The sequence below is a fragment of the Meles meles genome, chromosome 1, assembly GCF_922984935.1.
Source record: "Meles meles chromosome 1, mMelMel3.1 paternal haplotype, whole genome shotgun sequence".
Lineage (NCBI taxonomy): Eukaryota > Metazoa > Chordata > Mammalia > Carnivora > Mustelidae > Meles > Meles meles.
The window spans coordinates 173,451,838-173,512,785 of record NC_060066.1 but is presented as its reverse complement, the minus strand read 5'-3'; the positions used below and the strand labels follow the sequence as shown (position 1 = coordinate 173,512,785).

Sequence of the window (60,948 nt, the reverse complement as noted above, 5' to 3'; positions counted from 1 at the left end):
GGTACTCTGTTTGATGGGAGGTGTGCCAACTTGACCTTAAGTTAAGCTCATGGTGGCCTGAATTTGTGTGCCTCTTCCTTTTTAGGTGTGATCAGCCTTTTAAATCAACGTGTGTCTTTGTAGCTGTCTCATAAATACATTGAAAATTCCTGGCCTGAAGAGGACAACAGAAACAGTAGGGGATCGGCAATCCTGACCTGGCAGAAGCCCAGCCTCCCAGATGGAACACATTTTGAATAAAAAAGTAAAACAAAGTAACTGAGTTGTCACTGGTTTCTCCCTTCAATGCACTACAGCCAGGAGTCATGCCACCGTGAAGAGGCGCTCAAAGAGCCCTAAAAATTTGTTTCTAAAATCTCTGTGTCGAAATATGTTTTAAGGGAGCAAGTTCTTTCAACCGTCTGTTCCATACTTACAGGAGGAAAAATTCTGATGTCCACTTTAATCCCCACATCCCAACAGCTATCTCATTAAATAAATCCACATTTACAGCAGCTTCCACCATGCTAGAGATAAAGCATCAAGGAAGAACTCGAGGTCACAGTCATGAAATGCAGACAGACATTCTATGAGGTATTTATTTTGCAACAATCAGGTTCAGTTGCCCAGTGTCAAGTCACCACAGACAAATTGTTCAGGCTCCCAATGAATCCAAACCGAAGTTCATACAGTTCGGCCAGTTTACGATGCCAAGCATTGGAGAGAAGAGGATTGCCTTAGAGGATCATCTGTGTACAATTCCAAAGAAAGTCATCAGACGTTAGGATGGATCCATTTCACATGTTAGGGGCGTCCCAGGACAGCGAGAGGCAGATGGCAGGCACGCCTACCACGTTCCCTTGTATTTTGTCCTAAATCGGTGCATAGTTACAACGATAAGTGACAGGTGAGAAATAAGAGCTGAAAGACACATGGACTGAACAACATTTAGTTACTGTTTGTTAAACTGGGTGATGAGACTTCAGCGTGGCACCTTACAGCTGCCGGAGGGTGGGCCATGCCATCAGTTTTCCCGCTGGCTTGCTTCCCTGCAGTAGATGCCATGTCCCAAAGAACCACACTTCAAAAAACAGAAAAGAGAACTGAAAAACAAAAATAGTCACTTTTAAGAAAAAGACTCCCCATTGGATATTACAATGGACTGTTACTCAGCCATCAGAAAGGATGAATACCCACCATTTGCATCAACATGGATGGGACTGGAGGAGATTATGTTGAGTGAAATAAGCCCAACACAGGAAGACAATTATCATATGGTTTCACTTACTTGTGGAGCATAAGGAATAACATGGAGGACATCAGGAGAAGGAAAGGGGAAAATGAAGGGGGGTAAGTCAGAGAGGGGGACAAACCATGAGAGACTATGAACTCCAGGAATCAAACTGAGGGTTTTGGGGGTGGGGGTGGGTGAGCCCGGTGATGGGTATTAAGGAAGGCACGGATTGCATGGAGCACTGGGTGTTATATGCAAATAATGAATCTGGAAAACTACATCAAAAACTAATAACGTAAAAAAAAAACAAACCTAATAATGTACTGTATGGTGACTAACATAATAAAAAATTATAATAATAAAAAAAGAAAAAGACACCCCCCCCCCATATTCAGAAAGGACCTAAACTGTAGGGCAGGGTACTTGTTTATGTTTAGAGGTATAGCTTCAATACCAGACAACCTTGAGCCCTGATTCACCAACTCCAAGAAGACTTATTATGGAAGGGGAGAGGACATTTTAAAAAGTTTTCCTCTATTACTTTGGAAAACCAGGGATTTTCCTCTGCCAAATCCCTTAGCTACCTTCCCCCATCCTTCTTTGTCTCCCTTCTTTGTGACAGCTGTGCTAGGTGGTAGAGGAGGAATAAAGTAAATATGGAGGGACATAAAAAGATTTGAAAACCGAAGAGCTGTTTGTGGTTGCTGAAGCACGAGGTTGTGCAGGGGACAACGGCAGGATATGAGGTAGCACAAACAGATTAGGGATTGATCCTGCAGGGAGTGTAGATTTTGTCTTTCAGACAATCGGAGGCCAAAAGAAGAAGAAGAAGAAGAAAAGAAAGTTCTTAAGTGACACAGTTTTACAATTTTTTGAAAAGTGCTTTGGCTATGCATAGGATGGATTGGAAAAAGGAAAAGAAAAGAGATAGAGAAACCCACCAAGTTATTATCACAGTCCAAATGTGAGATGATTGGGTCCTGAACACCAGGAACATCAGGCATAGTACTAATAGGACAGACCTGAGAAACATTTCAGGGGTAGAACAGACAAGTTGTATGGATAGGTAAGATATGGAAGGTAAGAAGGGGGGATTCTACATTGATGATGAGGTTTCTAGGGTGACCAGGTACATTTCTTAATTATTCCAACAAATAGTGATTAAGAACTCATGTGTCAGATGGGCTGGGCACTGGGGTACCATGATGAATAAAGCACCATGGTCCCAACTCTCAAGAAAGTTACACAGTCTGGCAGTGGAAACTACCGGGTAAACATATACATAACATATTACTTATGTAATTGTAATTGTGAGGTACTGTGAGACAGTATAATAAAGAACCTAATCTAGTCTAAAGTCAGGGGCAATGTGGATGGTAGTGCCATTCACCGAGACAGGAAAATATAAGGAGGATCTGGTTGTGGGGGAGATAGGGTTAGTCTTGAACGTAATGAATTTGAATCACCTGTTGGTACACCTAGCTGGCGATTTGCAATAGATGAAATTTTGGGAAGAGGTGCTAGATATAGTTAAATCCAGGGTGGGGATTAAGAAATGTGGCAGAGGGGCGCCTGGGTGGCTCAGTGGGTTCAGCCTCTGCCTTCGGCTCAGGTCATGATCTCAGGGTCCTGGGATCAAGCCCCGCATCGGGCTCTCTGCTCAGCAGGTAGCCTGCTTCCCCCTCTCTCTCTGCCTGCTTCTCTGCCTACTTGTGATCTCTGTCTGTCAAATAAATAAATAAAATCTTAAAAAAAAAAAAAAAGAAATGTGGCAGAGAGGCCATTTCTTAATAAATGGCCTCCAACCTAAGAGAATGTGCCAGGACTCCTACTACCCTCGGGGGCAGGATCACAACTAGGAAGGTGGGCCTAACGCCAGGGTATCTGCCTCAGTGTCCCAATGTCTAGAAAAGGGAAATGTTTTCAACAATATATCTGTGAAAAGTGGCTGGAGAAGCATTAATGCTGCAGTTTGCTGGACTGGAAGAACTTACAGTCCTGCCTCGCCTTCTGGTAAACATTAACTCGGGCTTCTGAAATGCTAAATAAAGGTAGAGACAAAAGAGCCCACAGGGCAGGCACTGAAGATTTTATTTTCATAAACATGCTCTTTTTCTCTCATCTCTCTAGCTGTCTGTTCCAAACTAATGTCAAGACCAGAGGAGGGATTAAAGACAGAAAATTTCCCTTGCCCGGCTGCTAACCTTTAGTAGGTAGCCTGACAGAGGCTGGGGATTCCTGGGGCTTAGCCCAGGGGGTGGCGAGTAAGATGATACTGTCCTTTGTGCCAGACTTGGTCCCTAATGCCACCATCAGCCAGAGCTCCCCTGCCTCTTGCCTACCTATAACCCGATTTCTGGCCACTTCAGGCTCCCCATGTTGGATGGCCCCACTGCAACCCAGGCTGGCCCTGAGCCCCCTTCGTGGCGGCACCCCTGCACCCAAGCCTGATCAGGGGTGTTCAAACCCAAAGTTCCCCAAGTTAGGGTTCTCTTTTTAATTTAGCAGGGCCTTCTAGTCTATCTGAAACCTGAGATAGAAAATGGGGTGTAAAATCTGGGAGGGGAAGGTCCTATCTCCATTGTTGACCCCAGTGACCCAGCAAATGGTGGCCAAGGGTAGGCCCTCAATGAATGAACAAGTAAAAAGTGCTCAAGTCACCAGGCAAACGAACTGAGCATGTGTGCATGTGACGGGTCTATGAACTGTCAAGTTCAAAATCAAGCTTTCCCCAAAGCCTGTGGGATGCTGCAGGTATATTGGACAATAAATCTTCACTCTCTAGGGATTCTCAGTCTATGTCCCTGTGAATAAGAGAATTGCTCTAACAGAGGAACATACAAAGAGCTGCAGGAGAGCACAGAGGAGTAAGTAATTTAAACTTCCCCAAGGACAGGCTATCTGAAGTGCGTCCTGAAGAATAAATAGTGGGCTTCCAAGTAAACAAGTCAGGAAAGGGAATTCCAGAACTTAAAAACCTTAAAAAAAAAAAAAGCCTTAAAAGGTTTTAAAGCAATGTTTCCAGTAATTAATGGGAGTGTTGTTGCTGTTATTATTGGATTGTTGCTAGTGCCTGGATAAAACAATTAGGTATTGGGGCGCCTGGGTGGCTCAGTAGGTTAAAGCCTCTGCCTTCAGCTCAGGTCATGATCCCAGGGTCCTGGGATCGAGCCCCACATCGGGCTCTCTGTTTCGCAGGGAGCCTGTTTCCTCCTCTCTGTCTGCCTCTCTGCCTACTTGTGATCTCTGTCAAATAAATAAATAAATATTAAAAAAAAAACAACAACAACCAACAATTAGGTATTTATGTGATAGCCCAATTCTATCACTGCTGGTATTGTTGCAAAGTCAGATTCCCAGTAGATAAGAAAGAAGATACAGATATAAGATAAAAGCAATTTAGAAAAAACTCTGTAGTGCTAAATAAGAATTCAAAGTATGAGTATAAACCTACATTGCATCTCCTTTAAAAAAGGAATCAAGCACACAACACATGTATTTCCTGACTCTGAACAGTGAAAAGGCCTGTGAACAACCAACCCAATGGCAACGAGCACTGCTAGCGTACAGATTGTGAACTGGTATGACTATCTCCCTAATGAACAGAAACAAGACTCCTTCAAGAAATGACTCAGTCTGGATCTGGGACAGGAAATGTTCAAAATGAGCCTGGAAAAGCCTGGAAAATTTTGTTGTAACAGATAATAACACATTTATCAGAGATTCTTAGGGCCATGCCAACAGGACTCAGGCCAATTTGAAGAGTTCCCATTACCAACTTGAATATTGGTAAGCATAATAATACTTACAATGGACTGAAACTAACTGGTCATTGTTGCTGAGTGCTAGCAAGCCAACTACTATTTTGAAAGTAGGCGGGGAAAAAAGCAAAAGAATCATTTATCCTGCTTTTCTCCAGGAATTACATCACTGCCAAGCCAAATAGTAGATAAAGGGAAGTTTTTATGAAATAAGTATTCTAATTAATAAACAAAGCAGCAAAGATAGAACTGAAATATCATCATTTTGAAAACCCTAATGATTTAACAGATGTAGGCACCGCTTAATTACTTTAAATATCAAAAAGCAAGAGATAATTACACATTATGAGTTTATGGGTTAAAGCATTTAACACCACATATCAAGTAGTCTTGCTAAAACTAACCAACCAACCAACCAACCAATGCTGAATCTGACCAAACCTTTAGATACAACCACCAATTTACAGAAAACAAAGGCAAAGCAACATGATAAACAACACCATAGAAATACAATCAGCAAAATCCAGATAGTGAAAAACTATAGGATAAATAATTCTTCAACAAATACAGGGTAAAGGGAAGGGGGGAGAATGGAGTGGGAATCTACCATTTAAAAAACACTTAAGAGATACATCAACAAACGGCAAGGTGAAACTCAAACACTGAAGTACATATGATGCCTCAGAGAGATTGGGGAGACACTTCAGACCAAGGCAATAAAGTAGGTACCGCAATAAAGTCAATCAAGGAAATTTTTGGTTTGTCAGGGCATATTAAAGTCATGTTTACACTATCCCGGAGTCTACTAAGTGTGCAATAGCATTATGTCTGAAAAATGTACATACTTTTTTCTCTGACATAATTTGTCAGAGTCAGAGTGAGCATGAACAGGGGAGGGGAGCAGAGGGGGAAGCATGCTCTCTGCTGAGCAGGGAGTCCAATGTGGGACTTGATCCCAGGACCCTGGGATCATGACCTGAGCCAAAAGGCAGATGCTTAACTGACTAAGCCACCCAGGCATCCCAAAATGTACACAGTTTAATTAAAAAATACTTTATTGCTAAAAAAAAAAAAAAGTTAAGCATCATATCAGCTTCCAGCGAGTCATAATGTTTTTACTGGGGGAGGGTCCTGCCTCAATGTCGATGGCTGCCGACTGATCAGGGTGGTAGGTGCTGAAGGCTGGAGTGGCTGCGGCAATTTCTGGTAAGACGGCAATGAGGTTTGCCACATGGGTTGATTATTTTCACAAACAATTTCTCTGCAGCACGCGATGCCATTTGATAGCATTTTACCCACAGCAGAACTTCTTTCAAAACTGGAGTCAGTCCTCTCAAACCTTGCTGCTGCTTTATCAACTAAGTTTCTGTGATATTGTAAATCCTGTGTTGTTGTTTCAACCGCCTTCAAGGCATCTTCACCGGGAGTAGATTCCCTCCCGGGAAACCACCTTCTTTGTTCATCTGTAAGAAGCAACTGCTCACCCTCAAGTTTTACCCTGAGAGGGCGGCCGTGCAGACCCACCTTCAGCCTCCGCTTCCCGTTCTCTTGCTCCTTCCACCCCATCTGCAGTCACTTCCTCCCTGACATCCTGACCCCTCAGAGTCGCCCATGAGGGCTGGAACCAACTTCTTCCAAACGCCTGCTCATGTTGCTATCCTGACCTCTTCCCATGAATCACGGATGTTCTTCTAGGATCGAGAATCCTTTCCAGAAGGTTTTTGTTTTACTTTGCCCAGAGCCACCAGAGGTACCACTATGGCAGTGACAGCCTTATGAACTGAATTTCTTAATCAGAAGGCTGAAATGACTCTGTATCCATGGGCTGCAGAACGGATGCCGTGTTAGAGGCATTCGAACACTTACCTCGTCCATCTCCATCAGGGCTCTTGGGTGACCAGATCTACAGTCAGTGAGCAGGAATATTTTGAAAGGAATCTTTTTTTTTTTCTGGGGAGGCCTCAACAGGAGGCTTAAAATACTCAGTAAACCATCTTATAAACAAGCATGTTGTCATCCAGGCTTTGTCGTTCTGTTTACAGAACACTATAGATTGAGCAAAATTCTTGAGGGTCCTGGGGCTTTATGAATGGCAAATGGGCACCGGCTTTAACATAAAGTCACAAGCCGCATGAGTCCCTCCCACGAGAGTCAGCCCGGCCTTTGAGGCTCTGAGGCCAGGCGCTGACTTCTCTGCCGCTGTGGACGTCTCACACGGCATCTTCCCCCGACAGAAGGCTGCTCCGTCCACACTGAACATCTGTTGTTCAGTGCATCCACCTTCACGAATGATCCGAGCTGGAGCTTCTGGATCACCTGCTGCGGCGTCTACACTGGCACTGGCTGCGTCACCCTGTCCCTTCTACGTTCCGGAGGCGGCTTCTTTCCCTAAACCTCACGAACCCACCTCTGCTGCTTCCAACTTTCCTTCGGCAGCTTCCTCACCTCCCTCAGCCTTCACAGAATGGAGGAGAACTCGGGCCTTGCTTAGGGTCAGGCTTTGGCTGACAAGGATGCGGTGGCTGGTTTGCTCTTCTATCCAGACGGCTCACACACTCTCCACGTCAGCAGTAAGGCTGTTCCACCTTCTTATCATCCGTGTGTTCCCTGTAGCAGCGCTCTGTTTCCTGCAGGAACTCATCCTTCGCTTTTGCAACTTGGCTGTTTGGTGCAAGAGGCCTTGCTTTCAGTCTATCTTGGCTTTCAACATGCCTTCCTCACTAAGCTTAGTCATCTCTAGCTTTTGATTTAAAGGGAGAGATGTGTGACTCTTTTTATTTGAACACTCAGAGGTCATTGTTGAGCTATTAATTGACCTATTTTCAATATTACAATTTTTTAATAGGGAAGCCCGAAGAGAGGGAGAGGGAGAGAGAGAGGGGAATGGTCGGTCAGTGGAGCCATCAGAACACACATCACCTTTATGAAGTTACCATCTTACATATGGGCACAGATTACAGCACCACAAAATAATTCCAACAGTCACACCAAAGACCTGTGATCACAGGTGATCACAGATCACCATAAGAAACATATTAATAATGAAACAGTTTAAAATTTAAAATATTTCAAGCATTACCAAAATGTAACACGGAGACACAAAGTGAGCAACTGCTCTTGGGAAAATGGTGCTGATAGATTCGGCTCAACACAGGGCTTCCACAAACCTTCAATTTGTAAAAAACAAAAAACAAAAAACAAAAACACACACAGTATCTGTGGAGCATAATAAGCAAAGCTCAATAACACAAGGTATGCCTGTATTAAGAAGATATAAATTTTTTTTGTTGTGACTGTGGTATTACGGTTATGTTTTTAAAAGTTCAAAAGTGTCTTTTATAGATCCAGGATTTAAATATTTATGGATCAAATAATAGATGTGCTTAGATGTGCTTAAAAATAATATGGGGTGGGGCACCTGGGTGGCTCAGTAGGTTAAAACCTCTGCCTTCGGCTCAGGTCATGATCCCAGGGTCCTGGGATCGAGCCCCGCATCGGGCTCTCTGCTCAACGGAGAGCCTGCTTCCTCCTCTCTCTCTGCCTGCCTCTCTGCCTACTTGTGATCTCTCTCTGTCAGATAAATGAATGGAATCTTTAAGATAATAATAATAATAATATGGGGTATTAATCTTAGATTAATCAATCTTAGATTAATTAGATTAATTAATCTTAGATTAATTAATCTTAGATGTGCTTCAAAACAATATGGGGGTATAGATGGGTGGATGGATGAAATAAAGTTGGCCGTGAGTTGACAACGGTGCAAAGTAAGCAATGGGTACATGGGTACATGGCCTTCACTCTGCTTTTATCTATGTGTAAGAACTTTGCACTAAATAAGTTTAAGCAAAAATAAAAAGTTACTGTGTTGGGTGCCTGGGTGCCTGGGTGGCTCAGTTGGTTAAGCATCTGTCTTTGGCTCAGGTCATGATTCCAGGGTCCTGGGATCGAGTCCTGCATTGGGCTCTCTGCTCAGTGGGGAGCCTGCTTCTTTGTCTCCCTCTGCCTCTCCCCTTGCTTGTGCTCTCTCTCTCCCTCTCAAATAAATAAATAAAATCTTTTTTAAAAAAAGTTACAGTGCTGACCCACTCTCCAATCCACAATCCAATCTCTTCAAAGAGAACCAGGAAGAAAACTGATGGAGAAACAGCACAGACACTGAAACTGGGCTCTCTGGGCAGGGACATCTCAGAAGTGGTATGGACAAGAAGGGGCTGGTGGAAAACAGCTTTAGCCATGGTGGAAAGTCATACAGTCTGGATGCTTTGTTAAAGATGATTACAGCATTGAGTTAAAACTGATTTCAGAATAAAAGAATTGATGTGTATAAACATAGTAAAAAGGTTTGTAGCTTTGGCTTATAATATGAACACTCTTAACAGGAGTGAGTGAAAGGATAATTGCACATAAACCCTGTGTATCAAATCAGGAGGGTTTTTTAATTACAAAGGAATCTCCTAATGCCCTTTGCTCATCTCTTACTAAAGCCCGATCACACCGCAGTGTAATTACCTGCTGGCCACCCTCCTCCAGACAGACCCACTTGTCACAGCTCCTGGGAAGGCAGCCCCAATACAAATGCCATCTTTCAGATACGCCATCCCACAAGCCAAAGTAAGACTCCCAAGGCACAGTTTCTAGGCTTCCCCAGGGTCTTGGCTCAGAGAAGAAATGGCACTGGCCCTCAGGTGATAATTTAATTTAAAAAAAAAGAAAGAAAGGATGGGGAGCCTGGGTAGCTCAGTGAGTTAAAGCCTCTGCCTTCGGCCCAGGTCATGATCCCAGGGTCCTGGGATCGGGCCCTGCATCAGGCTCTCTGTTCTGTGGGGAGCCTGCTTCCTCCTCCTCTCTCTGCCTGCCTCTCTGCCTACTTGCGATCTCTGTCTGTCAAATAAATGAATAAAATTTTTGAAATAAATAAATAAATAAAACGTTAAAAAAGGAAGGAAAAAAAGGAAGAAGCAAGCCAGATATTCTCTGTAATATCTCCATGATTTATATAGGGGTGGTTTCCCTGATCACAAGTCATTGGAGGCTCCTCTGTGATCCTGAGTTTCCAGGGAGAGAAGGGGTGGATGTTCTAGTAATCCATGCCAGGCTAAGCCCTCCAGTGTGCAGATTTACATGAGGAAGGTTATCTGCGAGATTAGAAGCCATTCTTTTTCAGTGAAAGCTGGGAGTCTAGAGATTACAGAAGAAGGCGCAGGCAGCTCATAAATCTGCAGAGCCTGGGGCTCTGGACAGCCCTCATTGGCAAAGCGATTGATGCTTTTGCCACGGAAGCTCCAAAGAAACTCTTCATCACTATCTCATTTGGAGAGCTGACACCCGAACAGAGACACTGATGCCCAAGTTTATAGATCTGAGCAAAGCCCAAAGGTGTCAAATCTATATAAATCAGGATGGGAGGTCTGCAAAGGCCCGGAGGACCAGGCTTTTCTCAAACGCCAGCTTCTGACTCTCTGAAGGTTTAGAGCACTTGGGACACTGGCCTGGAGCCTTCATAACAAAATGCAAGGAAGAAACTTGAGTTCTAACACAGGAGCAGGCTGAAAGAGCCCCTCCCTAGGTCGATGTCAGGTATTTTTGGCCAAGAGAGACCCAAGCAATGGCTGCCAGCATGGGCTCAACCTCTGTCCTCCAGCTGGGCTCATATTTTCTTGTTCCCAGGGATATGAGCCCACATCACATCACTGTGTCCCAATGAACCTATGACTTCACCTTCCCAAATGCCATGAGAATCTAACTACTCTCTTCAGAAAAATAGGTAACTGATTGCTTCTGCCCAACCTTCAGAGTCCAGCTCAAACAAGACCTATTCTATGAAGCCTTCCCTCAGGCCAGTGAGTCACAGCTTCTGTGCTCCCACCATGCTCATCAATTCACAGTTTGGGTCTGGCACGTCTCTACAAACACTGTTTATTATCTGTTTAGCTGTTTTACCCATGGACCAAGGCTCCCTGAGGCTGACTGTATGTGACTTTCTAGGTCTCCAGTTCCTGGACCATGTTCCTGGACAGAACAGCCTCAAGTAAACGCTGAGTGAAAGAGTAAATGAGGGCTCCGTGAGCCAAGACACCTCTGATAAAAGCCCACATCTCCCCTCTTGCCTTAATTTTACAAAGGGTCACCTCCAGCCACCCAACATTAATTGAGCATTTGCTCTGTCTGTGCCAGGCAGGCATTGGGCCAAGCACTGGGGAGTTCAAGTCCAATCAGACTTAATCCTTTTCCCATGGACCTCAATCTTAGGAAGAGACCCACCTTACCCCAGGGCCTTCTCTGCTAACAGTCAATGAAATCCATCTGCAGGAGGAGCTTAACAAGTATATAGACAATCAAACCATAAGGCAAACAAGCTACCACACGCTCATTGTAAGGCAGTGGACTGTAAAAACCACCCACTGAGGTAATGGAAGAAAAATTTAGAAGTTCTATTAATATTTATTTTTCATCAAAAAATAAAAAAATTAAGCTTTAATAGTTACTATACGGATTGACAACAGACTATGTAAATATTTCAAATACATACATATCACTAGGGTGTGTGCTTATAGCGGACAGACTACACAATGGCCTCCACACAATGTACATGTAGATCAAATCATCACAATGTATACTTTAAGTAACTTACAATTTTCTTGTTAATGATACCATAATAAAGCTGAAAAATAGTGTAAAATAAAAATACCCTCCTATTGCTTCTCGGCCTTTTGGCTAAGATCAAGTGAAAAATGCCCTCCAATGATCCCTGCCTCCACGTACTCATGCCTTTGGGTAATCCCCTCCCACTGAGTGTGGGCAAGACTTGTAACTTGCATCTCATCCAAAGAATATAGGAAAACTGATAGATATCACTTCCACAGTTAATTTACTTTATATTATCTCTGTCTTCCTAATAGACTGTTATCTCCACTTACGGCTTTGATGAAGTCAGCCATCCTGTGTGGCAAGAACTGGGGACAGCCTCCAGGTGACACTTAGTAAGGAGCGCCCTCAGTCTAACAGACCACAAGGATGTCAATCTTGCCAACAACCTGGTGGGCTTGGAGGAAGATCCTTCTAGTCGAACTTTCAGATGAGACCCCAGCCCAGGCCAACACTTGTTGAGTGCAGCCTTGTAAGAGAACCTGAAGGACAGAACACAGCTAAGCTACGCCCAGACTCCTGAGCTGCGGAGACTGAACTAATAAATGGGTATTGTTTAAGGTGCTAGGTTCAAGATAACATTGTTAGGCAGCAATAGATAATTAATACAGCCCTCAAATTCCTGGGAGGTTGTGCAATCCAATAAGTATGGATTCTCTGAACTGAAGCACCTCTAGAAAAGCAAAGGAGGGCTCAAAAAAGATGATGCCAAAGTCCAGGAGTGAGAGCCTGAAAATTTTAGGGGTAAAAAGAACATCAACCTTAAAAGTGGGAAAGTGGAAAAACCTCAAGAAATGGCTCCAGAATACCTGGGTTTGAGTCCCTGCTGTGCCTTTTAAGAGGCAGGTGATCTTAGTCAACTCAAACTTCTTAAGTTCAGCTTCCTTATCTACATGATGGGGTCGGTAAGGCTGCTCACAGTGGACAAAGAGAGAGTGATCTAGATGGTATTTTGTAGAATGGAATGTGATATACACATGTTAGTTTGCCCCAAAACTCTGGGATGGCCTTGGACAAGACACTGTTCTCTCTTGGCCTCAGCCTCTTTACAGTAAAAAGGAGAGAAGAGCCCATCCTGTCTACAATGGCTCTGACCTTTGATTCTGACATCATCACATCCCCACGTGAAGAGGGGAAGAGGGGAAGGTGGGCTGTGACATTTATAATAGTTCCTTGGGCATTCCATTGGCCAGGGCAACTGTCTTACCACCAAGATGGCCAGAGGTGTCTTTGGCCAACCACATCTTGTCAACTTGCAAGGCCTGAAACCCAAATACTTCAACTAAGAAGGAAAATCTATTTGGTTTTACAAAAAGGAAATAAAGGGTCAAGGTAAAGTCTGTGAGAACCACCAAATTTCAACACAAATACAGACCCACTCTCAGAGGACCAGTAGCTTGATTCTGTCACTGAGCATCTTAACTACGAGCCAGGAGCTTTTATAAACATGATCTCTAATCTAGTACGGGCTGTATCATCCTTCTTTCATAGTTATGTTGGCTGAGGCTCAGAGACGGTAAGCTCCTTGCCCCAGGTACACTGCTAGTAGGTGGTGAGGCCAGGATTTCATTTTAGTTCCACTTGACTGCAAAGGCCCTGATCTTTGCACCACACCCTGTTGCTCTGGGAAAGGAGAAGGTCAACCTGTGAGTACAAAACAGACTAGAGGTTCTCCACGGGCAGGGAGATCATGTGCAGAGTGTGGCTTCATTCATTCACTCCACAAACATTTACTAAGCACCCCCTATATACCAGGTCTTGTGGTGAGCAACAAAGATGTGGGATAATACCCACTTCTTGTTCTCACGTTGCTGAGTCGAACTGGAGAGGCATACCAGTCCATGGAGGACAAATGAATCAATGAATGAACAAATGACTATGCAGATGGACACACAGACAGTGAAGAATTCGTGTTTCCAGCACCATTAACACCGATGTATAATACAGATGTCACGGGATCACAAGGAAAGTAATGACTGCTCCGGAATAGAGGGAATACTCAGACATCTGGAATGGCAAGTACAATGGCATGTGTGTTCTGGTAATGGCAAGAAGCTCGGCATGGCCACAGCCTTGTACACTGAGGAGCTGGAACAGGGAGGCAAGGGACAAGCCATGGAGGATTTGTCTCTTCTTCCTGGACACAGACCTACTGAGCCAACCACTGAAACAGAACCATGCAAGAGGCCAGAGAGCAAACCAGCCATGAGCATTTGTAGGCTTTGGGAACCCTATGAGTAATTCAAGAGAAGTCACACTCAGGGTCTGAGGCCAGGTTGAGAAGTCACAGGGAAACTAGGAAAACCACCATGACTGTACCCAAATAGAACAAACCCATACTACTTCATCAAGATCAAAAACTTCTGCACAGCAAAGGAAACAGTCAACAAAACAAAGAGGCAACTCATGGAATGGGAGAAGATATTTGCAAATGATAGTACAGACAAAAGGTTGATATTCAGCATCTATAAAGAACTTCTCAAACTCAACACACACAAAACAGATAGTCATGTCAAAAAATCGGCAGAAGACATGAACAGACACTTCTCCAATGAAGACATACAAATGGCTATCAGACACATGAAAAAATGTTCATCATCACTAGCCATCAGGGAGATTAAAATTAAAACCACACTGAGATATCACCTTACACGAGTTAGAATGGCCAAAATTAGCAAGACAGGAAACAACGTGTGTTGGAGAGGATGCGGAGAAAGGGGAACCCTCTTCCACTGTTGGTGGAAATGCAAGTTGGTGCAGCCACTTTGGAGAACAGTGTGGAGATTCCTGAAGAAATTAAAAATAGAGCTTCCCTATGACCCTGCAATTGCACTACTGGTTATTTACCCCAAAGATACAGATGTAGTGAAAAGAAGGACCATCTGTACCCCAATGTTTATAGTAGCAATGGCCACGGTGGCCCAACTGTGGAAAGAACCAAGATGCCCTTCAACAGACGAATGGATAAGGAAGATGTGGTCCATATACACGATGGAGTATTATGCCTCCATCAGAAAGGATGAATACCCAACTTTTGTATCAACATGGACGGGACTGGAAGAGATTATGCTGAGTGAAATAAGTCAAGCAGGGAGAGTCAAGTATCATATGGTTTCACTTATTTGTGGAGCATAACAAATAACATGAAGGACATGGGGAGATGGAGAGGAGAAGGGAGTTGAGGGAAATTGGAAGGGAAGATGAACCACGAGAGACTATGGACTCTGAAAAACAACCTGAGGGTTTTGAAGGGGCGGGGGTGGGAGGCTGAGGAACCAGGTGGTGGGTAATAGGGAGGGCACGTGTTGCATGGAGCACTGGGTGCATAAACAATGAATTCTGTTACGCTGAAAAGAAATTAAAAAGAAAAAAGAACAAACCCATACTCTGCTCCTAGGAAGAGGACAGAGTGCAGAGGAGAGGGGATGCTGGGGCCAAAAGGCAGGAGCTCCTCCAGTGAAAAAGCTAAGAGCTCACATCTCCCAAATCTATCAAGCCAGGACCATGCGGATTTCACAATGGAGGACTCCGGCTGGTGGGCCTCGTAGATATAGACGTGCTTGTGCCCAAACGCCATAGTGAATCGTATGGAAAGACAAAAGGGTCTGGCCCTCTTGGTTCCTGATATTAACAATTTCGGAAGTGACACACTTGCCCATTTGTTACTGTACCAAACCTTAAAAAAAAAAAAAAAAAAAGAAACAATAATATAATCTCTTACTTTCCTCTTTAGCTACTTGGCAGCCGCAACTGTTTGGTTTGGAGCAACTGTAGCTGTTGGGAGGTGGTCCATCTCTGGCGCATCAAAAAAGTATGCCTGCAGGAAAAGGAAATGCATGCAGGCAGTTAAAACACAACAGTCTGCTCGAGTGTTCTAGACTCCATGCTAAGAGTATTTCTCATGGCCCCTATGTTTCCCTCTGCCATGCTTGTCATCCCACAGAACTACAAGCGACTCTGTTTCTGTCCATCTCACTTACTCGGAGTTACTTTTTAAAATGTAGCCACTGTTTATTGGCCACTTCCTGCATAGGACTTAATCTGCATAAGAACCCCGTCAGACTGCTATGATTATCCTCCTTGACAAATGAGAAACTGAGGCACAGAGAGGCTGTCATTCAATCTGGCACACATGGCTAGTGAGTGGGAGAGTCGGGTCTTTCTGATTCCAAGGTTCAGGCTCTTCATTGCTACCTTACACAGTCTCTCTTCCAGGGCAAAGATGGTATCCTTCCTGTCCCTGTGCCACCAGCCTCTCACTCAGGGCCTGGCCCACGATGTAAATAACCCAAACTCAAGGAACTGAGGCACAACAGATTGCTGCTAAACCAGCTGGCTCTTGGTAAACACCTTTACAAGAAAGTGCCAGGCAGGCCTGACCTCAAAATTCTCCAGCTTGGAAAAGAAAGGTCTGATAAGTGATTCCATTCACCATCTACGACTTCACTGTAAAAAATCAGGAGGAGGCAGGGGCGTCTGGGTGGCTCAGTGGGTTAAGTGTTTGCCTTCAGCTCAGGTCATGATTCCAGCGTCCTGGGATGGAGCCCTGCATCCGGCTCCCTGCTCAGCGGGGAGCCTGCTTTTCCCTCTCCTCCCTGCTTGTGCTCTCTCTCGCTATCTCTGTCACTATCTGTCTCTCTTTCAAATCAATAAATGAATAAAATCTTTTAAAAAAATCAGGAGACAGAAGATGGAAAAAAAACCAAGGAGGATCTTCCGATCTGTCTCAAGGTCTGAGAATCTGGACTTTAGCTCAGGAAAATACCTAGGTCCTTCAAAGAAAGGGGAATCCCTTAATAAGTCAGGGGTCACTGCACACTTGTGACTTCCCCCATGGAGTCAGGGCAGGAGGAAGATAAAAAGACAAAAACCCAAGTGAGCAACCATTTCAACAGCTCTACTCTCTATCAGCCAGAAGGGGGCACCAAGATGACGCACTGGAGCTTTCCCCAACACACTCCAGTGTGAACTCTTCAACAGTCCATTTCCAAGTTTCTAGCCTGTCACATTCCCAGAGGAATCCTATTAGCTCTAAAGCCTTCTTCCCAGGGCCCGTTCTGGCACTTGTTTTCTGAGGTGGGGAAAAAACGGTTCTTAACTTAAGGGGATTGGGGACAGCGGCCGTGCTGCCAGTGCTGGGCTCCTCTGGCTATCTCGAGGGTGCACAGAGCCACAAAGCATGCCCCCTGGTGAAGGAACCATGCCTTTCTTCCAAGCTCTTGGAGGAGGCCCTCATCAGATAGAAAGGAGCAAGAGGCCAGGGTCTAAACTTGGCTTTGCTAGTGACTCACACCATAACTATGAAAAAGTCACTCCACTCCTCTGAGCCTCAGTTTTCTAATGTGTAAAACAAAGGGATTGGAAAAAATTATCTCTAAGGGCCAGCTATAATTCTATAACTCATTAGTTCAAGAAAGCCAAAAATCCTTAGTAACAACCACAGTTACCATCTGGGGAGTGCCTACTGCGCACCAGGCACACACTTGATCATTAATAACAGGCAATGTTAACCCCATTTTAGAGATGAGCAAGTGGAGGTTCAAAGAGATGGTGATTTTCCCAAGGCTACACAACCCTGTGTCTGAACTAGGGTATCAATCTAGCAGTGTCCAGCCCCAAGACAACGTCCTTCTCTTCTGTGGGTGGCCTGCAATTTGGCACCTGTCCTATGTGCCCCATCTAGATCTAGGCACTGTGGAAGTGTCAGGATGAACGACCAGGCTTTCTAGAAGTCAGGCCAGGAGTGTCACCTGGCAGAGTATAAGGGCACAGGACAGTCTGTTACCAGTAGTAACTCCTGCAAACACAGGCTTGTGCAGATCAAACACGCCAGCCAAGCACACACCCTCTGGGGCTTCCTTAGTCATCCTGGCCAGGAGCGTCCCGCTACCAACATGGTGTACAGCCGTGAGCACCCAGGGGCCCTCGGCAGGTAGAGGGCCAGCATACGCTTCAGAACACTGAGGCAAAAATGCAAATCCATGCTCCCCAGGGCAGAGTGGGAAGCCAAGCTGTCTGGATCAGCTGATGCCCCTCTGCTGCCAATTCTTCTCCCTGTTCTTCCAATAAAACAACATCCTGGGCGCCTGGGTGGCTCAGTTGTTAAGCGTCTGCCTTCAGCTCGGGTCATGAGCCCAGGGTCCTGGGATCGAGCCCCACATTGGCTCCCTGCTCAGTGGGAAGCCTCCTTCTCCCTCTCCCACTCCCCCTGCTTGTGTTCCCACTATCGCTGTGTCTCTCTCTGTCAAATAAATAAATAAAATCTTCAAAAACAACAACAACAACAAACCACCTTGCATGTGTTCGGCTTGTGTTGTTCATGTTACACATAACATTCAGTCTTTGCAAAAGTAAAGATGCTCCTGCAGTTCCCTTTTCTCAGTGAGGAGGTGGGGTCCAGAGAGTGGAAAGAACCAAAGCAGCGGGGAGGAGCTGGAGCCAGACCCCATCTTCCTCACCTCTGCTTCAGCCTCTCGGCCTGCACATCTCCAGAACAGCACAGAGGAGGCCATCTCTGGCTGGAGAATGAGACCCCAGGCTAAATACCTGATGATAGAATAGTTCCCTTCTCCGAGGAGGAGAAAACTGGCTTCCCCTCCAAGAAGGGGTACAACACCTGCAATTCCCTCTCTACTCCATCATTTAATGCGCCTGGCTCCCCAGAGTCCCTTAGCAGCGAACCAGGCAAGGCCTTCTCTCCTGCCTCCTTGTCTTCTCCAACTTCCCACCCAAGTATATGATGGGAAAGACATTCTGGAGAGAGGCAGAAAGATGCCGATGAGAGGCACTCATGGAAGGGCCCTGTCTTTCGAGTTGTGTGGCCTCACACTGCCTTTCCTGAGGCACTCAGGAGGGATGAGCAGCAGAGGGCCCTGGCAGCTTCAGATGACATGGAACTCTTCTAGTAACTTCTTTACAGCTGAAGAACCCTTCGCAGCATACGAAGGGCTCTTACAGCCATCTCACTGAAGGTCACAAAAACCCACATAATATGAATGTCCGTGACAGAGGAGGAAGCCAAGTTTCTGAGAAAGAGGCTCTCGCCTAGGCTCGCAGTGCAGGGCTCTTTCTGCTTCCCTCAATTGTTCTCTTCCAGCAAGTTCCTGAGCAGCAAGATGGGCAGGTTAAGTCCCACTGTCAGCGTCACTTATCCCAAAAGGGAGGAACAGGCATAGAGGTAAAAAATCCTGCCACACATAGATTGATTCTCAGTAACACTACCAGATTGAAATGAAATAGATTCTTAGTAATGCTCTCACCCCTGTCACCCCCTCCTCCCTGATCCCAAGCCTGACGTGCCACGCTCCTCTTGATTCTTTACGCAACTGAACAAAGCAGCGCTTCTTCCTGCCTCCTTCTCTCCATCAACGACTCAACTAGATATATACAGAAGAAAATTCAAGGGAGACACGGGGACATGCCAGTGAGAGGGCTACAGTGAGAAAGGACATTCTTCCTCAGCAGACAGAAGGGTCAAGGAGGGTCGTAGCAGCATTATAAGGGATCGGCCCAGGGGCTCCAAGTGCCAGAAATTAACGGTGTCACTCTGCCATGAGTCAAAACAACAGTCTTCCGGAGGTCTCAAAAATTTAAAGCTCAGACACATGGAAAGTATATGTAAACTGGCTCTGTGTCTCAGAACCCGGCCCTTTTTATGCGACTGATTCAGTGATCAAGTATCGGGATCTTATGCATGACCCAGGCTGTCTACACAAAAATATTTTAGATCAGATGGTGCCAGAGAAATATTTGTTCCCACAACTGTAAAACCTGACCAAGGGTCTCAACGTCCATGATGTGGATGTCCTCCCGTGGGCATGTCCTTTCCTTCATAGGTGACCTTAACATTTCTGGACTCAGAGTTCTTCCAAACCCTGCGTCAGGCCTTGTTAAGGCCATGGACTATAATTTTTGTGTACAATGGGCACAGAAAATAGAAAATCATGTCCCCTTAGGATCAAGGGAAAGGGACCTAATTTACGGGCATTTATGGGACAAGTTCTACATTAAATATTTTATATGTACTATTTTATTTTATCCTCAGAACAACTCTATGGGGCAGGAAATACTATGTCCCTGTTACAGATTAAGACATTCAGATACAGAGAAGTTAGGTACCACGGCCAACCTCACACAGCCAGTGAGTGACAGAGCCAGCCTCTGCTCTGGGCTGGTGCGACTCAAAAGGACATGCTTTCCCTAAAGAGACACCCAAATACATGAACTCTAAGACTCTTTTAAATGTTATTCACTTTAAAAATATCTCCCCTTTCCTAACTTGACTCCATCTTCATGCTTTCCACCAACGAAATTTTAAATTTCAAAACTCTTTCTAGGTATGAGCAGAAAACCAGCAAAGACATCCAAAGACCAAGCTTGCCCCCATCCCCGCACCCCAACCTATTAGAGACACTCAGCTACCTCCACTTCCTCTGGCCAGACTCTGAATCGTAACCAAATTCCAGAAATTAGGTAAAGCCAGAGAATACCATCAAATTCTCCTAAATTTACCACTTCTCATTTAGGACAGTCTATTTAAAACAATGTTAATTTTATGGAGCCGGTTTCAAAGGAATCGTTGTGAATAACAGCTTGAGATCTTTCAGCATTTCTATATAAAGCACACAGGAAGATCACAGGAATGAGACCCATTACCAAGCAGCCCACAGAAAGCAGCGTGTGAAGGAACACAATTGTCACAATTGTGGCCAGGGCAATGCGCCGGTTATCCTCACGAACAGCTGGCCAGAACGTCATTGCCAAGACAGAGCCTGAGATCCCCAGGGCAATCATGACTAGAATCCACCGAACAGCTTTCTGGGGGATGATCCACAGTACCTGAGAGAAAAGGAAGGAGAGGAGGGGGTTTTACTGGAGGCATTTGGGAGATGCAGGTGTTCATTCCAGGCATCTGTGTTTATAAAGTCCCCTGAGCCCATCAGCAGGCAGGCGCCCCCTGCCACTCCGGCCTCTCTGTCCCAGCCTGAAGAAACATCCCAGCACGCAGACTGAGGTGAATACTTTCAGATCGAAGGGCCTGAGGTCCAGCAAAGGCACTTGGCTCCCTATTCCCCCTCCTGCTGACTTTCTAAATTCAAAGGACATTTTTCAGGTGCCCATCAAAGTGGGGCTAGAAATGATGTCGCTGGCTGAATTTTCCACAAGCCCAGGGTGTCACGCAGAAGAAGTGTGGTACTTACTGCTGTGGGGATATAAATGAAGAGCGAATATCCATAGACGCACACAATCTCCAAAAATGAATAGGAAACGATGTTCATAACTTTGCTGTTTCTCCACATGAGGAAGCCCCAGAGTGCGAGAGGAACCAGCCAGGCATAGGCATAGATGATGGTGGCCGCTATGGACACTGAGGAGGACAGAAGTGGTAAGTCCCGTGTAATCATGCCTTTAACTACTATCAGAGCACGTCTCCCACCTTATTTCCTAGCATGTCCACTGGCTTCGCGGGATCGTGGGGTCGTGTCTTAGAGCAGGCACCCGAGGACAGTCCTGAATTGATGAATCTTCAGCACCGTCTTTATGGTGATGACCAGTGGTCTCTCACTTTGCTTTTATAATTTGTTTAATAACAACTAAAGTATTAAACAACTGCATTATGCAACTGAAAGCCTTCAGAGGGCCTCACTACAAGTGTTGAAACATATCAAGCATTTTGATCAAAGGGAAGCCAACTATGCCCTTAGAAGAACACATCCTCTTTCCTTGTATCACAAGAGCTGATGCTGATTTCTCGAGCAAATTTATTAAAATCTGGGTACAGATTAACTGGCTCTGCATGCTATTCAGAGTGCCTTCTGTCCCTGAGTAGGGAGTTTCAGTTCATCGAGGAACTCGGTGAACATCATTACTCAAAAAGTTCCTCACTTTTGCTTTCTGTGCTGGAAATGCCAGCTAGCAGCTCCTCAGAACAGCAATGTTCAGTATTTTGCTGTCCCTTCCTCCTCCTCCTCCAGTAGCACCATACTCCAGAGGCTTCGCTTCCCTCTTCTGGAGTGGAGGACCAGTAAGTGTGGCTAAGCCCGTGGCACCAGCCCTTCCTATAGGAAAATCAGTAGGTGATGCGCTTTACGCTCTCTGCAAGCACAAAGGCACCCCAAGCAATTGTAGTCAGACTCTGGTTAAGATATATGATTGGCCAGTGGGGTGCCTGGGTGGCTCAGTGGGTTAAAGCCTCTGCCTTCGGCTCAGGTCATGATTCCAGGGTCCTGGGATCAAGCCCTGCACTAGGCTCTCTGCTCAGCAGGGAGCCTGCTTCCTCCTCTCTCTCTGCCTGCCTCTCTGCCTATTTGAGATCTCTGTCTGTCAAATAAATAAATAAAATCTTAAAAAAAAAAAAAAAGACATATGATTGGCCAAAACATTTTTAGCTCCCAAGGGAGTTTTTTTCCCCACACTGGGAACTCCCTCATTAAGCCAAATGTAATTCTCCTGATATACTGCCTTTTTTTTTTTTTTTTTTTTTGGATTAAAGGAAGAGGAAGAAAATTGCCTCTATGCTTATGGCCATCCACTAGGTGTCAGGCATTCCACTGAGTGCCTTACTGAGAGACTGAGAGGCAACACTGTAATCGTCAAAGGCACAGATTCCACGTGCAGACTCCCTGGGTTCTAATCCTAACTCTGCCACTTGTAGCTAAGTAACTGAGTAAGTGAATTACTTAACTTTCCTCATCTGTAAAATGGGAATAAACACAGTATACTATCATATAAGATTACTAGAGTTAAATGAGTTAAAACAAATATACTTGGAACACTGATTGTTAAGTAATAAATGCTCAATCAAGAATTAGTCTTTTATATTACTGATACATAAATACATTATTTCACATAATGTACATCTTCATTTTAGAGATAAGGAAACAGGATCAAAGAACCTAAGTGGTTTGGTCAAGGTCAAATAATTAACGAGTGGTGGAAGAAGGATCTGACTTTGTATATTTATGTAAGTACTCTTTAAAGTATTCTATAAAGTACTTTAAAGTACTCTATAAAGTATGTAAAGTATTTATGTAAATACTTTTACATAAAATGGAAGAATGTTTAGGGGAGGCTGGGTGGCTCAGTCAGTTGGGCATCTGACTCTTGGTTTTGGCTCAGGTCATGAACTCATGGGTCATGGGACTGAGCCCCATGTAAGGCTCTGCGCTCAGTGGGGAATCTGCTGGAAGATTCTCTCCCCTGCCCCTCCCCCCACTCTCTTTCTGTCTCATAAATAAATAAATCTTTCAAAAAATGGAAAAATGTTTATTGATAGAGTCAATGACTATCTTACAGGTACATTCCTATCATGACTCCCATCCAAGGAGGATAAGAAAAGATAAAAACCTTCCTGAGCATCCAGACCCTCAGGCAGGGAGGGCCATTACCCCTTCTCTGTCACTACACCTACACATACCTCTGATACAGAATTTAATACATCCCACTTAACAGCAATATTCACTTATCCATATTTCTTTATTTAACCTCTGAACAACTTGAAGGCAGGGTCTTTATCTCATGAATAACATTTATTGAGTTAAACCAGAGTCATCTGATAAAGGCAACTGAACCCAAGTCTGACTCCATGTAAAATGGCCAGGAGGGTACATGGGGACATGGGGACACACACACACACAGATACATGGGGAGACATAACACACACACAGAGGTAACTATGTATCTCCCTACATACACATGGGTGCATGTGCAGGAACTCTTTTTTGTGTAAGGCATTATTCCAACCCCTTTACACACATCAACTCTTCATTCTCACAACAGCCCAACAATATAGGTATTATCACTCCCACCGCACTCATAAGAAATCTGAGGCCAACAGCAATGAGCTAATTTGCCCAACCTGTAGAAGCTAATGAGTGGTGGAACTGGAACCTGAAGCCTGTGACCTGGTTCTGGAGACTGTGCTCTTAGCCTCGTCTATCTAGAGCCTCTCAACAGGACAGCAGGCCGGCAGAGGGGCAGGGGGAGGGAAGGAGAGGGCAGAGGAGTGACACACTCAATCTCCTACAAAGCCAAACTTCCTCACTGGGGGGTGGCTGTCCTCTGCAAGTCTCTAAAAAACTGTTTGTTGCTTTCTTTGTGTAATAATCCAATATTGCCACAAGAAAGGAAGTTTTATAACAATGTCACCCACAAGCCCATCGCTAGGACAAACTCCTTTCTATATTCTCCCTCCGAGACCTTCTGACCATTTGCAGACTTCTCTGTAACAATGTTGCCAACAGCACAGGCATAATTTTGGATTATCAGTGTCCCACATTGTTCTAAGTGCTTCGTGATTAGGGGCTAATGACCCAGCTAGCTGAGTCACCGTGACTTAAAAAACAATGCCCCTATTGTTTCCAACATCTGGATAATACAAATAATGCTATAATGGAGACTTTCATGAACACTGCTTTTTACTTACTTTGCACATTTTTCTTTGGATATATTCCAATTGCTACTCGGCCTTGCCTTCCAGCTTCCCCAAAGAAATGTGGATTCACAATATCGTGCATGTACTCAAGGCCACTGAATGGTATACGTTAAAAGAGTTAAAATGGTCAATGTTACGGTATGTGTATTTTACCACAATAAAATAAAAGATTATGTAGATTTATATAGATGGGTGGTAATTCTGAGATGATAAGTATGTTTGAATCCTTAAAGACAAAAAGCTGGGGCTGCAGCACCTAGAGACAGGGGCCCAAGGGCTCCGTAAAAGGAACTCATGGTTACAAACTGAAAGCCTTCCAAATGAGTCAAGCTATTCACCAACCTTTTCGGAACTCGGGCACATAATGGTATGTCTTCTCTCCCAGATGGATTAAGAAGTTGGAAAGATTCCCACTAATTGCTATGGCAAAGACCAGTGTGGCACAGATCCAAAAGGGGCCTGCAGAGAAAACCAGAAAATTCAGTCAAGAAAATGAAGCCCTGCTTCTGGACACTTACAGAGTAATTTCTTATCTCCCTCTCCCTATTCATGTAAGCAAGGGAAAATGAATTTTAGATGCAATCAATACTCATTTAATGGGAATCTTCTTTTTTAAAAGGTCAAACACACAACTCAGCAATTAGGTGCATTGAAGATGGGAGACTGAATGAAAAGGCCAAAACACCTTCCACAATTAGGTGAATAAAGACACTAATTTGTTTATAGCTTCTCTCATTAGAGAATCGTCCAAAAAATCATGGACATTTTATTAAATCTTCACCATCGGGGTACAGGAAGCAAAGGTTACTTCACTTATCTAAGTGCCAAATGTTAATTAATGCCAGAGAAAAATAAATCAGGCAGGTCCTTCTGCAATCTAAATGGAAGAATAAGGAGAGCAGAACACTTTAGGGAAGAGCTAATTTAATCTACCAGTTAATCATGGGGTGTGTGTGCAAGTAATGTGTGTTTAGGGCTCTATTTCTCTAATGAAAAAGTAATACACGCACATAGGTCAGTGTTCAAAAGGTACAAAGGGAATCTATAGAATAATAAACTTCCTTCCCTCTCTCTCTGTTCCCTCGCTTTGTGCATTTCTCCTCCCCAGAGCGTGCCGCCATAACCCGTTTCTAGCAAATCCTGCCAGACATTTCTACATACCTATAAACAAATGCATATGTGGTATATGTTTATATAAATGATAACATACATACATATATATGTGTATCTATATATGTACATATATATCTTGCTCTGTACTATTTTCGCTTTAATATCTAGAGATTCTACCATAGCTATTCATAAAAATCAACTCACTCTTTAGTGGTTATCAAATATCCCACTGCATGAAGGAGTACACCGTGCTTTGCAAATCCTTTTCATGATTTCACTTGATTTCATGAATGCCACCCTTGTTTCTCCCTATCTAGAAAAAGTTCTATGTAGAACAAACAGAAATTTTTTAAAATTATTTATTTATTTGACAGACAGAGATCATAAGTAGGCAGAGAGGCAGGCAGAGACAAAGAGGAGGAAGCAGACTCCCTGCCAAGCAGAGAGCCCAATGTGGGACTCGATCCCAGGACTCTGGGATCATGACCTGAGCCGAAGGCAGAGGCTCCAATCCACTGAGCCACCCAGGTGCCCCCAAACAGAATTTTTTTTTTTTTAAGATTTTATTTATTTATTTGACAGACAAAGATCACAAGTAGGCAGAGAAGCAGGCAGAGAGAGAGGGGGGAAGCAGGCTCCCCGCCAAGCAGAGAGCCCGACGTGGGGCTCGATCCCAGGACCCTGAGACCATGACCCGAGCTGAAGGCAGAGGCTTTAACCACTGAGCCACCCAGGCGCCCCCCAAACAGAATTTTTAAATCGAGAGATTTCTAATAAATTTTAGGAATTTAATTTTCCAATTTCACCAATGTTTTGGGACACCTTTGGGAATAATTACAGGCGCCCTGACATATCAAAAATTCAGAAAATTACTATGCTGCGGGAGATGCCTGGCGGAAACGAGTTAGCACTTCTCCAAGCCAGGCTGATTCCTGACAGTGGGAAAGGGAGCACAAGCAACCGACTGAGACGCTCCAAGACTCACCAACAGTGGCTTTCCACTAATTGCTGTTAATTTGCTAGCCTGCACACTCTCTGCTACAGGACGAAATCTTGTATTATTTTGTGTACCAACCATACAGAAGAGGCAACAAACAAGACCAAAACACCGCGTACAATTCAGCAATTAAAAAACCCCCCAAAGCTCTGTTGAACAAATGAACAAAACTGACCCTGTGTTGTCAATGGGCTGAGACCACAAGTGGCCCAAGTATTATACTTTCTATCACTAGAAAGCAGAGAGCATCATCCTATTGGCCATTACTTGTAAGAACCCACTGTCCTCTAGACCCAGGCCCGGGTGCTGTGGACACTATGATGCACAACAGACACAGTCACTGTGTCCTGTGCCTGTGAGCACATAGGGAGCTCGGATTCCAGAGGCACACAACCGCCCACGCATCCCAGAGCCTGCCAGGTTGCTTCATACGCCTTCTCTCTTCCTCTCTCCTGCCAAATTCCTACTCTTATTATGGGGCAGGGTGGGAGGGAGCCTTAATTTAGTTTGCATTATGCATTTTTATATTATAAAATATTTCTAACATCCAGGAAAGTACAAAGAATGATAAAACAAACCCCAGTGTACCCATCATGCTACTTTTTCAAGTCTTTCTAACGGGGTCAAACTTCTCACATCCTTCTACGACATACTTTTTTTCATTTATCTTTTGTTCTGAGATTTAGCCACATCGATGCATGTCGATCTCATTCATTCTTTTTTTTTAAATATTTTATTTTTATTTATTTATTTGACAGACAGAGATCACAAGTAGGCAGAGAGGCAGGCAAAGAGAGAGGGAGGAAGCAGGCTTCCTGCTGAGCAGAGAGCCCAATGTGGGGCTCGATCCCAGGACCCTGGAATCATGACCTGAGCCGAAGGCAGAGGCTTTAACCCACTGAGCCACCCAGGCGCCCCGATCTCATTCATTCTTGAAAACTGCAGATTCTGTGTATGAACACACTGCAGTTCACGTCTCTTCTCCTGATGATGAATATGCGGTTGCTTCTGAGTATTTGCTCTTGTAAGCATTGCTGCTGCAGTCAATATTCTTCTATGTCTTCTTTTGTATTTGTGAGTTTCTCTAGGACCACACATCTAGGAGTGGAAGTGCTAAGTGGTAGGGTATAAGCATCTTCCAATGGCTCCCATTCGCATACCGCTTACATCCCCACCAGACACACAGAAGTTTCCACTGCTGTGCACATTCTTGGCAACTCTCGGTATTAATGTTTCTGACACTCTGACTTAACAGTACATCATTCCTGGGGCGCCTGGGTGGCTCAGTGGGTTAAAGCCTCTGCCTTCAGCTCAGGTCATGATCCCAGGGTCCTGGGATCGAGCCCCACATTGGGCTCTCTGCTCGGCAGGGAGCTGGCTTACCCCACTCTCTCTCTGCCTACTTGTGATCTCTGTCAAATAAATAAATCAAATCTTTAAAAAAAGAATACATCATTCCTGTGCTGAATGTCCTCTTTGTTGCCAAGATTCTACACAACTTACCCCTACACTTTGCCTCTCCGACCTCATCTACTAGGTCCCCTTCTTCCCTCCTGCCCAGTCACACTAGTCTCGGCTGTTCTCTGAGCATATCGAGCCAACTGTCTACCTCAGGGCCTTTGTGCTTACTGCGCCCATGGCTTCAGATGCCTTCTCCTTAGGTATCTACGTGGCTTGCTGCTGATTCCTCCAGGCCTTTATAGTAAATTCACCTCTTAAATTTATTATTATTTTTTTTGAATTTCAAATCCCCCCACCCACCCAAACTTGGTGTCCTTTAAATTTTTCACCTTGGCCTTTATAATCAGAGGTTTTTTTTTTTTAAAGATTTTATTTATTTATTTGACACAGAGAGAGAGATCACAAGTAGGCAGAGAGGCAGGCAGAGAGAGAGGAGGAAGCAGGCTCCCTGCTGAGCAGAGAGGCCGATATGGGGCTCGATCCCAGGACCCTGAGGCCATGACCTGAGCCGAAGGCAGAGGCTTAACCCACTGAGCCACCCAGGTGCCCCATCACTAGCGTATATTATCTGACTTTTCTTATGTGTTTATTGCTAAGCTCAGTAGATTCTAAACTGCCTCAAAACAAGGATTTTTGTCTGTTTTCCTCACTGCTCTGTCTCCGGTGCCTAGAATAGCGAAGTGCTCAATATTTGCTGAATTAACTGAAAGAATGAAGACAAGCCCATTTGGACATGCTAGCTAACATGATGAGAACAATGTAATATCTTGCTTTGTTTTTATTTCCCTGATTACAGGTGGGACTCAGCATCTTTGCATGTTTTTGTGGGCCATCTGGGTTTCCTTTTCTGTGAATTGCTCATTTTCCCTCAGAACTTATAACTGGTTTTATTCTCATAACTGGTAGGAGTTCTAAACATATTCCTGCTTTTCATCCTTTGTTGCTTATGAGAATTGCAAATACTACCTCTGGTCTGGTCTGGACTTACCTTTTTTTAAAATTTTTACTTTGCTTATGGTTTATTTTGTGGTGTAGAAATTTTATATTTTAGTTTACATGCAGTCAATTCACCAATATCTCCCTCCAATTCTGCAGACTGGTGCTTCTGTCACCTTTTCCCAGACCACTGCTTCCACTTCCCTGCCAAGGCCCAGTCTTCTCCTCTATCAAGCTCTTTAGCTATGTGGTACCTCCTTTTTCTTAACCATGTCTATGAGGCCGTGAGGCCAATAATGTTGTGAAGGAAGTAAGCTTTGGGTTCAAATCCTGACTTTGCCATGAGAGGCAGCATACCAGAGTGGTGAGAGATATCGGTTAAGAGCTATGCTGCTGATTTGAAAACCGAGCTCAGCCACTCACCAGCTACATGATCTTTGGCATGATACTTGACCTCTGCGTGACTCAGTGTCCTCCTCCTCATCCATACAATGGGATAATAAGAGTAACTGCCTCATAACTTTCAGGTTGTCATGAAGATGAAGTGAGTTAATCCAGGTTCTCCCCCAATGACAGGGACACACAGTTTGCTAGTGTCATTTTCATGGCTAAGTCTGTGACTATAGGCAAGCTCTGCTCCCCAAATTTCCATTTTCTCTTTTGTAAGACAAGGCTACCTCAGAGTGGAGGAAATAAAACTGTGAAACAGTAACACGGGGCTGAGCTCTTGGCACTTGGCTCAACAGATGTTCGTTCTCTCGTTTCTCTCTCCTTGGGAGTGGAGACTATGACTGCGTCTTTGAATCCTCGGTCTGCAGCACAAAATAGGGTGCTCAAAAATTGATGGCATGCTTCCTCTGTGCCAGGTGCTGATGGCACGGATCACTCAGACACACGGCCCGTGTCTCAAGATCTCGGGCTAGAAGAACGAATGAGAGAGCTGGAGAGAGACCACCTTGACAACACTTAGACGAGAGGCATGGGCCAAGGCAGGATGTGTGCGCTGTGCTCCCTGGTGCTCCAGGCGCGGCACCGACATTTGGCTGGGGCTGCTGGTGCTGCCAGAGAGAGGAGCCAGCTGGGAGGCGCCTCTCCTCAGCCTCCCCTGCAGCCATTCCCCTTTCACTGGCTCCAAAGACTGGACATCCATGCCAGGTGATGAAAAGGTTCTGTAGCTTAAAATCATCAGGCGAAGAGAATAAAAATGGGCTTTATTCAACACTGAGCTAGTTCTAGTTCCGACTTTTTTAGTTTGGTTTTCTCACAGGGAAAAGAGGGATAATCACACTTGATCTACAGTCTTGTTGAAAGGACTAAACAGCGAATGCAGTCATTGGAGCACAATAGATCCTCATGAATTCCTTCTCCTTTTATAATCAACGTACGTACAAAATATGCAACATATTACTCTAATACTTATTTAGGACTGAGCATACATTTCCCCTGAGCCTCACTGAGCTTCAGCTTCCTCATTTGAGAAATGCGGATAATGACATCTACCCCAGAGAACTAAAGGTGACCACGCACACAGTCTTGTGCAGAGAACTCGCACACAGAAAGCACCCAGAGCCATTGGCTCTCTTCTCTTCTTTCAAATATGGAAGGCCACGGTTGTGGGAGTCCTTGCCCTCAGGAGCACTGGGTGGGGGCCTCTCACCTTCCTTCAGACAGCAGGGAGGTCAGGGCTGACAGTCACCTCCCCCCCCCCCCCCCCCCCCCCCCCCCCCCCCCCCCCCCCCCCCGCTCTTACAGACTTCCAGTGCCTCTGGCTGAGTCCCCCAGGGAGCCAGCTCATCGGACCGCACAGCTGGGACTCGGCATGCGAATGAGTAAGTGTGAGAGTCCCTTCCCCACACTTCTCCCCACCATCAAATCCTCTAGAGTTAAAATCAACAATCTCTCCTTAGAGTGACTTAATTCATCTCAAGTTTGTAGTGTCATTTGAAGACTCTGAAAACACATACTAATTACCTGTCATCACGGCATTCCAGTAACACAGAATTGCATTTTCTTCAAAATGTTTTGCAAAGATTGTTAGAAGAGCTGAATAAAACGTCCCATGTCCCACCAACAGTGCCCTTTTCCAACTTTTCAGGCAACCCACGGGCTCACCTGGATTCAACCGGTACACAGTAAAGAATCAAAATGATGCTATACGTACCATAAAGATCAGGATTGCTGCGGATATACAGCCGCACGAAGTTTTTCCCTGGTATCGGCAAAAGAGACCCTTTTATCCTGTCAAAGACCTGGAATACAACACAGCAGTAAGTCTACTGAAGACTTCTTTAAAGTTTAATAAATTCAAATACTGCAAAACTGAACCTCTGTTATTACAGCTCTTACAATAAGAGTACTTTCAAATGCCAACCTTTACTCTTGTAAAACCATATCCAGGATACAAAAGCTTTCACGTCATGTGACTGTTTAACCATAAAAGACAAAAGTTTCCACTACCAGTGAAAAGAAAGGTGAAACTGATTTACAAACCTGGTAAGTGTCTACGTCAAAGAACGTTTGATAGTATTCAAATGTCCAGAAGGGGGAGCTTTTCTTCTGTCCAGCAAGTAACTGTCAGAGATAAAATAAAATGTAACGAACACGGAAGTAATTTCCTTCTATCAGCTACATAGACACTGGGAGCTGATCTAATGGAAAATCAAGACGCATGGAAGAGCTCTTCGGCATTCATCAACTTTGCAACAGCCGTGCCCAGCTCAGCCTGATAGAAAACAGGCGTCTGTTTTTGAAGTCACACCAAAAGGCTTCAATTCCTGATCCATCCACCAGGGAGAGACTTGTCAAATCACTAGACTCCGTTTTCCGGAAAAAGCACTGTGAACAAGATCCTCCTTACAGGATTATAGGAAGGACTGGCTCAGTTCTATATAATTTGTATCAGGTATAGTAACATATATATGCATAGATACACACGAACATGTCCAAACCTCTCAAGATTCTTACACTATCACCACCTGAATTCTCAAAAAATCTATCTACTGATTTACTCTCATATACTAAAAACTTAAAATATACTCCTCTGAGGGCAAACACACACACACACACACACACACACACACAAAAGAACCTAAAAAAAAAAAAAAAAAAAAAAGAACATAAAAGAAACAAAAACCCCACAGAATTCCAATTTAGAAGAGGCACATGAGGGCACATCAGTCCCAACAGCACCGCTATTCGACAACGGAATGAAGGCCCCTTGCCACTTCAGGTCTTTCATGAGGAGTCATACAGCCCAAGGCACAAATGGCCTATGAGGAGTTCCGCATGACATGGGAAGGTGCTCCAGGTGGGTATTTTTTGTTCATTAAAAGGACAATTTTTCCATAATTTAAGTTGCCCAATAATGGCAGTGGCCGTTTTCCATGGTAATGAACAGCCTGCTTCTGGAGGTATTCAAGTGCTGTCTTTCTGACATACCACAGATGGCATTTCTATCTTGGGAGGGAAGCTGAAACAAAGGAAACTGAAGTTTCTTTTGAACTCTAGTATTGATTGATCTAGTATTGATCAAGATATTGCATTCCACATGTTTTGTAAATTAGGACAAGGAATTCAGTATCCATCATAGACTATTGGTAACATCTTCCCAATTCCTAGACGAATTAAGATAATGGACAGAATGTTTCAGTTTTAAGGTTTCTTTCCCCTTATACATTTCTCAAACTGCTTGCTGTTGCTCCGTGTGATGGTTAATTTTATGCGTCACCTTGCTAGGCCACAGTGCCCAGATATTTGGTCAGACATTATTCTGGATGTTTCTGTGATGGTGTGTTTGGATAAGCTTTACATTTAAATTGGTGGACTCTTGGAGTAAAGCAGATTGACCTTCACAATGCGAGGAGGCCATAGTAATCAGGAGCAGGCCTGGACAGAACAAAAGGCGGACCTCTCTGAGCAAGAGGGACGTCCCCAGCAGACTGCCTTTGGACTTCCTCTGCTATACCAGCTCTTCCTGCATCTACAGCAGAATGTCTTTGGACTCAAACTCCAACTCCTTCCTGAATCTCAGCTGACCAGCTACTTTTATCTGATTTTGGATGCACCAAGCATCCACAATCACATGAACCAATTTTTTAAAAACAAACCTCTTTCAGGATACCTGGCTGGCTCAGTCAGTTGAGGGTCCAACTCTTGATTTTGGCTCAGATCATGATCTCATGGGTTGTGAGATCGAGCCCCAGGTCGGAGAGTCTACTTGAGGATTCTCTCCCTCTGCCCTTCCCCTCACTTGTGCACTCATGTGAAATAAATAAATATTTTTCAAATATTAAAATAAATACAGGGATGCCTGGTCGGTTAAGCATCTGCCTTTGGTTCAGGTCATGATCTCAGGGTCCTGGGATTGAGCCCTGCACTGGGCTCCCTGCTCAATAGAGAGTCTGCTTCTCCCTCTGCCTCTGCTCCTTCTCATGCTCTTTCTCTCTCTCAAATAAATAAAAATATTTTTTAAAAATTAAAATAAACAAATAAACCTCTTTCTCTAAAAATATACATTGTATTGGTTCTATTTCTCTGGAGGACTCAAATTAATTGTGTATACAGAGGCAAGTTATTTAAACTTTGTGCCTCAGGATTCCCCTTTATAAAATGAAGATAAGAATAGTTCCTGGTATACGAGTTGTTTTGAGGATTCAATAAGATGATCCAATAAGGAACTTTAAATGGTGTCTGGCAGCTATTAAACAGAATAAATACCAGCTATTGTAATGATAATGATGACAATAGTCAACATTGCTATTTTCTTATATTTCAGATGAGGAAACCCAGTTGTAGGGAAGTTCAAGTACCTTACCCATGACCACACAGCTATTACTACTGGCTGGGCCAGGATTCAAAGTTATGCTCCTAGGCCTAAGATCTTTTTTTTTTTTTTTAAGATTTTATTTATTTGACAGACAGAGATCACAAGTGGACAGAGAGGCAGGCGTGGGAGTGGGGGCGGGGGAGCAGGCTCTCTGCTAAGCAGAGAGCCCAATATGGGGCTCAATCCCAGGACCCTGAGATCATGACCTGAGCCAAAGGCAGAGGCTTAACCCTCTGAGCCACCCAGGTACCCCTCCTAGGCTTAATATCTTGCCACAGTATCTAGTATATAAAGATATTTAGTTTAGCATAAACTTCAATACTTATTTTGATATTTCATGGAGTTCCACAAAGACCACCTGGCACCCAAGAGCTAAACTATTTAATAAGCCTCTGGACTCAATGCTATAAATGGGGTACTCCTCTAGGGTATTACAGTCATGACTGCATTTATAAAATATTAATAGAGGGATGCCTGGGTGGCTCAGCTGGTTAAGCCGCTGCCTTTGGCTCAGGTCATCATCCCAGGGTCCTGGGATCGAGTCCCACATCGGGCTCCTTGCTCGTCAGGGAGCCTGCTTTTCTCTCTGCCTCTTCCTATCACTCTGCCCTGTTTGAGCTTTCTCTCTCTCTCTGACAAATAAATAAATAAATAAAATCTTTAAAATATTAATAAAAATACTATTTTCCAGAACACACCAATAGTACACACAGAAATAAATCTTTGTGATCAAAACCAGTCCTCTGATACTTACTGTCCAATCAGATACAGAAACCTAGAGGTCTTCTAGAACCCTCTCTCTCCCTCACCCGTTTCCCACCAAGTCCTACTGACCCCACCCCCCAAACCACCTGTGTCCAACTCTAGTTCTGGCTTCATCACTTCTAGCCTAGACCATCTCCAGGGTCGCCTACCTGGCCTTCTGGTCTCCAGTCCATCTCCTTCTAATTTATACCTAAAAAGGCCACTATATCTTTATCTTTAAATTTAGTTAGCCATATCATCTAAAATCTTTCAGTAGCTCCTGATAGCTTTCAGAATACAATTCCTATTCATTCAATTATGTCCCTGCTGAGCCATGTGGCCTCATCTTCTGTCTTCACTTATATTTTGCTTGCAATATAAGTGAAGATGGGAAAAATGCTGTGTGTGCCATGTTCTTCTCTGCCTCTTTAGCTTTGCCAAAACAGTTCCCTTTGCCTAGATCACCCTTCCCTGCCTTCTTCCCTTGGCCACCTCCTACGCTGGTGCCAAGACTCAGTGTAGGGGTCACTACCTCCCCAGTGCCCTCGCTCTGCTCCTGCAGCCCTGGTGTCCCCTCTACCAGCACGCTTCCCAAGGGTAACAGTGGCCTGGGTGCCTGTCTGTCTCTCCCCTTACCCCCACCCCAAGGCAGAGGACACATGTGACCCACCTTTGGGTCGTCACTGCCCGGCACTGTGGTACACAGGAGACAGTGAATAAATGCATGAAGAAGCTTTTAAAATGTTAAAAGGAAAAACCAATTTCAAAGGCAAGTTCAAACCTCAGTTTTGTCAGAGTCATCGTTCCCCAGCAACTCATCGTCCTCTTCTCCCCCTGAGCCTTTGGGGAGTCCTGGTTGGTGTGTTGGGCTCTCACTAGGATCCTCGATGTGTATCGTAGTGGCACCTGGGTTTGCTGCTGAAGTGGCTGCATCACCGAATTCTGAAAGTAATCAGAGGCCTTACCCACTCTGGAAATGCTAGACTTTTCATTTAAAGGCAAGCTGTTACAACCCCTGTTTTGCTATAGACTCTACTTGATACAAATGGCAAAAGGCTCTGAAGAAAAACTCATCTAGAAATCAAGCTTGGAAAAAGGATTACAAAGACAACAAAATTTGGAGTCAGACCTGGATTTTAGTCCTGGCTTAGTTACTTACTAACGAAATGAGCTTGAGGAAATAACCCAATGCCTATAAGCTTCGGTGTTCTCATCTACGTGATGGGGAGAACAATACTTATCTTCAGAGAACAGTATCTTCAGAGAATTTGGGGAAAGTTAGAAATCTTACCCAAGTCAAGTCCTTAGCTGAGTGGCTGGCCCATAGCAAGTACCCAATCTAAACCTCTCTTCTTTGATTCAAAGTCAAAAAATTTTAATGGAAGTTATTTTTTCCGAGAATTCTTATATAATTACCATGGAAAACATAGGGTCAAAAGTGAAAATAGAAACCACAGAATAAATATCACTCACAGTCCTGCTCCATAAAGGCAAACACTAATAATTTTTGGTATGTTTCCTTCTCTCTACACAGTGAATCCATAGAGTCATGCCAGCGATGAACATTCATTCATTCAACAAATATTTACTGCACGTCTACAGTGTGCCAAGTACTGATCTAGGATGTGATACTATATAAACAATTTTGTATCCTGCTCTGTCGATTAGAGATTATAGAAAAAATGATTTTTTTCATTTTATATCAGTCTTTACAACAATCATGTTCAAAACTACAAAGTCTCCCATCAGCTGGGAGGTGGAAAGAGTAGGAAAGACTGTTAAGTTGGACATTTGGGGTGTTTCCAACTTTTTGTTACAAGAATAACACTGTAAGAAGTGTCTGCAGAGAAAAAGCCCTTGAGTTATTACCTATGAACACTGATCACTGCAATCACCAGGACAAAGGGTATGAACCATTCATAAGGCTCTTAAGCCATAGTGATAAATCGCTTTCCAAAAGAACCTCAACTATTGACAACCACCAGCAATGATGGAGACTTCCTGTCTCTGGGTATTCTAACAAACTTTATCTAGCTGCTCTTGAATAAAACTCAAGGCAGCTCTGAACCTTGGAAGGATAAGGAAGAGTACCGGCAGAGCACTATTAAAAAACTACAAAAGCATAGAGGCACCTGAGCAGCTCAGTCGGTTGTGCCTTTGTGCCTTTGGCTGAGGTCACAATACTGGGGTCCTGGGATAGAACCCCAGTTGGGATCCCTGCTCAGCTGGGAGTCTGCTTCTCCCTCTCCCTCATTCCCCTGCTCATGTGCTCATTCGCTCTCTCAAATAATTCAATAAAATCTTTTTTAAAAATTAAAAAATAAAACTATTAGCATAGCACGAATCCTACAACTGGCAGTTTTGTCAAGCACTTCAACAGCCTGCTGCTAAGGTTTTTAAAAATTACTTAAAGGTATTATTCTTCCAGAAAGCAACGCCCTAAGGACTGGAGCTCTCTGTGCCTACTTTATGATCAGGAATTCTAGTTGATTTACAAAGAAGCAGTTTTGTGTGCCATTCACGCTGGTCTTTTTAACATTGCTTTAAGCTTATTGGAGTATATATTTTTCTGTAAAATGGGTGTAATTTTCTCTGAATACAGGTATGTGACAATAAAAGAAGTTGCTTGCATGCCAGTTCAAATTGTTCTATATAAAAATGCTATTAAAAGATACAGCTAGGTTATCCTAGTACCTTTTTTTTTTTACTTGAAATGTTAAATCCTTTATAAAGACCATAGTAGGAAAACAGTGTACTTTTTTTTCAATTGCTAAATATAAAATGTTTGAAATTTTAAATTTTCTTTTATGTGTGCTGTCTCAAAATATGGGGGGGGGAATATAACAAATCAAACTAATTTTTTGTAGACAGCCATTACATTTCTTAACCCACTGAGCCACCCAGGTGCCCCGCCATTACATTTCTTTAAACTGTTTCAATGCCAATGTGTGTTCTACAGAAGAGAATGGTTCTAGGATACCTAGATGGGGATGGGGCTCTAGGATAACTAAGCCCACTCTTACTGTCTTTCAGCTATATAAACAGTTTTAGGGCGAGAACCAGAACGACTAAAATTAATTAGGTGGCTGGTGTGTAACAATTAGTCAAGCCTTAGTCTGCAATGTTAGAGCAGCACGGTGCTCCAGAGTGAGAGGGTCCTTTGTTTAAGTTAAGACTAACACTCCATGACCTTGGGCAAACGCCTCTATATCTCTGAGTCTCTGTTTCTAAAATGTAGATAACACCTATCTTACAGAGAGATTTGGGAGATGATATGAGATAATAATAAATAATGTCACAGCTATCATTTGTTGACTGGACAAGACACTAACATTTTTTTTTTTTAAAGATTTTTATTTTTTATTTATTTATTTGACAGAGATCACAAGTAGCAGAGAGACAGGCAGAGAGAGAGAGAGGGAAGCAGGCTCCCCACTGAGCAGAGAGCCTGACGTGGGACTCGATCCCAGGACCCTGAGATCATGACCCGAACCGAAGGCAGAGGCTTTAACCCACTGAGCCACCCAGGTGCCCCAACAAGACACTAACATTTAAAAAGATGGTCACAACTGAGGGATTCAGACAGAGGAAGATACACTTAAGTCTCATATTTTAAAAGCAGTAGTTCTGGTGGGCAGAAGGGCATGCCAGAAGGGGGAAGAGAGCGTCACTTGAGGGAGAAAGGACAAAGATGTTCAAAGGTGGATGATGGGGTGCCTGGGTGGCTCAGTCATTAAGCGTCTCCCTTTAGCTCAGGTCATGATCCCGGGGTCCTGGGTTCAAGCCCCACATCAAGCCCTGCATCAGGCGCCTTGCTCAGCGGGGAGCCTGCTTCTCCCTCTCCCACTCTAACTGCTTGTTTTCCCTTCTCTCGCTTGCTCTCTCTCTGTCAAATAAATAAATCTTTAAAAAAATAAAAATAAAAAGGAGGATGATAATTCCTCTATTTGATGGGATTAAGAAAGGTTTCTCAGAGAAGATGCCACACAAGGACAGCCAGAGGCAGGGTAGGGATGGCATCACACACAGAAGGCGTGTGAGGAGCAAGAACCAGAAGATGGAGAATGTATGCCCTGTTTGAAAAACAGCAGGTAGGGCGCCTGGGTGGCTCAGTCATTAAACGTCTGCCTTCAGCTCAGGTCATGATCCCAGAGCCCTAGGTTCAAGCCCTGCATCGGGTTCTCTGCTCAGCAGGAAGCCTGCTTCTCCCTCTCTACTCCCCCTGCTTGTGTTCCCTCTCTCACTGTGTCTCTCTCTGTCAAATAAATTAAAAATTAAAAAAAAAAAACAACAAAAACCCAGCAGGTAAGCATGGTTTGACTGGAATGTAGTGTGTGTAACTCTCACTGTCCACATGTAATTGCTCCATATGACTTATCCGTGTCCATCCCAGCTCCTTAAGGGCAAGCCTGGTGTGTTCTTTATTTCCGTCACCAACAGTCTCTGCTTCTACATGCTGGCATATCCTGGTATATACTTTGTGTAGTCTCTGTTCCTTTTCTGACACAATGTCTCCCACCCGAAGGGTCCTGATCTCCCACTTTCTCACCTGAACTACCATCTGCCTCAGGAACACCTTTCACGACCCCCAAAGCATCCTGTGTTCTCTTCTAAAGAGCAAAATCCTAAACACCATTTATCCCATCCTCTGTGATTTGGCTCCGGCCTCATCTCTAACCTCCCCTTGTGCTAGTGTCCCCAGCCGTCTATGCTCTGGCAGATTGGCCTTCCTTCAATTACTTGGGAAAAAAGTAAAACAAACTCCCTCCCTCCTCAGGGGCTTTGCATATGCTGTTCTCTACGCTGAACTTTCTCCCACTGTACTCAGAAAGGATGACCAAGGAGGGCTTCTCAAATGAACTGAGATTGGAACAGAGTGAGGGAGCAAGCCCCATGGCTATCTGGAAGAATTCCCAAACAGAAAAATGGCACAAAAGAAAGAGTGTACTTGGTGTCTAGGAGGGACAGTGACAGGCCCATGTGGTAAGGGCAGAGAGAGAAAGAGCAAGAGTAGCAGGAGAGGAGATCAGAGGGCGTGGAGGGTTGGATCACTTCGCGCCTCCTAACACAGAAAAGGCTCTGGCTTCCACACCTAGTGAGATGGGAGCCACTGGAAGGTTCTGAAGGAATGACATGATCTGACTTAGTTTTAAAGGACTACTGACTGCAAAATACAGACTGCAAGGAGGCAAGGGAGGAAAGCAGGAAGACCAGAAGGAAGGTAAGGGCTATAATCCACACAAGAGGGGATGGTGACCTTGAGCACGATGAGAGGCAGAGGTGATGAGAAGTGGTTAGATGCTGGCTGTATGTTGAAGATGGAGGTGTATTTCTCTTTAAACATCCCATCTCTTCCTCAGATAACATTGGCTGTGAAGCCAGGCTGCCTGGGTTTAAGCCCTGCTTCACCACCTGCTAATTATGTGACCATTAGGCAGATTACTTAATTTTTCTGTGCCTCAGTTTCCTTGCTGGTAAACAGGGAGAATAAAATAACTATTTCCTAAAGTTAACATAAAGATCAGATGAGCTAATATTTGTAAAGCAAAACAGGGCCTAATATACATTAAGGGCTGTGCGACTGTTTGCAAGACAAATAAGCATTTGTCCATCCCTAGTCTAGGTCAGGCTCCAGGATATGAGTGATGAATTGCTCCTTCAGCACTTTCATAGCTTGTGGATACATATTTAAGTGATCATTTACCAAATTAATGGCTCACCCACTAGACTGAGAGCTACGTAGAGGAGTGAACTGTCTTGCTCGCTCTTCTATCCCTGATAACTAGAATGACTGCCTGGTTCCTAATCACACTCATGAGATATATACTATTTCAATGAAGGAACGACCTGATCACCTTTCACCATGATTACCTTTCTACACTTTTATCTACTCCAGCAGGGTAAAAAACTTCTCTTTTATCTTTATATCTCCTGTATCTAGTAAGTTCGAAGTGGGGGCTCAGTTAATGTCTGTTGAACTAAAGCAGTAACTCTATAAACATTTTTTGTAATCACTGTGTTCAATTAATGATGTTACCAATCTAAAGGGTTATTTGGCAAAAAAAAAAAAAGAACAGCAGGTGTAAACAAACAAAAAGACCTGGATGTGGCCGACATTGTTTCACCAAGATGTTTGAAATAATCTTCTTAAATATAAATGCCAGTCTATCAGTGGAAACCCATCCCTGTGACTGTGGAAATAACTGATCATAAAAGGTGGGCACCCAGCTGATGTACCTTCAAACTGCAAGTCATCTACAGCTGCCATTCGGCCAGTGGGTCTTCTCCCAGTTAGTAAGAAGAAAATGTGCAGAGGTCTAAAAAGGAAAAATAAACAAACTTCATGGATACCAGAATAAAATATATGCAAACAATTCTTGTTTCACTGTTAGAAATGGTACTGATTTCCCCCGCCTCCTTTTTTAGTGGGGTGTGATAGTCCTGTATAAAGATAACATTTAGCATCAGATATTATGAAACTGTCATAAATAAACTAACCCCGGGGGCTCCAAAGGTTCCATCCAATATCACTCACTCTGTGAGTGTTGAAGAACCAGGTACAGAGTGGAGATGTAAGGGTGAGGAAGGGGAGGCTATGGTCCGAGAGATGGTCATGAGGGCAGTGAAGATCAAAGGCAGTTCAGCCTAGCCAATGGTTAAGGGCACAGGCTCTGGGGTCAAACAGACCTGGGTTTGATTCCCGATTCTGCTTCTCCTCGCTGTGTGACTGTGGGCTCCTCGGGGCCTCAGTTCTCTCATCTGTAAAACGGGTTCGTAATGGTACCTACTCACAAAGTGTCGGAGGCCATTAAATGAGACAGCGAGTGTAAGGCGTTTAGTGCACAGCCGAGCGATTAGTAGGTGCTGGAGTTAGGGCCACCCTGCAGCCTGGGACACACTGAACCCCAAGCAGGTCTGGGAAAGAGCTGCCCAAGAAGCAGAGGCAGTATTTTAGGGGGAGGAGCTGGGCCGCAGCTCGCCAGGCGCGCAGGAGATCGCGGGCCCCCTCTGTCTCGGGCGGGCCGGCAGACCCTGCCGCCTCACCTCGGGGGCCTCGGAGTCCAGCTGGTCCCGGGAAGGCTCCGGACTCAGTTGCTCCGCGTACGTTCGTGCCCTGCCGAGTTGCCGGAAGCCGGAGATCCGGGGGGCGGGACTTCTCCGCCTCCTCCGGGCAGAGCCCCGCCTCCTTAAAGGGACCGCAGCACCAGGACATGTTGAAGCCCCGCCTCCAGAGCCGGCACTCCAGCCTTCCCTCCCCACCCCCCGCGCTCCGTCTAGACCAAGGTTCGGGTTCTTAAAGAGACAGACGCCGCCACGTCCCGTGAGGAAACTGTGGGGCAGGGAAGGGGGGTAGGCGGTACGGAGAATTCTCAAGCGTGTGAGGTCTTCTTCCTGTTCGTCTATACCCTTTTCTTTATTGAAATATAAAATAGTATAACGAAGGACGGTTGTCAAGAGGCAAAAAGTCATCAATATTCCTCGCATTCTTTTTTGGCCACAAAAATTTAATTAACCAGTGATGGAGCGGATTAGTCAAATCGCTTCTGAGTTGCGAATAAGTGATCGAGGGGGGATTACGTCTGTTCACGTGGACGCTCCCAGTAAGTGTGGCACTCTGTCCCACATGGCGCTCACCGCCACCCCCAGCCCGGCAGGGACCCAGTAAACCACGGCGGAGGTGCACTGGTGGACCTGGTGAGAAACGTTTTGCCCTGCCTTCTCTCTTGGCCTGGTTACGCCTACACTGCCCTCCAGCTTTGAGGACCATTTTCTCCTCACTGAGAAAGTCCGCCTTGGCCTAGGACCTCGCCAGAACTTCTGCACTCCCCTGTCTCCTGGGCTTGCTTCCAGCCCGGAGACTGCTGTTGTCTACCCATCTTTACCAGCCTGGGAGCAATCGGAGAGCAAGGACCAGGAATGTCTCTGGTCTCTGGGTGCCCAGAGCCCGCAGTACTTGTTCCTGAAGGTTAACCGTAGAGTGGACAGGTTCTAGCTGTTTGAGTCCCAGAATCCTAATTCCGGGCTCGCACAAGGTGGAAACTGTGGCTCTGGCCTCACCACGCCTGACCCTTGTGATCAGCTGAGAATACTTTACATCTGACTCATCAATATATATGTATGTATTCTTATGCACACACACATACAGTGTATTTGCTGAACTGACATCATGATCAGGCTTTGTGCGTGCAGGATCTCTAATTCTCAGAACAATCCTGCAGGCTTGAGGTGACTCTCCTCATTTTATAAAGAGAAAGTTGAGGCTTAGAGTATGTGCAGGGTTCTTTGGTTGAAAAGGTACCAGGAATGAACCGCAGTGCAAAGTCCAGGTGCGCAAATATGTCAAACGCCTCTTATGCCTCATTTCAGGTCCTCTTGGCCTCACCTGCTCTTATTTCACCACTGTGGATGTTACTGGGGCACCAGGAATCAGAACCCAAGTGAGCTTCTCCTCAAGTCCATGCCTCAGGCTTCTCACCTGCATCATGGCTTGTGTCTTGGCGGTCATGGGTCTGCTGCAACTGGTCAACACGGGGACAGGAGAAACCCAGGATTGCAGGGGAGGGGAGCAGATGATGCATCATGGGACATCTCTTTAAGTAATAGAGTGAACAACTGATGCTTTGCTCTTTTTTCCCCTTCAGAAAGACCCTCCTCAGATAGTTCATAAAGCTTTCTCTCTTGCAGGATCAATCAACAAATGCCTTAGAAAGTGACTGATTTGATAATGCATCCTTACCATGGATGTCCTTCCTTCCCTGCTTTATAACCCCCATCCCTCACTCTTGGCTCTTGGACTCACCATTGCCAATAAAGTCCTCGTATGAGGAACCTACATTATGGCATGCTGGTACCAAGAACGGCCCCAGGAATCAGCCCTCGGGTTGGAATTTCCTAACTGGCCTGCTCAGCGGTGAGATGGCCAAAACCCCATTGCTGGGGTAAGTGTGTGTGTTGTGGGGGTCGGTGAGAGAACCAAGGCTATATATTTCTTCTCTTGGAAACAGAAATAAAAGTTATATGAATATATTAGTCATAGTGATATACAAGTTTTGGCTCAAATGAGGTAAGAATCAAAGATGACTGGTTTAACTAAATTCTCAACGGCAGGCTGTTTTGCTCCAAGGGGGTATTTGGCAATATCTGAAGTCATTTTTGATTGTTACAACTGGTGGTGTGCTACTGGGGTGCTCCTGGCCACCACAATTCTCAACACCCTACGGGCCACAGGGTAGGCCCTCACAACAAAGAATTATCTTATCCAAAATGTCAGTGGTGTCAAGGTGGAAGAAGTGAGCTCAAATGTTCAGATGTCCTTATCTTGTCTGCACAAGTAGTTAAGCCCAAGAAGGTGAGCTCAGCAGGTGATGCTAATTCCACCTCTGTTGCTCCGAGGGGAAGTGAACCACCGAGTAAGGGAACCCACTCTCGCTGTCCCTTAGTTAGAAGGAGAGAAGAATGATAGGGGAGGGGGAGCTGAGGAGCAAGTCTTGCACTAATGGACAGGGAAGTGGGGTGGACGGGCCACTCTGGTTAGGCACGCATGGGACCCTGGCCGAGTCCCACAGCTTTCTACTGGAGATCACACAGCTGAGCCATGCTCCAAAAAGCATCCCTAACACCTTATGAGTGACACCCATCCCAAGGAGCACTGTGGGACCATCTTACCCTGACTCTTGGGGTGACAAATGAGGGATGAGCAGTTGGTACCACTTTAATTTTTTTTCTTTTGGATTTTCTAACAGTACTCTTGCCCTTTTTATTTTTTTTATTTTTTTGCTTTTTTAAAAAATTTTTATTTATTTTTAAAATTTCTTTTCAGTGTTCCAGAATTCATTGTTTATGCACCACACCCAGTGCTCCATGCAATATGTGCCCTCCATAATACCCACCACCAGGCTCACCCAACCCCCCACTCTCTCCCCTCCAAAACCCTCAGATTGTTTTTCAGAATCCACAGTCTCTCATGGTTTGTCTCCCCCTCTGATTTCCCCCAACTCCCTTCTCCTCTCCATCTCCTCATGTCTTCCGTGTTATTCCTTTTTAAAGTGTGCCTCTGATAATCTCTTCCCAATTCCACAGGCGCAGTGACACCACCTTTGTAGTGGAAAGTCAGCATTGGTGGAACTAGTTACATTACAGAAATCAGCCAGTGCTACATGTCAGGGGTTGATTTGTTGTTACGTTAACTGTCTAGACCAGGGCTGGCAGTCTTTTTCTAGAAAGTCCAGAAGAGTTAATATTTTCAGCTTTGTGGACTGCATAGTCTGTTGCAACTAGTCAACCCTCCTGTTGTAGCACAAAAGCAGGCATAGGCTAAAGTATAAATGAATGAGCAAGCTGTATTCCAATAAAGCTTTATTGACAAAATTAGGCTAGAGGGCCAGATTTGGCCATGGCCCATAGTTTGCTAACCCTGTTCTAGATTTACGAAAGTGACAGAGAAAATGTTGAAGTGAAGTTAAATCTAAAAGTACGTGTTGTGCCTGTAGTAGTAATATTGTGAATAACACAAAAAATCGAAGGAGTATTCAAAAACAAGTTCCTCACATCTTGAGCAAATAAGTCCAATTTTGACATACGTATTCATTTTCTCTCTTTTATCTTCCTCCTTAGCTTAAAGGAAAATACTACCAACATTCATGTCCAAATGATCCTGTTCATCAATTGCAGATACTGGTGGGCTGCAGAAAAGTGTTTGGCAAAAATCAATGAACGCATCCTGTGAGAACTAACTGGCTATATAGAATTTGCAGTAAGGAACATTTTAGATATTTTTTAAAAGTTTTATGTATTTATTTTAGGGAGGTGGGGGAGGGGCAGAGGGCGTGTCAAACAGATTCCATGCTGAGCATGGAACCCCACTTGGGGCTTGATCCCATGACCCCGACATCCGGGACTGAGCTGAAACCAGGAGTCTGACGCTCAACCAATTGCGCCATCCAGGTGCCCCGGGAATACTTATATTTATTGTAATTTGTATGTCAGTAAAATTTATAACAAACTTACAGACAGACATAACGCTTACTTTTCTTTTCCTAAGAGAACTGGTGGTTAAACCTTTAGATTCAGGCCCAGGTCTCTGCACAAAGCTCCCAGGCCTCCTCCTTCCCTGGCTATAGGGCCTGATCTAGTTGATTCTCACAGGATGCGTTCATTGATTTTTTGGTCAGCCTCTAATTACCCCAAACTTGCATCACTACCCCAGGCAATTATACTGTTACAGAGTTTCCACTGATTGTTTCAACAAATGCCCTATGTTCATAGTAAGCTCTGAGTCAGGTCCAATAAAGCCAAAACTTGAGAATGGAGCTTTCTAAGGAAGACGTTAGACAAGTCAAATAAGGTCAGTTCTCCGGGGATGGGACTTTTCTGAAGAGCTCCAAATCCATTCTGCCACCTCCCGCGTCAACCTGATTGTTACTTTTCACAGCAACCACGGTTGTGAAGCTGTTGTTTTTCAAAGGGACCTGAGAGAGGGGAATGGGAATAGAGCAAGTTAAAATATCATAAAGCTCACTGTTGTAAGAGTCAGCTGTTTTTCTTCAATAGACACTTGCAGATTATTGCAAGCTTTTCTTTAGTTAAAGAATTCTGAAAACAGTTGATTTTGACCATTTCTGCCAGTGTTCTCATTGCCTTTATGAAGGAGTGGATTTTCCAAGATCCTTATGCATCCTTTCCAGAAGTGCTTCTAGCTCATTTACAATAAATGCAATTATTTTCTATATTTAGACATTTCAGTCATCTTTCTTCACATTAATTATTTCTTTAATCTGCTTTCCTATTTTCCATTAGCTAGATGAATTTTTTTTCTTGCTAACTCAAAGTTATATATCTCTTTTATTTTGGTTGTTGCTTCTAACTCATTTTATTTTTTCATATCAGCTTATTAAGCTTCTTATCATATATTTACTATCCTACCGAACAAGGAAATACTTTAACACATGCCCTAGGATTTTAATTCTGTATTGTTATTATATAATATCATTGTTTGTTCTGATACTTGCTTATTTAGACGATGATAAACTTCACAAACATATTTCTTATTTTCCTTAGCTCATGACATTTACCTGGATTCACTTCTCTTCTTGCTGGAGAACATCATCAAAATATTCAAAATATTATTTTGAAGATGGGTCTCTGTGTGGTAAACTTTCTGATTCCTCTACATGCCTCATAATATCTCAGCTTTATTTTACCTCCGTGTTTCAATATTAATTTAACAGAACATGAAATTCAGTCACTTTCCTTCAAGGAAGCTTTTTTCCTTCAACACTTGAAAAATATTATTCCATTTTCTTCTTGCCTCCAATGGTTCTTACCATTATTTTACTTTTTGTAGAGATCTGCTGTTTTTCTGGGTGGGACCTGTATATTGTATTGTATTATATTGTATTTGGATTGTAGTTTTTAGAGAAGTTTTAGGTTCCAAACAGAATTGAAAAGAAGGTACAGAGATTTCTCCATATCCCCTTACCCCTACGTGTGCACAGCTTCCCCCTTTATCAACATCCCCCATCAGAGTGTTTCATTTTTACAGCTGATGAACCTACACTGACACATGATAATCATCCGAAGTCCATGATTTACATGAGGGTTCACTCTTAACGTTGTATAGTCGTTGGATTTGGACAAATGTGTAATGGCATGTATCCACCATTGTAATACCATCCAGAGTACTTTCGATGCCTCTAGATCCTCTATTGTTCCTCCTGTTCACCCTCCCCTCCCCCACCCCCAAACTCCTGGAAACCCCTGATGTTTTTCACTATCTCATAATTTTGCCTTTTCCAGAATGCTCTATGGTTCAAATCATACAATACGTATAGCCTTCTTAAATTGGCTTCTTTCACTTAATAATATGCATTTAAGTTTCCTCCATTTCTTTCCATGGCTCATTTCTTTCTAGCACTGAATAATATTCCATTGTCCGGATGTATCACAATCTATTTATCCACTCATCTACTGAAGGACCTCTTGGTCACTTCCAAGTTTCGACAGTTATGAATAAAACTGCTATCAACATCTGGGTGCAGGTTTTTATGTGGAGTTAGGTTTTCAGCCCCTAGATAAATATCAAGGAGTGGGATTGCTAGATTGCAAGGTAAGGATATGTTTAGTTGTTTAAGAAACTGCTGCACCGTCTTCAGAAGTGGCTGTACCATATTGTATCCTCACCAGCACAGGATGAGAGTTTCTGTTGCTCTCCATCCCCACCAGTATTAGGCGGTGTCAGTGTTCTGGATGTTGGCCATTCTAATTGGCGTATAGTGGTATCTCAAGGTTATTGTTGTTGCTTTAAAGAGTTATTTATTTATTTCAGAGGAAGAGAGCATGAGCAGGAGGGGCAGAAGGAGAGGGAGAGAGAATATAAAGCAAGACTGCACTGAGTGGGGAGCCTGACACGGGGGCCCCATCCCATGTCCACAGGGTTATGACATGAGCCAAAACCAAGAGTTGGACGCTTAACCAACTAGGCCACCCAGGTGCCCCATGAATCACCATTTTATACACTTATTTGTCATCTCTATGTCTTCTTTGATGAGCTATCTGGGAAGGTTTTTGCCCATATCTTAATTGGGTCGTTTTTTTTCTTACTGTTCAGTTTTGTTTTTTTTTTTAAGATTGTATTTATTTATTTGACAGACAGAGATCACAAGTAGGCAGAGAGGCAGGTGGCAGGGGTGGGGGTGGGGAGGGGGGAAGCAGCAGCCTCCCTGCCCAGCAGAGAGCCTGATGTGGGGCTTGATCCCAGGACCCTGAGATCATGACCTGAGCCAAAGGCAGAGGCTTAACCCACTGAGCCACCCAGGTGCCCCTGAATTTGTATACTTTTAAAAAGTGAACAGTATCTCGATAAAGCTGTTAAAATTTTGGTGTTGTAGCTAAAAAAATCATCACCAAACCCAAAGTCATCTATGTTTTCTGCTGTGTTATATTCTGGAAGTTTTATAGTTCTGTGTTTTATATTAGGTCCGTGATCTACTCTGAATTAATTTCTGTGAAAGGTATAAGGTCAGTGTCTAAATTCATTTCCCCCTCACGTGAATGTCCAGTTGTTTCCATCACCATTGTTGACTATCTTCTCTCCTTTGTGTTGCCTTTGTTCCTGTGTCAAAGGTCACTTGACTATATTTATGTGGTTCTACTTCTGGGCTCTCTGTTCTGTTCCACTGATACTTGTCTATTCTTTTGCTAGTACCACACTGTCTTGACTATCATAGCTTGATAGTAAGACTTGAGTTTGGGTAGTATCGGCCTTCTGACTTTGTTCTTCTTCAACATGATGTGACATCTGCTTTTTCTCTCTGGAACCTTACAGAAATTTCTCTTTGTGACTGATGTTCTTAAATTTCACTATAATATGACTAGGGTTTTTTTTTAATCTTCCTTTCAATTTGAGGTCTTACATATTTCTCTAATTATAGTGGTTTTTAGTCAGAATTTCATCAAAACCTCTACTTGTTTCCCCTCTGGGTCTGTGAATCAGGACGGGCTCAGTCATGCCGCATTAACTGATGACCCTGCCCCCACTGTGTGCTTTGATGCAGGTTGTTCAGTTGAATGTCTTCCATCATTGTAGCTGTACTCTTAAGACGCTATCTTATTTTTCTGAATGAACTCTTACTCCCCTAAGGGTTTTGGTCCCTGTCCTGGTGACAAACACCTGAGAGAAAAGCCTTAAAAACTGTGTTCTCTGGGATGAATTGGAAGGGAAAGGTGTGGAGAGCTACGGAAGAATGGAGAGAGCAGCTGTGTTTTACTCTCTGTCACTGTCCTGGCACGGCTTCTTGTCAAAACACTGCTCTCGTTAGCTATACCCACCTAGTCCTTGGAGGGATGGAGACAGATGGCAGAAGTGGGAGCACTTAGGGCTGGCCAGCCTGCCAGAAACTCAGTTAACCATGCCCCATTCTAGTCAGGTTCAGGCAGTAGTGATGGGCTGGCTACCACTGCTTTGTGTGTGTGTATCTGTGTGCGCACGTGCATGTGTGACAAGAGGGAGTGAAATGGTCTATGAGTGAAATGTAAGGGACAGCAAAGGACACACAGAAAGAGGGTAGTCCACCCTCTCTCCAGTCCCCAGTGCCCAATCTTCTTCTCGGCTCAGCTGTTGTCCGCTCTGTCCCACACCCTCACCGAGACCTGCTCACCCTCTGTTGCCCAGGAAGTAACCACAGCGTCCACATGAATCTGATAGTGGGATCAACCACTTTGGCCTCTGGGGTGTTTTCAGAGTCTCCATCCTCTTAGGAACTATAATATTTTCGTCTACATCAATCAGTTTTGAGGAGATAGTGCGCAAGGCTTTGTTCCTATTCTTGTTATTCCATTTAGACAATATTTCTTTAGATTTACCTGCATATTTACCAGTTTCATCGTCACTATTCCTACTGGCATTTTAGACATTCCCCCCTGGGAGCATTTTCCTTCTTTCTGGAAACTTTAGAAGTTATTTTAATGAAGTCTGTGATTGTAAACTCAGTTTTTATTTATTCAGGAATACTTTTTTTTTAAGATTTTATTCATTTATTTGACAGGCAGAGATCACAAGTAGGCAGAGAGGCAGGAAGAGAGTGGGGCAAGCAGGCTCTCTGCTGAGCAGAGAGCCCGATGCAGGGCTTGATCCCAGGACCCTGAGATCATGACCAGAGCCGAGAGCAGAGGGTTAGCCCACTGAGGCACCCAGGCGCCCCAGGAATACTTTCTTTAATCCCCATTCTTAAAAGACAGTCAGGCTGGGCACGCAGTCCTAGATCGCCGGTTATTTTTTTTCCTTAGTATTTTGAAGATATTATTCTGATTTCCATTGTTGCTGCAGGACTCCACTATGGTGGACGCTGTTGGGCCCACCTAGATCTTCATTACTACCTGGTACCTCCATTCCCCACCTTTTGTGTTGACTGCTAGAGGCTCAGAGCTCCCTTTTTCTCTGGAGAATTACCCTCAGCTGAAAGACGCTGTTTTGCTGGAAATGCCTCGGAGGTTACACACGCAGCCAGTAACTGAGTGATATGGGTACACTAATGGTTGACCCCTCTTTGCCTCAAATTGGTACAACTCAGTGGTGCTGCTCATGATCCAGAACTTCCTCATGGAATCAAGGAAAGACTAGACCTTACCTGAACCTAGTCTTCTTCTGAAAGAAGCTTCCTTAGCTTTTCCCCTTGTCCTATCCTCTTTTCCTCTTCCTTACAGGTTCTCCTGAGAGCACTCCCTCCGTACATTATGTGCCAACTGATCATGTCTCAGGCTCTGCAGCTAGGAAAGCTGACTCATGACTGCTGTCAATGTTTTTCTCATTCCTTTGTAGTTGATAGTTTCTTCCCTTGACTTTTTTTTTTTGCTCGCTTGCTTGCTTTTGCCTATTTCCTGTCCCTCAGGCCTGCTTCTTTTTTTTTTTTTTTTTAAGATTTTATTTATACATTTGACAGACAGAGATCACAAGTAGGCAGAGAGGCAGGCAGAGAGAGAGAGAGAGGAGGAAGCAGGCTCCCTGCCAAGCAGAGAGCCCGATGCGGGGCTCGATCCCAGGACCCTGGGATCATGACCTGAGCGAAAGGCAGAGGCTTTAACCCACTGAGCCACCCAGGCGCCCCAGGCCTGCTTCTTTTAAGATCTCTTTATTGTTGTTTTGTGTGTGTATGTTTCATAGCTTCACTAAAACTGTGCACTGATTATTTCTTTAAAAATCTTACTCTTGGGGCATCTGGGTGGCGCATTTGGTTAAGCTTCCAGCTGTTGGTTTTGGCTCAGGTCATGATGATCTCAGCGTCTTGGGATCGAGCCCCACACCAGGCCCCATGTTAAGTGTGCAGTCTGCTCGTCCCTTTCCCTCCCCCTTTCCTCCACTGCCCCTCTGCTCCTTCCCTTGCTCACTTACAAGCCCACACGCTCTCCCTCTCTTAAATAGTTTGTTTTTTAAAATCTTACTCTGAATTGCTTAATTTCTCTGTCATGTTTTCAAATAACATTTTGTCATGCTTTTCAAATCCTTTGATTTGTATGGCATCCAAAGTAATTTCTTTTATATCATTCTAGCTTATTAATTCTTTCTTCAGGGGTTCCTAATCTGCTATGTAAACCACCTCCTGAGTCTTTAACCCAGTTATGTATTTATTGTCTAAAAGTTTTGTTGGGTTCTTTAAAAATCATTTTAGATAACCTATGAATGCCTTTTTTTTTTTTTTTTAATCCAGTGAGGCAGATACTTGAATAGCTTGCTGGTAGGAGCTGCCATGGCTCCTGTGAATGAATTAAACCTTTAATTTATAGTTATAGTTATTTAAATAGTCTGTATTTGATAACTCCAAAGTCTGGAATTCCTGAGGATTTAAGTGTTGTTTTTCTGCTGACTCACTCATGGCCACTCACGGAGGTGGGCTCATATGAGCTCTTTGTGAGCTCATATCGGTTTCATCCTAATGTATGGAAATCCTCAAGGTCTAAATATTTTGTCTTTTCTAAAAGTTCTATTTGGCTCTTTTTTCAAATGTACACAGTCATTGTTAACACCAGGGTGCAGGAGATACCTTTTCAGAGAGGAGTGACTATTGCTTCTTCCAGAAGCCAGAAGTCCCTGCTGATATGGGACCACTTTCATATCCTTCCAGGAGTCTCTGTCTTAATGCAGGAAACTCAAATCAGCAGCTCTATTCTATAACATATTCAAGACTTCCTTGCACAATCACAGAGCTGATATTGGTGTTTTCCCTCAGAGCTCCTCTAACTTTTGCATTTGCCCAAGACCATTTTGCCCAGTTCCCTATTTTGGTTTTACCTAATGATAGTATTCACATGTGTTTATACTTATGTGTGGGTGTTTGGAGATTTTCCTTTTTCTCCCTTGAAAGTAGCTCATTAAAATAGTTTTTTTCATGGAAAAGCTGGTTGTTTTGTGAGCAGAAGCTGACATACTGCTAGAAATGAATTTCTCAAATATTTCTTCTGTTATTCAAAATTCCAAGCATGCACAGAAACTAAAGGACAATACAATGAAATCCCACATACCATCACCCACATTCACTTACCACAGTTTTGTCATCTATCCTCCTTTCTATGGTTTTGTGAGCCCACTTCTTTTTTTTTTTAAGATTTTATTTATTTATTTATTTGACAGAGAGAGAGATCATAAGTAGGCAGAGAGAAAGGGGGAAGCAGGCTCCCTGCTGAGCAGAGAGCCTGATGCGGGGCTCGATCCCAGGACCCTGAGATCATGATCTGAGCCCGAAGGCAGAAGCTTAACCCACTGAGCCACCCAGGCACCCCAGTGAGCCCACTTCTTAAACTTAAATATATTTATTTTAAAGAGAAACTTCATATTGACTATGAAATGGAAAACCATGATCTTTTGCCATTAATAGAATGAAACTATAAGAAATACAAGGAAAATCAAAGTTACTAAAATGAATAATAAAATATAAAAGCCATAATTAATTGATTTATATATACATATCTAAAAAGTTTTTCAGTGAGGATAATGGAAGAACACATGATCAATCAGGTATAAGCGTATATGGAAGCTCATTGTCTCTTCATTTAAGATAAGGATTAGTTTCTGGAATAACTGCATGTCCAAAACTGTTCCATCATCATCCTACATAATTATAGAAGCAACAAAATAATTTTAGGGTATTTATAAATTTGAAATTTTTTAGGCAAATAGTCTGATTACCAGAAAATATTGAAAATTACTTAAATTTTTAAAGAAAATTTGAGAATATGGAAAGTTTAAAGAAGAAATAATAAAATGATTTTGTCTTTTGGTTTCAACATTATAGCACCAAGAATCCCAACTTTCCACACAAACCTGCAATTGGAAAGGAGGGGGAAAACATATATTTAGTCCCTTTCTAGGTTTCAATGATAACATATTTATACCTACTTTGCATTATGAGCATTTGGCGGCTTCTGAAGTAATGGTTAATGTCTCACTGAAAATAACAGAAGTACTGAAGGTTTGAAATATTTATGGGCCGCCTGTGTAACATGGGTATCACAGATCCAGCCCAGGGTTCACTGATCTGTAAGCAGTCACAGAGAACTGTGCATATCGTCCTACTCAAAGCCATGCTTTCACGGCGAAAGAATATAAAACAAAATCAGCAAAGGGACATGGGGCAAAAGTCCAGAGAAAACAAAGTTGTGACAACACGTGTGAAATATTGTCTGCCAAGGACGCGCATCAGAGACTCAGTTCCCGAGGTTTTTACGGGAGACTGGTCCCTTCGCCAGCACCTACCCAAGTTCCAGAGTCTCAGAAGAAACACAGCTGTTCAGCATCAGGTGCTCCCATTGTTTTCATAAACCGTTTGTGCACGGGGAACCACTATTAGCAGTGGTGAGAATCCTTCTAAAATCCCGAGTTCCCAGGCACTAGTAAAGGGCCAACCTTAAAAGCAGGACTTTTTAGGGATAGTAGTCTCAGGTCTGCTACGTTAACTTTTCTCTGAAGACAAAGCTCACTGCTATATTATCTACTTTGGTCTTATCCTAAGTGATAATACCTATGAAATCACAGTGTTGGTGTGGTTTTTATATGTAATATAAATCGAAATACATAAATAAGTATTAAAATTTCAAAGGTCAATGTTTGTACCATCTCATACCCATGGTATGGGATATATGTGACTACTTTAAAAGAGAACAAAACAAAAAAACAGAAAAATAACCAGTGTTGGTGAGGATGTGAAAGAATTGAAACCCTTGTACACTGGTGGTGGGAATGTAAAATAATGAAGCCTCTATGGAAAACAGTTCCTGAAGAAATTAAAAATGGAATTACCACTTCCACTTCTGGGTATATACCCAAAAGGATTGAAATCAGGGTCTCAAAGAGATACTGGTACACACATGTTCATACCATCATTCACAGTAAAAATATGGAAGGAACCCAAGTGACAATCAACAGATGAAGGGATAAACAAAATTTGCTAGATACATACATTGGAATATTATCCAGCCTCAAATTAGGAATGAAATTCCTTAATATGTTATAAGATGGATGAACCTTGAGGACATTAAGCTAAGTGAAATAAGTCAGTCACAAAAAAAACCCCAAAACAAATACTGTATGATTCTACCTATATGAGGTACTTAGAGTGGTTAAATTCATAGAGGGAGAAAAACAGTGGTGGTTTCCAGGAACTGAGGGGAGTGGGGAATGGGGAGTTATTGTTTAATGGGTATAGTTTGAGAATTGCAAGATGGAAAGAGGCATCTGGGTAGATGATGGTGATGACTGTACCATAATGTGAATGTTCTTAATGGAACTGTACGCTTAAAAAGAAGTTATCAAGTCCTGAAAAGACATGGGACATATTAAGTGAAAGGTATCAGACTGAAAAGGCTCCATGCTAGGTGATTCCAACCATGTGACATTCTGGAAAAGGTGAAACTATGGACACACTAAAAGATTAATGGTGCCAGGGGTACGGGGAGGGGTAGAGATGAATTGGAGGAGCACAGAGGATTTTAGGACATCAAAACTATTCTTTATGATACCGTAATGGTGGATACATATTATTACAGATTTGTCAAAACCCATAGATCATACAATTCCGAGAATGAAGTCCAATGTAATCTGCGGACTTTGGGATACTGAATTGTAACACGGCCTCATCAGTAGTAACGCATGCAACACTCTGCTGGGATATGGATTGTAGGGGGGCCTCTGCGTGTATGGAGATGTGGGTTATTTGGGGACTTCCAGCTTAATTTGGCTGCGAATCTAAAACTGCTTGAAAAAATACAGTCTATTTAAAACCAACCAACAAAAATACTTTGTATGGCAAAATGCTATGTGCACACGAAGGGCAATTACTGCTTAAAGAGGCAGGTGCTGTACTTTGGGGGCACAGCTCGGCATTTCTAGGGAGATGCTTAGAAACAGAACATCTTTTGGAGCTGTTTTTTCTCCTCTGAATAAAGTTAGTGTGCTAGAGGCCAAGGGCAACACCTTTATGACGGGGGCAGCCAGCTTTCCCACGTTCCTTCCCTCGGCCCTCACACACAGGTATGCGACTGGAAGCTTCGTGAACTAATTCCTGAGAGATGAGTTAACTGCAGAACTGGACTTCAGCCACTTCCTCTTTCTGGGCTTCAGTTTTCCTACAGGGAAGGACATTTTAGATGTTTTCTAAAACGCTTTCCAGCTCTGAGCTTCTAGGAGTCTTCTTTTAATTTTTCCAGGGGCCCCTGCTTTCTCTGGCTTCGAGGCCTCTGGACATGTGGTTCCTTCCACTAGTATCACCGTCCCCACTTGCCTGGCTAATGGCTTGCTGTTCCGCCTTTCTGGTCTCAGCATCGGCATCACTTTGGGGGAAGTCCTCCTGACCTCTCTACACAGGACTAAGTGCCCTTTTCCATGCCAGGAGATCCCCACTCATCCTCTGTTTCTGTGCTTAATATACTAAATGATAACTTTCTGTTTACTTGTCTCCTCCCCACTCTAGACCGCCCCCTGCTGACTGTAGACTGTTGTATTTATATCACACACACACACACACACACACACACACACACAACAGGGAGTCTCAGGCCCAGATTTTCTTGGGGATGGGCCAGCTCTGTCTCTGCTTGGGGAGCTTCCAGACCCAAATCCTCCGGGAAGGACTATGCCTCCAGAAACACTCAACCACCAGCTAGAAGCTGTGAGTGGGAGAAACATCTTTCATTCGTAAAGGAACACTTTACATTATTAAAAGAATCATTACTATTAGAACTTACTTGTAACAGAGCCTTTCTAAAGGACCACAGGGTCCCTTTAAGTGTGGCCTTTTTATGTATTTGTTTTTAAAAATTTATCAGAGGGAAGATTTAAGATCTGCAGTCTCCCAGCCCAAGGATCTCTCAAAGGTTAAGGCGAAGGATCAGAAATGATAATAATTAGAACAGACCTTTGAGCACTTGGTTTGGAATTTTCCATTGCATTGACAGGAAGGCAGACACCTTCTGTCCTGGCACCTTCCTGCCGTCCCGGGTTGGCTTCATCCACCCTGCACCTTTGTTCAGCTCCGCCCAGTACCGCCTGGCTGTGTCCTCTCTGCCCACCGGCCTCAGAGCCAGCTCTGGGTGTGCCGAGATGGGGCTGCCCCGGCCGGGGCTGTGGCTGAAGAGGCTCTGGGTCCTCTTGCAGGTGGTGGTGCACGTGGCTGTGGGCAAAGTGTGCCTGATACTGTTTCCGGAGAGAGTCAAGCAACACATCTTGGCTATGAACCAGAAGAACCCCCACTTTTCTTATGACAACTGGGCCCCAACCTTCTACAGCATGCAGTATTTCTGGTTTGTCCTGAAGGTCCGATGGCAGCGACTAGAGGACAGGACGGAGCCCGGGGGCCTGGCACCCAACTGCCCCGTAGTCCAGCTCTCAGGACAGAGATGCAACATCTGGGACTTCATGCATGGTGAGGAGACAGTTGCAAACTTGAGATGTGCTTGGAATGGGGGTGTAGAGGTGGGTGGGGAGGTGGGTTGGAAAGTCCTGAATTCTCCTACTCTAGCTGCTCTCTTTTTTGGTTTCTTGTCCTCTTCTCACTTCCTGAAACTGGGACTTCTAGATTCTGTTCTTCTCAGCGGCATGGCCACCTTCCCAGGCCTTTAACCCGCAAACCAGCCTCACTGGCCTTCAGCGCCTTCCACATGCTCTTTAGCTCTGTCTAGTGGGCTCCCGCTCACCCTTCACACTGCCGCTCAGTGACGCTACCTGCAATGAGCCAACCCTGGCTCCTCCAGACTAGCTCAGCCCCTCATCCAGACTTAATGTCCTCAACTCTTCTTTATCATGTCTGACCGGGTAGGTAGTTACACATGGGGGTGTTTGGTTACTGTCTCCCGCCCTCACTGGCCTGCACATTCTGGGCACATAGAGCCCGTGGATGAAGCCCAGGCCCAGCCCTGTGCTCCAGGTCCTCCCTGGGCCAACTCCTGCTCTCCTTCCCAGTCTCACCTACAGGTTCCCCCTCAGTTCTAGCCTCCGGATAAACCCTTGAGCCTGGCACGTCCCTCGTGCTCTCCCTTCTCTGCCTTGCTGGTGTTGTTGGCTCTGCCTGCATCTCACCAACAGTCCAAAACCCCACACCAGCCGGGCCTGCTCTCCTGTCCCCCTTCCGTGAGGCCCTCTCGGATCCCTACAGCTAGGCACACGCTCTCTCTCCTGGGCTAATGGCTCTGCATCTGCCCCTCTCCACAGACTCTGAGTCTTTCCACCCTGCCTCTGGCTGCCAAGCACAAGTGTTTTCTTCCCACCTGATGGGGAGCCTCATGACAGAACTGTGTCTGATTCACCTCTGAGTTCCCAGGATCTAGACTCAGTAGACTGAGTAGAGAAGGTTCCTGAGGCAAGTTATAATAGGCAACCAAATCTAGTGGTTTTCAAGCTTGTTCTTTGGAAGCCAAAGCCCACAGATATGCTTTACCACATTGAGTTTCCTGACTGAAATAGTTTGGGAAACCCTGCGCACCCTACCCTCCTCCTGGAAATTCATAGAACACACACATACTTAAAAAGCTCTGAGAAGCCCTGAAGCTTAAAAACAAACAAAACTTGAAAAAAACTGAGAAAACACTGTCTGATTTTCCTAACACACAACCCCTGACTCTCCACCTGAGGAAATGTCTCGGTTCCAAAGAACAACCTTTGGGAAACGTTGGCCTAATCCAATCCTCTCACTTTAGAAGGGAGATGGAGAACCCCGAGAGGCAGACATAACACAGCCAGGGAGTGACCAAGTCAGACCCAGAATCTGGACTTCCTCATCTCATTCTTTCCAGCATACCTTGGCAAACATTCATGAGCCCAGCCCCCAACTAGATGCCAGGGGCTAAGAGTTAGGTAAGAGCTTCATCCTTCCTTCAACGAGTCTATGGTTTCATAGGCTCATCTATCTTCATAGATAGACATCATAAACAGATCCTCACAGTTCTGTGAGACAGGGGAGGCTGTAAAGGTATAAACTTTGCCTGCAGGGATTGGAAGGTTTCCCGGAGGAAGTGGTTTTGGAACGAGGCCTTGAAAAACGAGAAAGATTTTTGTAGCTTGGGAAGGGCAAAGTGTTTCGAGCAGAGGGAAGGGCAAGAGTTTTTTGCTCCTGACTCGACAACTGCAGTACACAAATGACCTCCTTCTATTCAATATCCACTAAGTGACCCCGATAATAAGAGCAATGAGAATAACCATGAACTTTTATGGAGTATCTCCTGGTGGGCCAAGTGTTGTGCTAGAACAAGGCCAGTTTGCCAAATATCCAGCTAGTGACCAGTTCTGTGAAAGCCAACTTGCCTCATGGCAGTTCCCAGAATGTACTTGCTTCTTTTTTTTTTTTTAAAGATTTTATTTATTTATTTGACAGAGAGAGAGATCACAAGTAGGCAGAGAGGCAGGCAGAGAGAGAGGAGGAAGAAGGCCCCCTGCGGAGCAGAGAGCCCGATGCGGGGCTCGATCCCAGGACCCTGAGATCATGACCTGAGCCGAAGGCAGCGACTTAATCCACTGAGCCACCCAGGCGCCCCTGTACTTGCTTCTTTTAACTCTTCATTTTTGTGAACCAGTTTATGTTTTTTTTTTTTAAGATTTTATTTATTTATTTGACAGAGAGAGATCACAAGTAGGCAGAGAGGCAGGCAGAGAGAGTGAGAGGGAAGCAGGCTCCCTTCAGAGCAGAGAGCCTGACGTGGGACTCGATCCCAGGACTCTGAAATCATGACCTGAGCCGAAGGCAGCGGCTTAAACCACTGAGCCACCCAGGCGCCCCCCAGTTTACGTTTTAAAGACTGTTCTATCGGTCTCTGCTCCCTGCTATTGCACCTGAGACTGAAGAATGGAAAGAGAGGGAGACCAAGAGACGAAAGAAAACTCTACCCATAAAATAGAGCTGGCTTTTGGCATATGGACCCAGAAATAATGGTACTGAATGGTCCTGAAATCGTAGACGCTGGTGGTACAGACCTGAGCATGACTGGTCTCTGCCCTGGAAAATCTCATAGCCCGGAGGGGGAGAAGGCGTAGTGAGAGAGGGAACCGGAGGGTTCTGGAAGAAGTGGGATGAGATAGGGAGGCAGGCAGAGGAAGGCTTCTTGGAGAAGAGGATGGTGAGCTGATTAGCTAGGGACAGTGAAGTCTTGGGATGGGTGGGGTAAAGAGCAGTGGGGAGCAGAGCAGGGCAGAGGAGAGGAACTACAGAGGGCCGAGCTGTGGAGGACCATGGGTCAGTTTGGGCAGAGTGGGGTTGTGGGGGGCATGAAGCTGGGGAAGAATGAGTTCTGGACATGGCATTAGGGACCAGCGTTTAAAGGATCTTATGTGTCTTATTGAAGAAGGTAGACTTCAACCTGAGAGTATTGGTGAATTCTAGAAGGATTTTCAAGTAGGGTGTTAACAATGATCAGGTATGCCTAATAGAAAGCAATCCAGTAACTGCTTTGGAAACCCACCAGCCACTAAAAAGCTCTGATGTATGCTTTGTGTATAAATCTGAACTCATTTTACAGCCATAAAGCAGAAGGTCTAGAAGACTCTACAGGTAATCTAAAGCAGTTTTTTTCATTTTTCACACACAAAGGCCCAGAGAGGTAAATTACTTGCTCAGAGTCAGTCGTATGGCAAGTGTTTGTAGAGCCTGAACTAGAACCTGTAGCTTCTGGCTCTCCGATAGTGGATTTGTTGTTGGATAAGACGACAGAGGTCCAGAGGAATTCCCAACCCCCTCCTGTGCTCTGGGTGTTCACACACTTGTACACGCATGAGGTACACACAACTCCCAGAGCAAAACACAGTTTAACTGGTGAGTGGTCGTAGAAGGCAAGTCTGGATCATTTATTTTCTAGGTACTTGGGAGTTAATAGGAAACCGGATTTATTTCAGCCCCTGTTTATTATCTTCTAAAATCTCCCCAAGTGTACCTAGGAGGGGTCATTTAGTAACGATAAATGGGCTTTCTCTGTTAAGAGAGCCAGACAAGACGGACTTGACAGTGCGAGCCCGATGTCTGAAATGGTGTCCTCTGCCCCGTGGCCTGTGCACACAGGCAGCCTGCCAGTCCTCTGTCCCGTCACCGCCTTGCACCCATCCTTCCTCTCTGCTATCAGGAAAGCGGGAACTAAGCTTAAACTTTGCCCTCCATACTGATCACTGCACCCAACCACACTATAAATAATTAAACACATGACTCCGTCTCATCCAGTTTACTAATCAGTGATGTTGAATTTTTTTTTCCAATTAAAAACAAAATTCCAGATAGCTAATATTTAGCACTGGTCCTGACATTAAGTCTTGGGGTTCTTATCAAAAGCATGACTCTCTGGGGTCATTGGAGGCCAATGGCTGGCCACTTAGCCTTGACTTGCCTCTGAGACTACCCTGATGAGGCCTGGGCAGTCCTGTCACATGGGCGAGGACTTGTGTAATCATCCAACAGGGACTGGGGCTCACTCAGTGCCCCCAAGGGCCTCCTAAGAGAAAATCTATGAGCCAAGGACAAGGAGAGCTTTGTATCTCCTTGGCCAGTTTTCTCTTCATATACTGAAAAATGAAGACTCTATAATCAATCGTTTCTCTCTTTACTTGGCCACCAGGAAACTCAATCAAATGTTAGTTCAGTTATAATGAATACATGCGACCTTAAGACCGCTTTGTTTTCCATCTTTCCCTTTTGTTCTGTGCCTCCCAGAAGGGCATGATTTTTTTTAATTACAAAAAATTTTACTATACATATAGGCTTCTTCAAACCCATTGCACAATGAGGTGAGGGTCTAACTAACAAAATACACCGCCAGCAAGTTAAGATGCCCTCGGTTCCCCTCCATCAGCAAGTCCTGTCA

General features: G+C 44.3%; 2 protein-coding genes across 6 annotated transcripts in view; one reads left to right on the top strand and one right to left on the bottom strand.

Moving 5' to 3' along the window:
* Positions 1-552: 552 nt before the first annotated feature.
* On the bottom strand, positions 553-41,278 carry YIPF1 (Yip1 domain family member 1). 5 transcript variants are annotated; one of them, XM_046012950.1, is made up of 11 exons: positions 41,176-41,267; positions 40,819-40,890; positions 40,369-40,448; positions 34,913-35,073; positions 31,053-31,133; positions 30,724-30,811; positions 24,398-24,514; positions 20,823-20,989; positions 20,278-20,460; positions 15,344-15,439; positions 553-1,082 (listed from the first exon to the last, which is right to left on the bottom strand). In XM_046012950.1, the coding sequence occupies exons 3-10, from the start codon at positions 40,397-40,399 to the stop codon at positions 15,356-15,358; spliced, it is 912 nt and encodes a 303-aa protein (XP_045868906.1). In that variant the 5' UTR covers positions 40,400-40,448; positions 40,819-40,890; positions 41,176-41,267; the 3' UTR covers positions 553-1,082; positions 15,344-15,355. The 5 variants fall into 5 exon arrangements, with proteins under 5 accessions (XP_045868906.1, XP_045868897.1, XP_045868913.1 ...); XM_046012941.1 differs by lacking the exon at positions 40,819-40,890 and having other exon boundaries at positions 41,176-41,278; XM_046012957.1 differs by lacking the exon at positions 40,819-40,890 and having other exon boundaries at positions 553-1,060; positions 41,176-41,278.
* Positions 41,279-56,160: 14,882 nt separating this feature from the next.
* DIO1 (iodothyronine deiodinase 1) overlaps positions 56,161-60,948 on the top strand; it is a 15,236-nt gene continuing 10,448 nt past the window's right edge. The window contains exon 1 of the mRNA XM_045978483.1: positions 56,161-56,537. Within this exon, the coding sequence (XP_045834439.1) occupies positions 56,216-56,537 (322 nt within the window). The 5' untranslated portion in view covers positions 56,161-56,215. The remainder of the gene's footprint in view (positions 56,538-60,948) is intronic.

Excerpts from the sequence above, each read along its gene's own strand:
- YIPF1 (XM_046012941.1), bottom strand. The coding sequence starts at position 40,399 with ATGGCAGCTGTAGATGACTTGCAGTTTGAAG. Across the intron at positions 30,812-31,052 it reads TTGACGTAGACACTTACCAG|GTCTTTGACAGGATAAAAGG; the intron begins GTTTGTAAATCA and ends GTTGTATTCCAG. Across the intron at positions 24,515-30,723 it reads CAGCAATCCTGATCTTTATG|GCCCCTTTTGGATCTGTGCC; the intron begins GTACGTATAGCA and ends TTTTCTCTGCAG.